The sequence below is a fragment of the Melanerpes formicivorus genome, unplaced genomic scaffold (assembly GCF_026170545.1).
Source record: "Melanerpes formicivorus ecotype bairdi unplaced genomic scaffold, bMelFor1.0.p_v2 SCAF_17, whole genome shotgun sequence".
NCBI classification, from domain to species: Eukaryota; Metazoa; Chordata; class Aves; order Piciformes; family Picidae; genus Melanerpes; species Melanerpes formicivorus.
The window spans coordinates 11,931,893-12,001,561 of record NW_027142369.1 but is presented as its reverse complement, the minus strand read 5'-3'; the positions used below and the strand labels follow the sequence as shown (position 1 = coordinate 12,001,561).

At 39.9% G+C, this 69,669-nt stretch overlaps 1 protein-coding gene across 4 annotated transcripts; it reads left to right on the top strand.

The window, feature by feature from the left end:
- The first annotated feature begins 14,325 nt into the window (after positions 1-14,325).
- PPM1A (protein phosphatase, Mg2+/Mn2+ dependent 1A) lies at positions 14,326-48,872 on the top strand. Of its 4 annotated transcripts, XM_068148954.1 has the most exons (7): positions 14,448-14,783; positions 28,219-28,392; positions 28,819-29,670; positions 31,392-31,509; positions 36,326-36,434; positions 38,943-39,000; positions 41,352-48,872. In XM_068148954.1, the coding sequence occupies exons 3-7, from the start codon at positions 28,837-28,839 to the stop codon at positions 41,379-41,381; spliced, it is 1,149 nt and encodes a 382-aa protein (XP_068005055.1). In that variant the 5' UTR covers positions 14,448-14,783; positions 28,219-28,392; positions 28,819-28,836; the 3' UTR covers positions 41,382-48,872. The 4 variants fall into 4 exon arrangements, with proteins under 4 accessions (XP_068005056.1, XP_068005057.1, XP_068005055.1 ...); XM_068148955.1 differs by lacking the exons at positions 14,448-14,783; positions 28,219-28,392 and adding an exon at positions 14,326-14,351; XM_068148953.1 differs by lacking the exon at positions 28,219-28,392 and having other exon boundaries at positions 14,449-14,783.
- The last annotated feature ends 20,797 nt before the right edge of the window (positions 48,873-69,669 follow it).

The following is a 69,669-nucleotide window of genomic DNA, read 5'->3' as shown; positions in this document are numbered from 1 at the left end:
CAGAGTTCTTGTGCATTTTGACAGCTGCACCACTGCCTGTCCCCAAGATTCCAATGGCAGACATGAACTGCCTGCTTAAGTGCATCAAGACATGCTCAGTGCCAGTTCTGGAAAAAGTTACAAGGTCTTCTACAAGGTAATGTCCATTCTTGCTCTTTTCCAGCTTGTAAAAAGTAAATACGCTCACCTCATTAGTTTTATCTTAATGACAGATAAATATACTTAAGGGATTAATTATACACACCCAAGTCTATTAAAAAGATTCAAGATTCCCACCAGATAAAAAGCAGGAGAGCTACCACATGCTGCAGCTTTTACATGTGGCTGCTGTAAATCAGGCAAATCATGCCAGACTCTCAGATACTTTCTCACCCCAAAGCAATTGGTCAAAGATTGATGGGAGTCTAGGGCTGCCACTTCCACTCTAACCTTGATGTCCAGCAGTGCTCTGAGTATCCTTGCTGGAGTTACAACTTTGAGTGTTGACAGTAACATACCTCTTTCTGTTGGCTCAGAGCCACCAACTACTTAGAGAATCATAAAATTGTTTTAGTTAGAAAAGATTTTTAAGATCATAGAGTCCAACCATTATCTAACTCTACCAAGTCTGGTGCTAAACCATGTCCCTTAGCACCACATCTCTGTGTCTTTTAAACACCTTCAGGGATGGGGATTCAAGCACTTCCCTGGGAAGCCTGATCCAGTGTTTGATAATCCTTTCAATGAAGAAGTTTCTTCTAATATCCAATCTAAACTGCCCCGGTGCAACTTGAGGCCATTTCCTCTGATCCTAAAGAGCTATTTGACACAGTACAAAATGAAATTAATGGTCTCTTAATAGATCACATCATGCTGAAGCCCTTGGATTTGCCTGATATCTGAATTCCTTAGGAAAACCAAAAATATTTCTCTAAGATCTCAACTTAGTTTCCACACGAGAAGCCAATATTCATTCTCTGAAGAAGCCATTACTGCTAACACTTTTTAAAGCAAGTCAACCAAAGTCAACCTGAACATCAACAGAATGAATGACAGTTCTGTTGCACTTTGCCCTGTGGTTGATACAGACAGCACTTTGGAGTTCAGCAAACATATTTTCATATCTATATAAAGTATTTCACTGTGTTTGTGAAGTGCAGGAGCCAAGGCAAAGCTGAAGTACAAGGTTCCAAAAACAAAAAGAGAAATGGTTACCAGTGTGGGAGGTCACAGCCTTGCTCCACACCTTGCTGTGAACCTTGCTGATGTTCCCTGGGGCTGTGGGGCAGCACGTAAGAGAGCGATTAAACTATGTACTTAAGATGGTAATATGCCTTGTTCTTAAGATTTACACAAATTAAATTGATACACTTCATGTAAATAACAGCAGGATGAGCTGCCTTCTCTCTCCAAAGCAATAAGGCATAAATAAATGCTTGATTAGATGGATGCTTCTATGTATTTGTTTTTTGTCCACATGTGTAGTATTGAGAAGACCGTGTGCATGAGTGCAATGGTGCTGTGGCACCAGCAGATGAAGGGATTGCAAGCTGTCCTGAAGAAAAAAAACTTGGGGATACTGGTGGATGAAAAATTTGACATGGGTGCTTGCAGCCCACATTCTACCATCTACTTTGTTCACGTGAGACCCCACTTGAAGTACTGCATCCAGCTCCAGCACCCACAGCACAAGAAAGACATGGACCTGTTGGAGTGGGTCCAGAGGAAGACTATGAAAATTACCAGAAGGCTGGAATACCTCTGAAGTGAGGACAGGCTGAGAGTCAGGATTGTTCAGCCTGGAGAAGGCTCCAGAGAGACCTTCTTGTGGCCTATAAGAAACATGAAGAGAGACTTTTTTACCAGGGTGTAATTACAGGACAAAGGGTGACAATTTTAAAATAAAAGGTGATGGATTTAAATGGGATATAAGGATGAAACTTTTTTAAATGAAGGTGGTGAGGTACAGGAACAAGTTGCCCAGAGAGGTGGTAGATGCCCCATCTCGGGAAGTGTTCAAGGCCAGGTTGGATGGGGTTTTGAGCAATCTGATCTAGTGGAAGATGTCTCTTCCCATCATAGAGGGTTGGAACTAAATGACCTTTAAAGGTCCATTCCAACCCAAACCATTCTGTCTCAACAGATTGAGATTCTATAAAATGAGAAAATTTTCACAGATTCATGGATGAAGTGCTTCCTCTCTGAATGTACACATTGGAGCCTTGGATGGCTTGATGGTGTCCCTGGTAACAATATGGGTGTGAATATTTTTCACCGTACTGTAATGCAATTTCTTTGATCCATGTTAGAGTAAATGAAGCTCCAGTGCAATCACCTGAGGTTATTTCAGTGTCTGTGTAAGACATAGATTTGAAAAATGCTCTTACGTCACTAAATGAGTTAAGCAGGTACAAGAACATTAAAATGAATAGCAGAGCAGCACTATATTCACTTTTCCGTTATTTCCTCTTCCACTGTGAGCAAATCAGGACAACTTCTAAGGAAATGAGCTCTTCACTTTTAAGAAAGCAAAATTTTAAGGAGAGTCTGCCATAACATGTGCACAAGAGAAGTGAGGGCAGCTTTGACTCCATGCTCTCTGCTTCAGAATGTTACCTATGCCGTATGGGTTACAGTTGCTGTAAGGGAAGACAAATAACCACACATCCAAAGATTGTCGCACCTAAATGCAATGGAGTGCCATAACCATTTGTTACATAAATCCCTGTGACTGAACAGTGGATATCATGGAAACACAGAATGACAGAGGTTGGAACAGACATCTGGACATCATTTAGTCCAACCCCTGCCCTGCTAAAGCAGGGTCACCTACAGCAGGTTGCCCAGAATCATGTCCAGCCTAGTTTTGAAAGTCTCCAGAGAAAGAGAGTCCACAACCCCTCTAGGCAGCCTGTTGCAGTGCTCTACCACCCTCAAATACACATTTTTTTCTCTATAATTTTTATTTTATACCTGGTTTAACTGCAAGATACTAGTTAAGAAAATGTTGTCTGTTTTGTATAACATATACTAAAAACTTTAAAATTTATCCTAGGTTTGGGACATCCATTCAAGCCTTTTATATGTGGGAATCATTTTGATCTGATTTAGATTTGAGGTATAATTCTGCTGTCACCATGTCAGTGAAAAGTTTCCTACTGCTTACAAAGCACACATGCTTTCTACTTTCTGTGTCAAAACTAGTTTTGTGAGTTGAAGTCTCTGAGTATTTGTGCACTTAAGCCTCTGCATTCCTAGCTACTCTACTCTCCTCTCCTTTCAGCTTTTAGTATGTTGTTCCATCTTTATTCACATGTAGCCCCTTCTGGCTTCTTCCTTACACAGGCTACTTAGAGACTTGATGCAACTCTCTTCTCAATTTTACTTGCACCCACTTAGTTTCAATTTTGTTAACATTTTGTATGTGAGCTTCCATCAATTTAAAGCTTGGGAGTCTAGTTCGAATTAGGGCAAGTTGAACTTCTGTGTCTTCTGCCTGTTTTTAAAAGAGTAAATGAAACTGTCGGTGCTGCCTTCGTGGCCACTACATTACAGATCAATACCACCTGTTCTCAAGCAATACAGGGTAAACCAGAGAAACTGCTTTTTTGCCAGAGTAAACTGCATCTGTATGAGTAAGCCTAAGAATCATAGAATCACAGAATCCTTGGGGTTGGAAGGGGCCTCTCAAGGTCATCTAGTCCAACCTTTCCCACTAGATCAAGTTGCTGAAAGCCCTGTCCAATCTGACCTTGAATGTTTCAAGGGATGGGGCATCTACCACTTCTCTGGGCAACCTGTGCCTGTGTTTTACCACCTTTACTGTAAAAAATTTCTTCATCGTATCTAGTCTAAATCTCCCTTCTTTTAGTTTAAAATAATCACCCCCTTGTCCTGTCGCAACAGGCCTTGCTAAAAGAATATGGTCCTCATAAGGGCCAAAGTGTGGACTCATACACTAGCACCTGATTGCCCATACTTCTCAGCTGTTATAGTGGTTCAAGGTACAGCTTTGCCCACACTCCCAAAGAATATGGGACATGTCTGAAGGACATCAGCTACAGACACAAGCCAGGTCAGGCCAGTTGGTGTCAGGACTAGAAAGTCCACAGATTGTTTTACTTACCAGCCAAGACATAGCAAAGATGATTACTCAAGGCTTTGAAGCTGTTTAGTTAAACCCTAAGTTAAAGTGGTGCAATTGCGAGTAAATCATTCTTTCCTCCTTTTTTTCTCCCTACACCTCACTGTTTCCTCTCTCAGATATAGCTATATAGAAAAATATCTGATAACAACAGAACATCATAAAGTTAGGAACCTGTTCTGAATCCTGCACTGAAATATTTTCTCCTCCTCCATCTCCTTACACAGAAGTAGCTTACAAAGTAAATTATGGACAGAATGTCTTGCAAAACCCATAAAAAGATACTCCAGGGGTCCACGCTTTAGTATCTGTTAGCTAGTGACAGAATCAGATCACTAAAATTCCTTTTCTAATTCTGATTTTTTTTTCTTTAATTTTTAGTACTACTTTTCTGACAGCGTCTTAATAGTGCAGTTTTCCTAAAGCAGGTAGTTTCCCTTCACTCTCAGTAATATATTCCTCTTTGGCTTTAATAGAGAACTAAATTAAAGTTTATTTTCTTTTTCATACTGCTAATGTTAGTAATTCAGCCCTAATCTGGGTCGGGGGTTTGCTCTCTAGCTCAGGCACCCTCTGCTGGTCTTCCCCAAGAAAAACACAAAATAGAGACTTTTCAACCAAAATTTTTAAGACAAAAATCCACATTTCTGCTTCTAAACCTTTTATTACCAGAATCTAAATTATGAGGAAGATCCTATTTTGGGCTGTAAACTGAGCATGGGGGGAGTTTTTAAATTAATTTAAGATAATAATTGCATAATCAAGCATGTGAACCCATGGAATTTCTCAGGCAAGAAGGCCAAAAGTGAACACGGCTTAAAAAGCTGATCACAGTCTGATCTGGCTCTTAGCAGAACCCTGTGATGGGCATTTTAATGAAGATATTATGTAAGGAGCTTTAGAAGCATACACTACTGGGGATGGATTTTTCCTGTGTATCTGTTAACAAATCATAGGCAGTGGTCGTACTTAGCTAGTACCTATTTGAAGGAGGTAAAGAGGTAAGGAGATATAGTGGCTAAATATTAGCTTCCATTCTAGCAACAAAATAAAACAGAAAGCTGATCTAATTATTCACCTGGGGAAATCCCTGGCTGTCAGAGAAGTAAATTAGAGCATGGTACTGTCTTAATCAGCTGATTGGTAGGGCATGCTGGTGGGAGAAGGTAAGTTTGGTGCACCTGGTATTCCAACAGTCACTTCCTGGAAACTAAACCCAAGAAAAAGTAGTTCTGAAACTGTTCTCACTACTACCAACATCTAAAAAGGTTTCCTGCACTGCCCAGTATCAGGAAAATATGAGTCTATCAGGAAGGGGACCCTGTTCCTCTTCCAAGGTGTATAGGATAGTTAATGCAAGAAGTTTTGAGGAAAACAAATCCAAGATATGTTCATTATCTATGAACATTTTCACCTATTCTGCTTTCTAAAGTCAACTCACATTTGACATTGAGCCTCAGTCTATGCACCCAGATGCTTTGTTGAAGATCCATCAGCTTCCTGTGTGTGGTACCATAGGTGTCAAGCCAGAGAGGTTCAGGAAAGTCACAAAAGATAGTAATGTATTAATTTGCATAGCTGAGCTTTTCTGATGATCTTAAAAAAAAGTAATTTATGTGTCACAGCCGCAGGTAAGATGCTAGCCATAAGTTTCAAATCAAAGCTATTTAAGCAGCCTCCTGTTGCCTTTTCTGGGTAAATCAATTCTTCAGCATACTGGAGAAAGTGCAGTGGAGGGCTGCTAAGTTGAAAAGAGACCTGGAGAACCATCTTTGTTCAGCTGTAAGAGGAGAAACATAAGGGGAGATGTTACTGTTGTCTTCAAGTGAACACTCTTTTCAGAGATACATCATGATGAGACCAGAAATGAAGGACACAAACTGCAACACAGGAAAATCTGATGGGAAACAGAGAAACAGGTGCCCAGGAAGGTGGAATTTCCATCCTCAATGATACTCAGAGCACTGCTGGGCAAAGACCTTAGCAATGTGATCTCACTGGAGCATGTTCAAAGAAAAGCAATGCAGCAGGTGAAAGGTCTAAAGAACAAGTCCTGTGAGGAGCAGATGAGGAAAATGGAGTTGTTTAGTCTGGAGAAAAGGAGATTCAGGGGAGACCTCATTGCTCTCTACAACTACCTTAAAGTATGCTGCAATAAGGTGGGGGTCAACCTCTTCTCCCAAGTAGCAAGGATGAGAGGAAATGGCTTCAAATTGTGCCAGGGGAGGTTTAGACTGGATGTTAGAAAACATTTCTTCACCAGAAGTTTCATTAAGCTCTGGAACAGGCTGCCCATATAAATGGTGGAGTCATCATTCCTGGAGGGATTTAAAAGATGTGGAGATGTGCTGACGGACATGGTTCAGAGGTGGACTTAGCAGTGGTGAGTTGATGGTTGGACTTGATCTGAGGGTCTTTTCCAACCTACATGATTCTGTGAGTCTATGATTGGGCCTGCTTTGACCCAGGGCTTGACCTCCAGAAATCCCTTACAACCAAATTTATTCTACGATTTTATGATAAATGACTGCTGTATCATTAATCCTGTTTAAGCTGATGAAATTTATTTTGACAGGACTAATACTTCCTGAAACAAATAAGAAATTTAAACCCCATCCAGACTGGCTAAAGTCAGAGGGAATCTTGTGTTTAATTTGAAAGGCATTGGATCAACCAATACTTTTACTCCTAAACTTTATTTTTGTAGACAACACTAGAAATTACATCAGGGTTGGGCTTTACTGTGGGTTTCTCAGTAGGCTGCTTTCACAGGGAGATGAGAATGAAGCATTCCACAACCACTGTCTTTGAGTATTCACAAATTCTACCTAGAGAGTTAGCAGCAGAATGAAGTATTTGCTCAGTGCTCTGAGGGTACATAACTTTTCAGCTTGCATTTGCAGGAAAATTCCTGTTTGCTAATTGTTATTGATAATGAGCATCTCATCTAACTTGGGTTCACCTCAGGTCAACTGCTGCTTTCATGTTGAGACACTGTCCATATTAATTGAAATTTATGTCATAGAATGGCAATCTTGTGACCTCTGTAGAGCGAGCTAATGATTCCAATCCTGTTTCCAGCAGGCAGCTGTGGATTAACATCACCAGGGGTTTCCCTTTTTCACCTCACTATTTCTCTCATCAAGCAAGCTTCTTTTCCTCTTCCTTGTCTTGTCTCACAAGCAATTATGCTATTTATTTTGAACATAAACCAAAGTAGAACCACACAAGGAAGTAATTAGAATATAACACAATAAATGTCAAGTACTAGCCAATTATTTTGCTTATTCCTATAAAGGTTAAAAAATGCAAGAATTAAGTGTGTTTGTAAAAATAAAATGTATGCCTTTACAGACAAAATATACAAATATACTGGAAATGGAGATTTATCTTAATAAATACATGAGTGATATACTGAAATGAATGCAATAAGCGAGAAAACATACACTTCAAATCCTTAAAGAAATCACATTCCCATATCTCTCAAGAAGCAGTAGGACTCCTAATCCATCAGATTAAATGAAATTTCCTAAGCAAGAAGGCTACCTTTCTGTTTAGGGAGGGGACTCAGATTATCTCCAGTTAGCATCCATGTTTTGAGCAATACTCTGATATTAAGTTGCACCACATTACTTGCACTTAATGTTCTACAGGAGAATTTATGCTAATATGACCTGCAATGTGAGATTTTCCTCCCCTGATAGGTTCCTCCTCCTGAAACTCTGAGCTCAAACTGCGAGAAGCAGTTTCTTTTCATAATGGCCCATATTGCTTTGCTAATCCTTTGCTCTGCACCATCCTCAAAGAAACACACCACCAATGTACGGCAGTGAGGTTTAGCACAAAAATGCTAAAAATCCAAATTACTAGCTGTTTTGCTTTCCTAAGGAAACCATCACATAGAGCTGCTGATATCATATCCTTTTTTATCATTCCTTATGCCTGCAAGCATGAAACATTATCTTTACTTCTTACATTTATACCACACTAGCACCTATGTAACTAAACTAAATTTAATGTCCAGTTATATTGTCAACTTAATAAAGGCATAAATAGCAAAATCCATCTTTGGAACAGGATTATCCTTTAAATCCTGGACTCTCCAGAATCTTTGGTACTCTAGAAAACCTATTTTGCAAAATACTATGCGATACACAGATTTCAAATATCTCCACACCTTGACTATTTGATTCTGACATGTACCTTTTAGTTGAACTCTTGAGACACAAAAATTTATCTCCTCTGCTGTGTCCCAGCCAACAGGCTTCTTAAAAGACAACTGATTCAACAGATTTCTGTGAATGAATGTAGTCAAAAGTGAGTTGTGTTTGATTGTACAAAGAGGGTGACTAAATCTGGCTATTCAAAGAAGAAAAGGGCTGGCAACAAAAAACAGAGTTTACAGAATAGAAGTCTTATCCTTTCATCAGAACAAATCTCCTTCACATCTGGAAATTCTAGTCTTTATCAAATTCCAGAATCTGTGCTTGAATGTTAATAATTGTAAAACATTAAGAGCATCATAAGACGACTCCTGATGACTCATTATGAAGTATTCTTAGGCATCAACAGTCTGACATGTAATTTTGGCTGTGATTTGCTAAGCTAATTTTTAGGTTAAACAACTGACAATCGTAGGCAGGCCCATTAACGCTGGCTGGGATAACAGCCATTCTTATCACATGCTGCTGATGAAGGGTTTGATCCTGCCATACTGAGGTCAATGGAAGCTTTGCCACTGACTTCAGTGAGGGCAGAGGCCTTCATGCACAGACTACTAATAGCAAATGAAAACTGTAACTTATACATACCCTCACATTTTTGAAAGAAAAGAATCAGGCACAGGCTAAAGCCTAGCTGGTTAAAGATTCTAGTTGTTCCCTACTTCACAGCTTGTCTTAGAGCCAAAGAAGATCTTGTCAAGAATATTAAACATTCATCAACTGCACACAAAAGATGCTGAAAACATTCACTGCTAACAGATGAAGCCTCAATCAAATGTTTCCCCCTCAGGTTGGAAAGAACCATAGAAAGATACCTGTGCTGGAGTCTTGTCATGGCTAGTCTTTAGAATACTTCAACATCTCCCACCAATTGCTACAAGCTGATTCATGGTTTCTGCACTGAAGAATAATGCAGATGGTCCCAATGAGACCTTTTACACTGTGCCATCCTGGATCTGGCAGACAGCACGGGGGCCAAAATCAATTGGCATACCCCGGTGTCCCATGCCACCAGCTTGCTTCAGACACCAAGCATGGCTGATTTGTTTCATTTTACACAGAAGTTTCAGGACAAGCAGGCTTTCTAGCAAACTTCCATTTCAACTCCTGAGACAGCTGAGATTCTAAAAGAAGAGAAACCAAGTATTTAACTGGTTCTCTTTCCCTCCTTTTTCCTTTTCTTTAAAAAGCTCTCAGCTGGACTGACATTCTTTTTTAATTGCCCCATTTCACATGAAAGCAAATTTTCCTGACAACCAGGTTTCCAATGAGGTTTTGCTACACAGAGGAAAAAAAAGCATGAAATGTAGGTGATTTGCAGATGAGCTCTGGAAACCTCGACAAACTTCATTTATCTTCCTGAGGTGCCTGGATTTTTGCCATCTTACTTGGGACTTTTGAAGGAATTGGGAGGTGCTAAGCTTTTCCCAGATTTCACATAGGAAAAATAGAAGAAAAATAATAACAGTGTTCTAGAGTAAAGCTTTATATTAATTTTCAGCATAAAGGGCTTTTGATATTTTGGTCTTTATTGCACTTTGCTTTTGCTGATCTTCCTGAACTGTAGGTTACTTCCATCAGCAAATTCTTACCATAAAAATAAAACTCATGACTGAGCATTGCTTGTTTTCTGTTACAGCTAGAATAAGAAAACCACATTGTGATACTGCCGATTTTGTACCTGATTTTGTAGATTGAAAATCACTAGCATTTGTTTTTTAAAAGATGTCCTCACTGTTTCCATGTTGTTTTACAGAGCTATCAGGAAAGCATAAATCTCATCTCAAGAGAGGTCAAAGTTTAGCAGTCTTCAAGACAAAGTGAATTATATCAGAACTGCTGCAAGAATGTGGGATGTTTGCACATGATGTTCTTCAAAAGACAAAACTCGCCATGACATCTTTCAGATAAATTCAGTCTAGATGCGGGATACACCCTAGGTGTATGTGTTTGATGATTTAAACATCATGTGATTATTAATCATAGCTATAGTACTGGCATTTTATAGAGTTCCCAATGGCACAGCTGCCTGAACAGATACCTACAGATGTCATCACACCAGGGTGTTGCAGAAACTGTACCAAGTGGATGCAATGCCTGCAGCAGAGTCATCCAGCTGGCTTTTAGATTCTTAAAACAGGTACAGCCCACTGGAGAAGTGATGGCACAGGGAATCAGTATCTAACAAGTCAAGTATGAAGTCCAGGCAAGTTCATGATCACACAATTACAAGCCACACGTATCATTAATATGAAGATTTTGATTAGACAACCTACTAAGCACCATTTTAGCCATCGGAAAATCAAGGGTCTGGTTTAGGTGATCATCTTATCTTCTCTAGTCACAGAGACCACTTAAGACAAAAACCCACTTTCAGAAGACAACTCACTCAACCTAGTTTAGATACCAGTGTGAGAATGGGAGTAATGATCATCTGAAGGTGCCTGTCTCCTTGTACTGAACCAAGATAACTGGGACAACAGCTTGATTATATGTCTAAAATTTAGATTAGTATTATTAGTGCTACAAATCCTATTCCAAATGAAACACCACAGCCTATCAGGTTTTTAGACTGCAGCATGGCTTCAAATATGCAAATTTTAACCCATGGCAGACAATAGAAGAGAGGAGAAACAGGTTGACAAGGGAAGCTGAAAACAAAAGGCTCTGCTTTTTCTGATTTTTTGCATAAATTATTTATGAAAGAAGTACAACTTTTTCACCCAGGGGTCAAGAAACCTAACCAGTTCATATTTGTACTAAATGCCCTGTGTAAGGAACATACAGACACACTTCCAATACTTCATGATATGCCTTATAATAAAAGAAGTTTAACCAACTAGTATTAAGACTCAGAAGAGTTAAAAGGAGCATTGGGCAATAGCAACAGGCAGAGATTACAGTAGACTCATATCTAAAGTACCATTATGATGGAAACATTAAATTGTCATATGATGCCAACAGCAATTGTACTCCCATATTCTCTTCTAATGGGAAATTATGTCATTGGGAACAGCTTCACTGGGCAATGTGTAGAGTTTTCTAAATTGACAGTTTTAATTACTACATCGGACATAATTACCCTTTTGCTTGCCATATCCAGGTTTCCACAGGAGGTACATACATCTATTTCTTTAGTTACACAGACAATTTTTTTTTTAATACCATTCACCTCAAAACTTTTTAAAAGATGTAACAGGAGGCCAAAAAAGATTGCTTAAAAATAACATTACCTAAAAATATACTGTGGAACTGCACATCATTTAAAAAACACCTTATTATGCTACTGGAAATACATTGTTCAAAACAGTGAATTATGATTCTTCTCAATGATTTAGTTCTGGTTTCTGATTAAATGGTTCTCTTTACTGCCTCTCCTTGACTGTTGTTCTAATGAATACAGTGACTACACATCCCTGTCAGCCGTGTCGCAGCTTGAGCTTACACCTAAAGAGAAAAATAAAGACCTGTATGCTGGGAGAAGTAGTCTCATCAACTGCAAATACACATAGCAGAGGCAGTGTTGCAAACAGCTATTTTTTTCTAATTAAATGTGATGTTTAAATACTTTGTAAGTGCTTCTAACTATTGTCAGTAAAACAGGCCAGGCAAGACCAGTAAACTAAAGAAAAGTTACACTTTAAGAAAATACTGTGGTAATTTGACTCCATCCAATTTCCCAAGGAAAACATATAAATAGAAAATGACAGCAGCAAACTCTCTGCTGTCATTACATTCCTGCAGCTTAAAACTAGGGAATCACAGAAAAAAGCTGGGCCACATTATCATTCACTTTTATTTTTTAAAAACTACACACATACAAACACAGCTATATGTAACAGAATCTAAATGAAATTCACAGTTCTATTCAGCGTTACATTTATTCAAGTGGAAAAGAAGGGTGAAAATTAAAATTCAAGTGTACGTGTTAAAGAAGCATGGCCCATGTCTGCAAGAGCAATCCTGTATAACCACTATCTTGTCAGCACATTGTAGAAGTTTGGGGAAAAGAAGATTTTTTTTTTTCAAAGGTGTTTGTTTGTTTTTAAATCTGAACTGAACAAAAATTTTAGCCAATTGTCTTAGGGTGCAACGAGGAAATTAAAAATCGCATTGATGAAGAAATTACTCCATGACCATCCAAAAATCTTTCTTTCACTGTGTTCTGCTTCCTCGCTTCATAATTTTCCGAGAGTTTTGTATTTAAATCTTTCTAAAGGTTTGCTTCCACTAAGAAATTTCTCTGCATTTAACTACAACCCCAAAGTCTGAAAGTTAACACACCGTTGAGCACTACTGAGCAGCGTTCAGTATCATGCTAACAAACGCGATTAGAGTGAATACAGACAGATCAAGTCAGAACTGACCATTCATCCACAGTCAGCAATGGAAACTGGAGATTTTGTAATCACTCCGAAACGCAGTCAATCACAGGGAAACCCTTCAACAGGGAGGTTTTATTGAATTTGTTACAGCTCTTTAAGCTATCTCCGGGTAAGACTTTGCTGGTTTTCTAGATCTTATCTCTGCAACTGCCTTCAATTAACTGCCCCAGTCGCTGGCACACTGGGGGTGAAGCTGCTTGTTACCTACGAAAGCTAGGGCAACATAACCAGCAATTTGAGGACTTTCCAAGCTCTCACTTCAGGGAAACCTTACCATATGACAGTTTGTTCTGATCCCTGTTAAATGATGGAAACTATCTAAAGAAGACAACCACCCTGATTCTCTACGTATCCACTTCACCTTTCTCCAGCCCTCTTCAACATTTCTCCCCCTGTAGTCAATTGCTTCTTCAAAACTACTGTCCATCCCTAATCCTCCCCGTAAAAGCACTCCTGCACGCATCCACCGGCGATTTAACTCTGGTTTGCTGAAATTAGCCGCACGTAGCCTTCACCCCTGTCCTACCTTTGCCTCCGAGCATCTTCTCCTCTAGCCCCGCCACATTCACCTCCCCCCTTACATAGAGTAAGAGGTTTGCCTCATACCTTGCCCTCTAAATTTGTTCCCTGCAGACTGGTGGAGGAGAGTTGCTCCCTGAACATACTCCCGTCATTTTAGTCAACAGGCCAGACTTCATCAAAGGGTATCTGAAAATCATTATGCGTTCATTACTGGTAATCCGCTGCTGATTTTGTCAGCATTTGTGCTTTCAGCGGTGAAACCTGCGGGGCTCCGATTTAGGCGTGTTAAGAGGACACCCCAGAGTGTCCTGCGGCTCTGGAGACGCGACAAGAGCAGGGTAGCTTTTCCTCAGCTCATTCCCGCCAAGGGGCAAAAGCCGCTGCTACCCGCACTCGCCACCGCCGCCTCCCCCTCCTCGCGTCGCTGCGGCTGATCCCTCTAGGGTCTCGGCTTAGGCCTCGCTGCTGTCTCCCTCAGCCTCAAGCGAGCAGAAAGCATGAGATGCTGCTGCCGTCACGGGACCGCCACCGAGATCGGCACTGGGACCCGTAACAGGCACCTCCAGCAGCAGTCTCCGCCGCTCCCCTGAGGGAAAAGGGGCCGTACCGCTGACGCCTTTGCCCACCACCCCATCCGATGCGTGCCTCTCCCACGCGCCCCGCGCATGCTCTTTACGGCCGGGCCAGGGGACGGAGGGTGATGTAATACCGCTAACGGCCTCGCGCCGGGTGTCCTCCTGCTCTCCCCCCTCCCCGCTCTCTCCGTCGCCTCTGCAGCTCTCCAGTCCCAACATCCGGGTATCCCGCCCAGCTACGCCAGAGCCGGGTTTTTGCTCTGAAAAGCGGCTCTTGGTCGCGTTTCGGTGCTGTTTACTTTATTTTTTTTCCTAAATATAACTTGGGCTTGGTTTCTGTTTTGTTGGCTTTGTTAATTCTTCTTTCAACGGGGGGGAGGAAGGGCGGCCGGCCGCTGCGTACCGACCACGAGAAAAAGCCGGGGCGCGCCCGCACTCGTACTCGCTCCCGCCTCTTTCCCCCTCCTCCAGCTGCGCGCCTGCGCAGAAAGGCGGAGGAGGAGGAGGCGGCGGCGCAGTGCGTGTGTGTGAGGGGCGGGGGAGGGGGGACTGACGGCGCTCCGCGGAGCTGCGCGAGTGGGCGCGTAGCTCGGGCAGGCGGGCGGGAGGAGACCGGGGAGGGGGGGGGGGTGGGGGGGCGGCGGCGGTAGCAGCGACGGCCGAGGCCGAGCAGCGGCGGCCAGCGAGGAGCGGAGGCGAAATGAGTGCTGGGCTCCCCCTCGGCAGAGAGCCGCTCTCGACAGCCGCCGCCTGTGAATGAACTGAGGCGAGGCCGCCAGCCGGGTGTCCCCCTCCTCCTCCTTCTCCCCCTCCTTCCCCCTTCTCCCCCCGGCCCGCCCGCTGCCGGCCCCACTGCGGACGTCCCCGCCTGCCCCCGGTCTCCCTGCCCCCACGCACCTTCGGAAGCGCGGCCCTGCCCGCCACAACCGGCGCCGTCCGCCGCGGCCGGGGGGGGGTAAGTGGTGCTGCGCAGTGCGGGGGCCTCTGGCGGGCTGGGGTGAGGGGGTGGCGGCGGGGCCGAGCTACGCCGGGGCGCTGAAGGGCCGCGGCCGCCGCCTCAGCCCCAGGGCCTGTAAACACGCGGGGGTGGCCTGCGCGGGGGCTGCTCTCCCTCTCGGCTCTGCGGGATGGGAGAGGGGAGGGCCTGTGGCGTGGGAGGAAGAGGGGGTCGTTCCTGCTGTAGCCAGTGTAAGGAACGAGTCGCCATCCCCGGCGGCAGCAGCTGGTACCCGGTCGGAGCGGCGGGAGGGAGGGAAATGGGAAGGGGGGCGGCGTGGGCTTGGCTGCTTTGGGGTGGTGATGCCAGGGCCTCCCCCCAACCAGCCCCGGGGCTGACGGTGGCCTGGGCTTGGGGCATGGCTGCGCAGTTTCTGCATTGCAGACGCCTTTGCGAAAGGGTAGAGGGTAGCACGGCAGCCCCTTGGAGCTGGGCAAGGGGAATGAAGAGGGTGAGCGAAGGGGTTTGGGCCTGGCTCAGGTAGCAGCTCCCGTCTCCCTCCCCCCCATCCCCCCGCCCCTTTCTTGGCCGATTCAGAGTTCATTTAATAATGGCTATAAACAGTCTCCTCTCCTATCGCCACCCAAACGCTTAGAGCACGGCACTGGGGGGAAAAAAAAAGTATCTATTTATAAAGCACCCCGCCCTAGCGAGGGTCGGAGCATCAAGTACTCCCCAAATAGTGACATTATTATGTAGCGGGCGGTTTTCCCTTTGCCAATGCCTTTCAGGCGTTTAAAGTTTGAGAGCGATTTCGCTGCCTTTGAAAACAATGTCGTAAGCAAAGGTTAGGCTGATGATCTGTAATCTGTCATAGAGTACTCCTCAAAAGTCGGTAGAAGAAAACGCTCTCCTCATTTAGAAAGTTGTCCAGTGATGGACTGGATAATTGGGCTTGCATGTTACATGCCAGAGGTTCAGAGCATACGTCTAACTTGTCTTACGTTAGCTTGTATTGTAGTGGATAAGGTAGAGCTTCAAGATTGGCTGCAGGTTAATGGTTTCACAAAAATTGATTTTTGTAGACAACTGATATGTTTGTATTTATGTGATCCAATCAAAATATTTCAGTGTTGCCGTGTATCACTAAATGTGCAAAACTAACGTTTAACTTGACAGCATACTTGAGAGGAACTTAATTTCTTTAGTTGTGCCTTTTGTCAAATGAGAAAGTCCTGGTCATTGAGATGGCCTATGTGGTAGCCTTAATGTTTAAAGTCCTATATGCATACAAAGGGTTTGCTGTTTTTTTTAAGCAGAAGGCAGATTTAGATCCTGAAAGGTTTGATGCTAGGTGATATGTTTTCCTTAGATTGTGATGTTTACAATCAGAGTAAGTAGAATCATTTTATAAAGTATAAATTCTAAACCTTGTAATTCTAGGAAATGTCTTTCCAAATACGAACCCATGTAACACTTTCCTGAGCTGTACATATGCTGTTTCAGTGGTTTGGTGGCTGAAACAGATCTGTGAAGCACTACTGAAATTAAAGCAAGACAGCTGCTGTTGCTCAGGACCCTTTGTGAATTGCCAAACAACCAAGGAATTGTGCAAGTTCTACCCGCATTTCTTCTCTGATAGCTTCCCTTCTGTTACTATTCGTAGTTTCTCTATGAATAACATCAGAGACAGTGGATGGAGGGGAAAAGTGGAGTTGAGGAAGTTTTACATTTTACCTGTCCAGTCAAAGTAGCAGTTAAAGGAAAGGTGTTGAAGAACAGCAGTTTTGGTAGATGTACCAGCATTTTTTCCCTGGGGTAGGGGCAGCTGCTCCTAAATTTTTTCCCTCTGGGCCTTTCTGGGTCTACCTTTTGTATAAAAGACTGGGCTGAGACCGAAAGTCTTGCTGATGCATCATACCAGTTATTAATGTTTTCCTTACAGACAGATATCTGATAAAACCTGGAAAATGTACCTTGTACTGGAGAGAGCTAGTCTGTACTCTCCTGCTTTTCTGGCATAACCATGTTTTTCTCATATGGAGACACAGCCTAGCTCTGGTTTATAGATTTAGTCCTTTGGTTGGTGGTTGTCTGGTAAACCTTTCTCCCCTTGAGGTACAGAAGAAAACTATACCTGTTTTCCAAGTATTTACTTAACTGTCTGTAGGTGAGCTTGAGATACTTTTGTTGAAACAGAGGAGGAGAGATGGAAATGCCAAATGACTGGTGAAGCTTGCAGGTCTAAACAAGCATGGCTTATTTAGTGCAGTTTGAATTAAAGCAAAACACAATTATTTTTTTCTATAAAATCAAGCTAGTTACTTCTTATCTGGAGCGCAGCTTATGCAGTGAAGTTGAGTCATTCTTGCTGAGATAGCATTTTAAGAACTGTCATTAAAATGCTTAGATGTTTAACTGACACAACATAATTTGTAAACTCATGTAACTGGTATGTTTTTGAATGCAGCTGTCAATAAGAGATTTTATTTACACTGTTCCTGTATAGTGGAATATCAAACAGCTGCTTTCACAAGATGACCTAAATATAAGTTAATTATCAATAATGTATTTCTTACTGAAATACTGACATTACTGTTGACTTTTTTTTTTTTTAACATGTTCAGATCTGTTCTGATGTAAAAATACTTTTTCATTTTTTTTTAATGTAATTGGCCTCACAAAACTGCATTGCAATCAAGTGATGGAATAACTTAGGTTGTGCTATTAAATAAGCAGGTTTTGGAACAGGAAATACGGTAAAATAATTGTATTAATTGTCTTTGCAAACTTGCAACTCATTTTACAGACTTGAGTAGTAGCAGTGTTTGAAGTCAAGACAATAGCGGATTAGCATAGCTACACTTGAGATAATACTTATTCTTGTAATTTTTGCTCTTCTCATAAATTCTACCTCACTTTTATGTCTTTTTGAAACCTTGCTGTATCATCCATAGCTATTTTTGAACAATGAAGCCCAAAGTTTCATTTGTTCTTTTGAAAATTAAGATCTTTTTGGATGCTACTTTGTTAGTGGAGTCTTACTGATCTGTATGGTTTTAGTCACAAGATCCAATTTTCAGTTAAAAATAGTAGGATAAGTGATGAATTTCTTTGAAAGTAAAACACACTTAACTACAATACTCTTCATTGAATGGCAAACTGCATAGCATAAAGTCCACATAATCAATATGTAATCTGTTTAAAAAATGCTGGTGGTGTTAGGATATTTAGAAGATCCAGGGAATTGTGATTTTTATGGCATTATGTGCATTCCATTAGCCAGTGCATAAAAATCTTGTTTAAGAAGGATTTATGTATTCGAGCCATGGTGTGATGTGGATCACAGTAGAAAAGACATTATCTCATAGAATCATGAGATGGTTTTGTTTTGGAAGGGATCTTTAAAGGTTGTCTAGTCCAAGCATCTCCTTGTAACTTCTTTATGTTGCTTCTGTTGCTGTCTGTGAAGGAACAATTCAAGATTTATTGAGATTTAATATTGCTATAGTAAATCATTTACACCTTCAGATAAGAAAGTATGCTTAGACCAAGGAAATTGTAATTGGCGCAGGAGAAGAAAGGCAAGTGTGATTTCATGGGAATGAGTAAATTGCTTCTTGTTCCTGGATAGGGGTAGTATCCAGCTGAGTGTTACTGGTATTAAACCAATGTTGTTAAGGTCTGCTTTCCAATATTTCTATCTGCTATAGGGTCTGCTTTTATCTTAATTCCACTAATCTCTGTTCTGTGTTCAACCACATACTAAGTTACAATGGTCTGTGAATTCTCTTTATTTCTGCTTGTGATTAAATTGAATAAACTTTTATTTTTAATTGGGAAGTTTAGTTGCTGTTTTCACCTAGTGGTAAACAGTTGCTCAGGTGCTTTTTAAATAGCTTTTATAAGGAGGAGTTTGGAATAAAAATTTCTTTCATCTACAGGTAGTTCCTAGGAACTTCTGATGTTTAGAGTGTAAACTCTGTAGCAGTACACTAGCAAAAGAGCATCCAAGAGTGATACAATAGAAAAAAGAAAAAAAAAAAACAAACCCAAAACTGGCTAATCAGGTTTCAATATTGAAATGTAGAGAGATGCTAAGAGTTTACACATAGCAGAAAGAAGTACATTAGCTGCTCTATTGCTGACATCTTAGTTCTCAGTTCAGGTAAGAATATTAAAATAGGTTAAAAAGGCCTCTGAAGTCTTCTAAGATAATAATTTACAAACTCAAGCTCAAGTGTAACATGACTTGTATTTTGATAGCTGCAGTTTAAATAAAGCAAAGCACTTAAATGTGCTTACACTGATACGCCACATGCAACTGAATTATGTGGGACTACTCAGATGTATGATGTTGCTCTCATGCTTAAATGCCTTGCTGGATTGTAACCTAGAGGATGAAATATGCTTTCATGTTTGGGTCTTAGATGTAACTCAAAAGATTTTCTGTACCTATGCATACAATTAATTTTAACTGCCAACTGCACTTTTGATCTGAAATTGGAATTGTGGTCTGTTTTGTTCTTGTCCATATGTCATAGCTATTTGTGCATAAAATTTGGTTGTATTTTTCACTTAGTAAAGACCCTAATATGCAGTAGTCATGAGAACTGTGTAACCTGTGCCTAAGGTCTTTGTGTCTGGAGACAAGTTTAAGGAATTCTTTGGCTATCTGCTAAGCAAAATCCAATCCTTGGAAAGAGGTGTAGAATGCAGAAAAATGTGGGCAAGTTAGTATTAAACTGTGGGAACATTTCATACAGGAAGAATGCATTTTTATCAGTAAATTTTGTGTTTCCCCCAGTCAATTATAGTAAGTGCAGACCCTTCTTAAAAATCTAGTACTGCTGCTCTCCGTAAAGAACCATTCTGAGGCTGTAGAGTGAAGCTCTGGCAGTTAGAAAATGCTGGCATTAGCACTATTAATTTTTTGAAGAACAGATGAATTTTAAAATGCCCTTGTTTAGTGACCAGAATATTTAGAGCTGCAGTGAAGTTTGTCTCAGGACATCACCTTACTGCCATGTTCATCACAGACAAATCTCTGATCTATTACTGATAGAAGTGAACTTGGTAATCAGTGTGGCCCTCAGAGGAATGCCTTCTGTCCTGACAGTTGTTTATATAAAGACTAAAATAATAGAGATTTTCCCCCCCCCCTTTTTTTTTTTTTAATATTTGTATGTAGTTTCAGGAAAAAAAAAAATCTGCTTTATTGCCGCAGATTTGTCATCGTTTCTCCTTGTTCTTTTAATGAGACAGGAATGCTGGGGATGTGAGGGCAAAACAGCTTTGTAAATAAAAGCTCTGTGTGTGTACAAATGAACAAACTTCAGCTTTTCCTAAGCTTTGAGGATTTGACTTCCAGGTCTTAATGTGCTTCTGGCACAGTTTTGATGTCATTTCCTTGCAAGCAAAGCCAGGTTACAGATGTACACTTCAGAAACATTTCCTATTTTATTCCCGTTTTGTTGCCATGTGTAGTCATCGGGTTTTAAGTCTCCTCTATACAACTTTTCCTATATCCTTACCAAAACAGTGTGGTTTTGCTGATGTAGAGCCCTACAAATATTTTCATGTAAAATGAAAGACCTGGGATATTGGTTATGTATCTTGACTTATATCACAGTATTGAATACTTGGCTAAACAGGAAGTCTTTGGCCTTCATACAAACATAATCTTCTAATTGCTGAGTGCATGCTTAATGGTTTTTTCTCTAATTTATTTTTCTTCTGCTTCTGAGCACTGTCTGTATAAACTTTATTTTCACTTGGATTTTGTCTTTACATATTGATAAATAAATTACTTATAAGACATATCTGAAAGAGTTGGCTGATAGTATTGAAATTATGGAGATCTGAAGTATGAAAGCTTTAAATGATGATTTTTATTTTTTTTTTTTTTTTAGTACAAGGGCTACAGGTTAGGGATGATAATGTGATAATTCCATGTGTTTAAATTTCTTTAAGCTGTATAGGACTGTATTAACTTAAAACTTTAAGATGTTTGTGGTGTGGTTATCAGCGGAATGGTATGACAGAAGGGTGGTGCGATCCTCTAAGAATTCATACACATTACTGTAGATGACAATACCAAATTACTTGAACTGTAAAAAAAGTGGCAGTTTCCTGAACTTCACCACGGATATGAGAGGCAGTAAGTGTCTTTTTTCTTCTTTATTTCAGGAATGGTCTAATTGATACACTTTGTGTTCTGTTGTTTTTCACATTACTGTTATTCAAGCCTCCCTTTGGTTTTGGAGTCTCAGTAAATAATACCATTGGGACTGTTTTACACACAGCATCCTTTTTCTAGTTTATCCTAACACTTCCACTCAAACATCGACAGGCAAATTGTTGGTAGCCACTGCAGTGGCTTTCAAAGAACCTGAACGGGCCTGGTCAGTCTAAGTTGTTCTTATCTAAAGACTTTTTACCCAACATTTTCTTCTTTTTGATAGTCTTGAGATGGGCTAAGAAAGAAAATATTCCTCTTTGAATCTTGAACTTTTTTCTTTATGGCAGATACTGTTTTGATAATACTGTCAGTGAGTGAAGATGCTGAGGCTTGAAGTTGTAAATGAGAGATCAAAAAAAGAAAGAAATTTAAAGAACAGGGGATTGTAGCTATTACTTGAATCTTTAAGTATGTTCCAATCTGTTCAATTCTTGGACTTCAGTTGCCAGTTAGGCTCATGATGTCTAGAAGTCGGGTAATAATTGAGTTATGATAGTAGATGACAATCACAGGACGCTCTTGTTATCAGAAATACTGCAAAACATTACAGTGCCTTTTTATGACTTGATATATTTCCATTCTTCTGTTATAATTTTCTGTTTGATTTTTGCCCATGTTTTGTTTCTGGTGAAAATACATTGCTGTGTGTAGGTCTGCTGGAGTAGCTGCGTTGCACTGTATACTCTTTCTGACATGAGCATTTTGGTTGGAATTCATATTCTCACTTCTTTGCCTTGCTCTTTCAAAAAATTACTCTTGCTGTATCTCATTGGTTTATAAAATGAAGCAAGGCCTTTCTCCCTTCTTCTGTCTGTATAGACTGCAACTTCCTTGGATATCCAGTTTATTTTTACAATGCTTGCTTCAATGAGGCTTTGAATTTTGGCTTGAGTCTGCAGGAGTTTGTGTACTGTTAACAAAGCAATTGTCAACTCTCTGGGTCTGAAATGAGTGTCTTTTGTTTATCTTCCAACACTTCTAAGTAAGAAATCTTTGGAAAAAGAAGTATAACCAGAAAGGTGCTGAACTAAAAACCAGCATGGGCATGTTTTTTGCTTATTAATGCTTTCAAACAAAGATCTTGGCTTTTTCATTCTCCTACTATTCAGACAGCAGCGTATGAATTTATGCAATTACCTCATGGATTTTCATAGTACTTCTTAATGCTATTTTGGCTGTCTGCACGGGTTTTCATAGTGATTGGGCTGCTCATACTTTGACACTGGTGCCCATTGCTGGTTTCTTGTTTCTTATGCTTTCCCACCTCTAATTTGTAGTACAAATATTTAGAAAGAAGCAGGAGTTCTGTCTGGACCAATAAATAGTACTTCAATTGTGTGAGGGTGCCAGTCGTGTTAGGATCCTGATGAGTGACAGGTACTTGTGGATGCAGGTTGCATCTCCTCTCAAAATCAGTGTAGTGATTTTTCTATTCACAGCAGTGGTTCTAGTGTTTGTGGAAAGAAGTTATTTTCTTCAAGAACAAACCATACAGCAAAATGAAAACAACTCTATAAAGAAATTTTGACATTACCTCACTGTCTTTCAAATTCATGCAGGATCAATTTGTTAGAGAGATGAATGATCTTTCCCAATGTCCAGGGGCTGGCTTTTTCAAAAATCAGATTACATATATCTCCTTTAGAGAGAATTTGAACCTCAGCCAGTGTGTATTTATACTGAGAGCAGCAGCTCCTAGTTTAATCTTGTAGCAGGTTTAGTTGTCTGCAGGAAAGGTAGATGGGAGCAGAAAAACGTGTTTTACCAAAAATGAAATGTTGGTGGTGGAAGGATGTTAGAAATTAGTTTAGACTTCCAGAAGACTTTTGGAGGCCTTAGCCATCCTCCCCTAAATCCTACCTACCCCACCAAATACACTCATGAAAAAGAACTTGACACAAGAAAACAAGAAAGATAAAATATTTTGCCATTGTAGTATGGAGGGGGTATTCAGAAAGGCTGTCAGCTCCCAGCATGAAAAAATAATTTTAAGCAGATGTAGTGTTTTAAAACCAAAACAAGTTGCAAAACAACCTAGTAGTGCCTGTGGACCAGCTATCAAGAGGTGAGAGTTCATAGGCGTCTGTATTAGAGATGCAGTGATTTCTCTGCTGTGAAACAAAGTTGTTAATTGTAATCACTGCTGCATATTAGTTACAGGGAGAAAGGAAAGACAACTGGGGAAACATTGAAACAATTCATTCTTGCACACACACAGTCACCATCTTGTTTACCTTGGGGTTGTTTTGTCCTGTCTCTCATTTGTGTCCATGTATAGATGTTCTTCCCTCTTAGAGCTTTGGTATTTCTCTGTACTTTCTTTAATGTTTCAGCTGTCTGCCTTTTCTTGTTCCTTTTGTCTGCTATGTGAAATAGCTCCTCCATCTGTCTTAAACAAACAAACAAAAATTAATGTTGTTACAAACTATCTTACCTGTATGGAGAGTTTCTTTTTTACTTCTGTCAATCCTCTTACTGAAATGCAACACAGATGACAGTTGCATCTCCAAGAGCAAGTATTCTGGTGGCTAAATTGTGTATTAGTCCTGCTTCATTAATCTAGACCTATTTCTGTATTTCTTTTACTTTTTCATGGACTGTTTACATCTAGCTGGCCACATATTGCTGTTTCTGAAAGTCCACATTCAGAAACATCAGCTGTAGTTTTCAGTACTTAGGTGCTGCTGAACCATGTCAGAACTCAGTTGTATAGCCGCCAGTAGCTTTTAAATGGTTTCACTGTCGAAAAGCTTTTTCATTACTTCATTCAGCCTATGACTGTGGTGTAATTATGTGTCCTCATCTGCATGTTTTATTTTAGTCATTCTTCTGATCCCTGGGATGATCTCTGACATGTTGTTAATGTTAATTGATTTGGGGTATCCTAGTGTATACTGTCATTTTTTCCCACAGTAAGCCCTAACTTCTGAAAATATTGCCACATTTGCACAGTTAGATGCTGACTAGGTACTGCTTCCAGCCTGTTTAAGGCAATGGAAAAGTTCCACAGACCAGGCTCAAGCTGAAGTAATCAAATGCCTTTATTCAGTAACAGTCTGTGTAATTTGGTGGCTTGCTCTGTGTCCTGTAGTTCAAGTAAGGGTTGCAGTCTTTATGGTGCTTGTTACAACACACAGGGCATAATGTCACTTGGAGAATTGTTCCGGGGAAGTGGAGTACGAGGGATATTTCTCAGCTTAGTTCAAACAAGTGCCTGTGACTTCAGTGTGGTTCATATAAGCAGCTTATCCTAGTGGAAGGAACACAACTTGGACATTGTTTTAAAAGGATTATCAAACTACATACTGTTAAAGTACAAGTTTCAGGTGGGGGTGGTTGGTTTTCTTGACAAGAAGATCAACTGCTTGTCTGAATTCCTTGGAAAAGTAAGTTCTTGCATTTTACAGGGGTGTATGGAGTTACATAAACTGTCCTTTGTGAACAATTTAAGACTTGTCTTCACTTGAACCTTCAAGTAAATTAATTATTAGCTAGCAAAACAGTAGAATTTATCTTCATGTGTATCAGAAGGTGTTCTAGCTTTGCTGTCTGGATAGCACAGTTTGAGGGACAAATGAAGGGGCAAAGAGATTTCACACATTCCAGTGTTGTATCTGTGGTTGTCCGTGGTTCTCCATGGTCCAGTATACTAATTACCCTGCTTTTCTTTGCCCCTCTGTTCTCCAGTTGCGTTTATTTTCAAGGAGTTTAGCTACTGACTCTTTGGCATGCTCCATTCATTATTTCAGTTTTGTTTCTAATGCTTCAGTCCTTTGAATTTCAACACTCTTGTGTTTTATCCAAGATCTTTTTGCTTGTCTTGTTTTGTTTTTTTTTCCCTGTAGGTCCAGTACAGTGTCCTTGCTTTTCTGTCTGCAAAACTGCAACTTTAGTTTTATGTGCACTTGCTGTAGAGCCTGTCTTTCAGTTTGACCTCCATAAAATTAGTATTTCAGAAGTCACAGTTTAAATACACCCCAGAGATGCTTACATGTGTCCCCTGCATATTTGAAACTAATGGAAGTCACTGATACGGAGATGGTGAACCAGGAATCATCTTGGGTTAAAACTGAGTTTACTTAACTAATCATTGTGGCAGTTGCAATATCAGATGATGTTTCGGAGTTACCATGTCTGAAGAAAATGTTGCAATCCTAATCTTTTTACAGGGCACTGCTGCTATCAGACTGTTCAGAATAGTGCTTTAAGAAAAACATCAGTGAGTGGTGTACATTTGCCACTAGACTTCATGATGAAAATTCGTTTTCTTAGTTTGGCTTTAATAGGAATGGGAAGAATGTCTGTCCCTTTAATATGTCTGTGCATTGTTCAAGCATCCTGAAAGTTGAGACTTCCAGAGTAGAGGACTGATGTGTTCTCCTGCTATGAGACTGCAGTTTTCCAATATGACTGCAGAAATGCGTGGCAGGGTTAAGAAGGGCAAGGGGAAAGGTAGTAAAATAATTTGGAGAATAAGGATCATAGGTTGAAGACTCCTGTTTAGGAAGATGAGAGCACACACACAGACTGTTCTGGGTTGGACTTCTCTCTGTAGCATTATTACATAAAGTCGTGCTGTAACTTGGGTGCCTGCACTGCTATAGGTTAATCTGATTTGTCTACAGAGTTATATGCTTAGCTAGAGGTGTCATTTCAACTTAATCAGGATGCTGCACAAACCACTTTATGAAAGAATGAAGAACATACTAGTGATTTAAGTAGACACTGATGTGTGAAAGATGTTTCCATAGATATGGACTAAAAACAGGTCTAAAAGATATTTTTAGTAGGAAGAAGGCACAGCTTTAATAATGTCAGCCTCTGTGTGTGTGTGTCTTTACAAACTAAGACTTTTTTTAATAACTAAGGCTTTAAATTGTTGAGGTTTTAGCCACATGCAAGGAAGTGGGAGGGAGAAGTAGCAGGTAGGCTCCACTTCATAAGAATTCCCAGACTGGTGTTATTAGACTCAATTTTTTCTGAATGAGAATTGAAATCCTAGAAAAACTGAAGCCTTGGCATGTTTACCCTATCCACAAGTAATCTATGCTTTTGCTTCAGACACACAGAGGATTTTGAAAAGCTGGCTTGCTCTTCTGTGGGTTGAAACTGGTGTTCTTATGGAAGTATGGTTTAGCTAGAGCATTAGAAGGAAGGTAACGGCAGGCTGTAACTGCAGTTTTCAGAAAGTGAATACTTTATGCTGTGGGCTGTAAATAATTTCCTAACTAGAAGTTACATGACCATGTTGTGGTTATCTTTCTGTCTGGCTGTATTCACATCTGTGGTGGGTAGTTAACATACCTGATGTGTCAGCATCTCACCTAAAGCTGTTGCCAGTCTAAATTAAGCCCTTTAAGGTTACCTTCTGGGAAGGGGCTTCAATGGGAAGTGGGCTTTTTTAAGTTTCAAAGTGTGCTAGCAGTTCTGTGAGTTGCTAGAGCTGCACATGACATGTCTATATTTTTAACTGTGGTTTACATGAGAAACTGAGAGACACAAACAACTTACTAAGCACAGCTGTCTGGATATGGTATACCTGGTAATGTGAGAGATTAGAAGGAAAACTGCCCTTTTTATTCCAAATTTGTCAGTGCCTTGTGGTCAGCTTAACTGTATCCTGTTCTTAATGCTTTTCTGTTTTGGTTTGAACACAGGATTGATGTAAAAGACTTCACAAAATTTGCCTGGGTAGTTTCTGCTTTCTGAGCTTTAAATTAAGGGGAAATAATTTAGTATCTGCATTCTATATCTATTTCTTCAACAGTAAGAATGTTTCAGGCATTAGTTTAAATTCCACTGCTATCATGGAATGAATAAAAAAATCTGTAATTCCACAAAATACTTCCCTGTTTGATTTTACATCAGTATTCTATAATTATTTTGATCACTCTGACTTCAGTAGAGTTGCATGTGAAGATAAAGTGTAAGTCATTTTTTTTTTTCCTAGCAACTGCAGTAATGTGAACCTTATGCATGTGCTTAGGATACAAGAAGTGTACACTCTGTTTTGTTGGCTAGTTACCGTTTGTGTGGGCATCAACATTTTGTGTACGCTTGAGAAGAGACAGAACTAAAGAGCGGGGGTTAGGGTGAGAGGAAGCAGAGGTGTACTGCTGCTGACATCTTTCCACACCCGAAGTATGTGTGGATTTTGGTTTTTGTTAACAATGCATGTGAGCTAAGGAGTGTATATCTGTTCTCTGTGCCTCACATTTAAATCACTGTTGTAGTGAGATCAAATACAAACATTTCTTGACTGTTTATTCTAACACATACAAGTGTTTTAGAAAGGTCAATAGTGGCTGGAAGAGACAACATGGAAGGCTTTGTTGGATATATTGTGTCACTTAGAGCTGGAGCTGTATTACAATAAAAACATGTTATCAAAAAGCTGTGTTATCACCTAGAAAACCGATCAAATGTATTCTACATAGAAGATAAAAACCTTCTCAACCCTCTAGCATACATAGAAACTTTTCTGTCAGTGACGCTGCTTAGTTGGGGCCTCAGGTAAAATCTGTTCAGTCTCTTCTCACACTTAATTTTTGTCCTGTCTTCAACACATAAAAGCTTATAGTCTTGTTCCGTTGCCTTGTATAACAGTGATTTGCACGCTCTTTGATGCTTCCCAGGGCAGAATTTGCAAGTATGTACAATGTGTGACCTATTTTGTGTGGGGGGGTTGTTTGGGGCACTTTTACTACTCTTTTTTTTAATAATGAGTGCGTATATAAACTGATGTGGATTAGAAGGGTGGGTTAGATGGTTACGGCATGAAAGCCATGAAGATAAACCAGTCAGTTTATGCTGCCTAAAAATATAATTGTTTTACACTTGAGCATGAATATTTGCTGCATCACCTCCCAGTGATGGGAGGCAGAGGGAGGGGTAGGGTGTGCAGTATATTGGTCTGGCTTGAATAAGGAAGCATGAATTTACAATATGTGTGATTTTATTTCCAAACAGATTTCTGTAGACTTGTCGGGGCAGTTGTCTTTCAGTGATGCATGAATACATTAAGGTTTGAAGTAAATCTGCAGCACAGACATCTGAGAAGCTTGCTGTGTAATTTAACTGAAAAATCTAAGCATGAGCTTTCCCAAGATGGCTGAGCCAAACTAATGGCATGCTGCTGCCTAAAGGGACAGCTGCTCTGTTCCTTTTGAGGCCTGCTCCTAGTTACTCAGTGTTGCCTCTTCCTTTATACAGGCTCTGGCATCATCTTGATCATTCAGATCACTTTGTCTGTTAGAAACAAAAAACCCACCAACCAAACAAAATCCCCAAAGTTCCTTCTCCCAGAAAGAAAACCTAATCAATTGACTTTTGTTTACTCATCACCATTGGAAAAGCAGGGAGTGAACAGGACTCCATGGCCACCAGGTAGGGATCTAGGGAATGCCACTGTCCTGGAAACACTGAGTTCTTTGATTGTCACAGTAGGCACAGGGAACCTGGCTATTCAGATATGTTCCAGTTAACAAGTCCTCTTTCAAACTAATTTCAGATGCATTTATACTAGAGGCTTTTATCAGAACCATGAATGATAGTGGAATGCAAGTTCTTCAACTAAAACAGCTGGAAATACTAAAAAAATAGAAGTGCAGTTCAGCTTATAGCAGTGCCCTCATTTAAATTAGATGAAAGCAATGCAAATTTGTCCAGAGACAAGACACAGAAAAATCAGCTTTATATCTGTGTCATCTTGTCATCTTAACTTGAGCTATTATTCAGTAGCTTCCAGTAGCATGTTTGAACAAGATGTTTTTAAGAAATCTCTTAATAATTATTTTTTGTTGTTGTTTTTAGAACTGAAGGAAAGTCATCATGGGAGCATTTTTAGACAAGCCAAAGATGGAGAAGCATAATGCCCAGGGGCAAGGGAATGGGCTTCGTTATGGTCTGAGTAGCATGCAAGGTTGGCGAGTTGAAATGGAGGATGCACATACAGCTGTGATTGGTTTGCCAAATGGACTTGATGGATGGTCATTTTTTGCTGTATATGATGGGCACGCTGGATCACAGGTTGCCAAGTACTGCTGTGAGCATTTATTAGATCACATCACGAGCAACCAGGATTTTAAAGGGCCAGATGGGCCACCGTCTGTGGAAAGTGTAAAGAGCGGCATCAGAACAGGTTTTCTGCAAATTGATGAACACATGAGAGTCATCTCTGAGAAGAAACATGGTGCAGACAGAAGCGGGTCAACAGCTGTGGGTGTCATGATTTCTCCCCAACATACATATTTCATCAACTGTGGAGACTCGAGAGGTTTACTTTGTAGAAACAGGAAGGTTCATTTCTTCACACAGGATCACAAACCAAGTAATCCACTGGAGAAGGAGCGTATACAGAACGCAGGTGGCTCTGTAATGATTCAGCGTGTGAATGGCTCTCTTGCTGTTTCAAGGGCACTTGGGGACTTCGATTACAAATGTGTCCATGGGAAAGGTCCTACAGAACAGCTAGTCTCACCTGAGCCTGAAGTTTATGAAATTGAGAGATCAGAAGAAGATGATCAGTTCATCATACTGGCTTGCGACGGTATTTGGGATGTTATGGGCAATGAAGAGCTGTGTGACTTTGTAAGATCCAGACTTGAAGTCACTGATGACCTTGAGAAAGTTTGCAATGAGATAGTTGACACCTGCTTGTACAAGGTAGCCAGACTTCAGAGAAGACATTTACTGTGTTGCCACTATAATTAGAAATTTATGAACAAGTTAAGATTCCAGTCTATAAGTACCCAATGGTTTGTGTTAATGTAACATTGACAGTAATTACCAAGATTCCCACAGAAACAGTGATAGAGGGGGAATGAACATAGGACAGAAGTATGGCTCTCTGAGTGGTTTTGGTTAATGAAGAGTTTAAAATCACATGAAGATACACTGTGATCACTGGGAAGTTGATGGGAATTTATGAGTAAGCCAAGGACGATAGATGTCCTTTCCTGTTTGGCAACATACTTTACAAAACCTTAAGATTTAATCAGGCTAGAGACTATTGTTTACCTTACTATTCTTCCTCTGCTTACTTGGGTGTATATTAGTAACATTACTGTCATAATTACGTCAAAACCAATGCAGAATGAATGAACCGTAACTTCATATTTTGAAGTTTAGTATTTCTTCTTGACTATATGAAGATCTGACTTGCTAAGTTTGTTTTCAATCTGGTTTAATTCCTGTATTTCTTATTCAGTGTTGTGTGATACAGCTCTGAAACAAGCTCAAGCAGAAAAATATGGGACTTTTGTTTAACAGATCTGTGTAATTTCGTCTACTTCTACTGTGCATATTAATAAGTTACAGGACGGTACAGAGATTTGGAGTGGGTTTCATAGCTTGACACTTAATTTTCCAAAGGTAAACTGTAAGTCACAACATAAAAAACCCCAACGTTGTTTAATACAAGAGAGGCAGGACAGAATCTCTGCTCTTACCACATGGCTAACAAAATCCTTTTTCCTTTTGGAAGAATGTAATTGCTTTCCAGCACTCTAGCAGATTGAGAAAACATATTTTTGTTACCAAATTTTGTCTGGTGATCCTGAAAACAAATACTAGTAAAGAAATAGTGGCTTATGGATGCTGTAAGCTTTGTGGTAGCCAACTGTGAACACCTTCTCATACATCCATATACTCTTGTTTTAAACTCTGTCTTCGTGACTTCAGTGGATTTAATTTGTATTAAGTGAAGCATATGGATGTACCTTCACAAGGGTATTGGAATTAAATTAGCCATCTAGTTTTTCTGAGCAGAATGTGCTTGTATTTTAACGTACTCAAGAATTAGAGCTCAGTTTAGTTCGAAATGTTTCCATTTCAAAGAATGCTTTTGTGAAGGCTGGGCACCTTCCATCTGCTCTTTTAACAGATCCTCTCACTTGTAATTTTTCTTGTTTTAAAATAAGTGGTGGTGGGGGAACCTAATAGCTGTGATTTTAAGTGGGAGCACTGTCTGAATTCAGCACCTCCCTGCTTAGCGTTTGTAAGCAGTAATGGTTTTTTTGTACCTTTCCCAAAATGATTGGATAATACTTAAAACAAGATAGAACACAACATTGTAATTAACATCACTCATTAGTTAATGTCAGTTTTTAAAAGACAATGGGCTATCTGTAATTGCCTCAGTGTAGTCTTCAGACCATAAAAGAGGAAAGAACAAAGTGGCTTAAAAGATGTATTGAGTAAATGGGCAGACTGCTGGAGCTCTGTATGAGGGTGAGGGGAAATTATGGTAAATGATAATATTAATCCATGGTATTAGAATACAGTTTTACTACTTTGACTTGTGATTATTTTGTGTGTATGTAAGATTCTTTGTGTGTTTAGCCTGGCGTGTATGCATTCTCAAATAATTTTTTCTTTTCCACCAGGGAAGTCGAGACAACATGAGTGTGATACTGATCTGTTTTCCGAATGCACCAAAGGTATCACCAGAGGCGGTGAAAAGAGAGGCAGAGTTGGACAAGTACCTGGAAAGCAGAGTAGAAGGTGGATCATTTAAAAAAAAATAAGTAACTTTGTTTCTAAACAGACCCTTTGGCCCCTTCCCCTTACAACAACTAAACTCTTAACACATACAGGCTTTTTAATACACCTTCAAGTGCCATTGGCCATCTAGTGTATGTCTCCAGAAAAAGGCACTCATAGAGTCCTGCTGTATGTCCTGAAAAAATTCTGCTGTGAAAGTGCCTGAAAATTATTCAGGATGGCAGAGAAATAATTTGTACTCACTTGTCTTCATGAGTCCTTGACAGAGCTAACTTCTGACCAGTAAATCCTAGTTCCTATAACACAGAGTTAAATTAAATAATCAGAATATCTTGCAAAGTGAAGGTGGCAATTTGAGTGCCATTTTTCCATATAGTTATCTACAAATTAGCCATAATATTATCTTATTCAGTTACGGTAGGGTTACATCTTGATTGCTGTCATCTTTAAGGCATCTGCTAACATGTTCATTTATTTGAAACTACATCAGAAAACTGTCAAAGCTAATTTTTAAGCATTCATGATCAATAGTTGGGAGCTCATCTCACTGTGACAGGAACCTCAAAATTTTGCTTCAAATTTGTGTTTCCTGCAAGGCAGTTTGGGTCACCTAACTAAAGATGATATTTGAAATCAATGTGATTTACAAGATTTCTCATTAAAACTGGATTTATAGTGCCTTTTGGTATTTAAAAATGACCACAGATGGGAGTTTGTTTCTGGAACAGTAAGGCATGCTGTATGCATTATTTGCATAGGTTAAGTACATTTTTGAAGTGGACTGCTCTAGACCTGTATGTTACCAGTCTAGTTATGTGTACATGCCCCCAAGAATCCTTAATAGCATACAGGGAGGTCTTTGCGACTATGGTATCAGGGATTAGTAACAGGAATATATTGTGCACTTTTCCCTCAAGTTGCGTGAAGATAACGCACTGCAGCTTTAGAAAATGCAGAGAGAACTTGCCTATGTGGCAATTTGGGATTCACACAAATTCATGTGCAGTTTTAAAGCACTCTGTAGGTGCTCCTTCAGGAAGTATCACTTGTTTCACAGGCCTCATTCAGAAGGCCTTGGCAATCTACATCTGTTCTGCCCCTGAACAAATGTCCAGACAGACATTTATGTGTTCTTTCAATCTAACACTTGCGTAATGGGAGAAATTTGTACACAGTGAGCAATAGCGTGATCTTTTTGAGAGCGTAGCAGGAATATCCAAATGCATGGCAGTGCTGCATGAGTTGAGTATCAGATGGCTTTCTCCTTTTCAAAGCAGCCAGTGGTTTTGCACCAGGCATTTGCAGAGCTTACTACATATGCCCACTCACAGAACTGGTGAAGAAAAGGATGCTGTAAATTCACACGTTCATGTACAGCATGCTAACTCTCCTAATTTCGGCAAGTCCTACCATCATATCTTAGATATTTTGTCAGAGTTCAGACAAACCCATGACCTAGAATAAGAAAATATGTTCAAGTTCAGGCTGCCTCTTCAGCTGGCCTCACTGTATCCCAGGGATGTTAGAATGAGGAAAGCTGACATTTCTGTAGAGACACTTCTTTTTGTAAACAAAGACTCTAAACACCACAACTGCCTGTGATTATGGTACCTACAGTGAATTTGGCTGCTGGTGCTTTGCATTGATACAAATGCAAAATTTCAGCCATGAGCAGTGTGATAGTTGTATAGGGGCAGAAGCATTCTATACATAGTTACAAAGCACTTTAATGGGATGATGTGTGAACAACTTGAGGAAATACATTGTACTTCCCTTTTAGGGTCGTTGCTCTTGTAGAGTTGTCCTCAATATTTGTCTATCATTGCACAAAGATACTATTTAAATAATATGTAGTAAACACTATTAAACTCAGCAATGATTATCAGCTGTGTGCAGTATCTGGCCTTTTAGATCTTACTTGTGAGGGAGATTGAGAGGCTGAACTAAAATCAGAATTTCAAGAACAGGAGTTAATTAACTGTTACACTTAATTCTTGTGCAGTTAAATTATTTTCTGGTGTAAATGGATAATTCAGTGTTGGCTAGGAAGGCAGGACTGCCACAGACTCTTAAAACTTTCAACACTACAGTGGATAATCTTGCTGTTATCCTAGGATACTTTAAAGAATGCCAGTGCTTAATTTAAATCTAATCTTCATCTGAAGGAACTAGAAAATCTGAAGTGTATTTTAGAATAATGTTACTAATCTGTAATACCAATTCAAAGTTAAAAGTCATTAAAATGGAAATTGGTGAAAATGTGTATTTTGTATTTTTATATACTTAATACTCAGCATAGTCCAAGAAGTAATGTGATTGGATGCATACTAATGTGCATTTTTTTTCTGGCTGTATTTTTACTCCCTCAACCCAGAATATATCTTTATACTGTTAAGAAATAGTGGAAATTTAAAGACTGAATAGGGCTTACTGCTGATGATCATCTTGAATGCAGATTTTTAAACCCATAATGTTTTCTACTTACCATGACACCTAGGCCTATCCTTTTACTAATTTTGATGTATTTGTGGTCTGGATTTGTAGCTACAATAAAAACAGAATCAGCAGCAAGTTTGGAGAAGCATATTTGTGCTGTTACTTGCAATAAATTAGTGTTACTCCTAAAATACCACGTGAACTTCATGGTAGAAGTAATCATTTGTTCCAAAATGTATTATTTGCACTAATACATGTAATTGTTGTGTTGGCTTTGAAAAGAAACTTGTCTAAGCCTTCTTTCTGTTCTTTTTTTTATCTAAAAACATTCCATAATAGGTAATCCTCACAATATTTATATCTATAGAGAGATAAATTATTTTAAGTTAGCTGTTTGGTTTTTATATTTTCACAAAGTCAAAGCTCTGGCTTTTTCTTAACTTTCTGTGGAATTCCTATTCAGAATACAAATGAGCAGATATGTTTTGAATCCTTTATTTTAGGGTGGTTAAATACCTTTTTCCAGTACTCAATGCCATGAAAATGCATAGAAGGTTTAAAAGTAAAGGATGGGGGAGGGTTGTAAGATGTATGGAAAGAAGATAATTCAAATAAATTAAACAGCTAGCAGACCGACTCCATTTGTTGTCTTCAGTGTTCATTCAGTCTGTATTTATAGTTTTATCAAAATATAAATGTATTCATTTAGTGGAGACTGTATGTTACATGTACTGCAGTTACAGGTTGTGAAACTGTGTAGTATAGGTAAACTCTAAATTCCTTATTTTTGTACAGCAGAACTTTAGCACTAGCACAATGTAGAATATATTAGATGTTCAAAACTGCACAATAAAGGAACTTGGCAAACCAAATCTGAGATCTTTGCTTCTTATTCAGATTTAAGAGTGTTAGATTATTTAATAAATACTAGGTGGCAATGTGAATTTTGGCTTTAGATTTTGAGGAAATGGCAAGTTTTTGAGGTGTCCATGGTGTGTGGTATCATATTCAAAATGTAGGATTTGAAGGCCTGAAGCTTTGTGTTGCAGAGTTTGATGCTGTTTGAGGACTAGTGTTTCCCCTGTACCTTGCAAATAATTTACACAGCCTGGCTGCAAAATAGAGCTGATGCTTTTTGTAAACACACATTACAAAAAGTAATTCACAATTGTGTTTGTTTTTTTGGGGGGTATGTTTTAAACTAAAAAGGAGTGAATACACACTGGTTTTGATAGCTTATAATGTGCCTTATCTTGCAAATTATGACCTGCAAACTTGTTGTATGCTCTTCTGGAAGTACAGTTTAGGGCAAAAACTGATAGAGCTTTTTTCAAAAGTGATATTGATGAATTCCAACTGGTGTTCAAACTGTAAATGCTTTATTACATGAAGAATAGTCTGGGTATGTATGTGCATGTATATGCATGCATGTATGTCTTACCATATGTGTGCTGCAATATTTGTTTGAAGATCAACAGGCCCAGGTCTAAATAATTCATCTCTCTTATTTGTATGAGCTCATCTTTACAGAGAAACGAATGAGATGCATTTTAAAAACATGCTTGTTCTTTAAATTTCCTAAAATTCCTGTTTAAAGAGCAACTCTTCAGAAGTGGTGTTGTCTGAAATCTCTTGAGTTCAAATAAAACTGTGTATTTATGACTTGGAAAAAACCTAACCCCCAAGCCAGGCTTAAGACTAAAGTTAAGGAATTAATTTCTTAGCAAACATGACTGTGGCTACAGTTACAGATCTTCTTCACCTGGAAACTGAAGCAGATCACCTTTAAATAACTGCCCAATATTCACATATTACTTAAGTGAGCCAAGGATGGAACTGTCTGTTAGATGTGATGTCCCTGGCTTTTAATTTACATGTAATAGTTCTTAAAACATACATGTCGCTGTAATGCTGGGAGGTACAAGTATTTGCTAATAGACATACAGCCACAAGAGTTATTTTTACTATGTCTAACCTTTTGTTTCTTGAAAATATGATGTGTTTTATGATGGCAATAATCTTTCATCTTCTGTTGCAGTGCTAAAGCTGATGTTAATATCTGCCTGATGCCCAGGGCATTTTGTTGGGAAGATATTACATCTTCTGTTATTTAATGTTTATCAGGAGATCCATAAAAGAATTTTTTTTCTCACTTTTATTAGAACCAGTGTGCATGTTAACAGCTAGCAGGATATCTGTCAAATCTGTTGCAGGTTCTTTCTCTTACAGAAGCAAATTGCCATGTTAAATACGGTCTGTCATCTCTTTTTATAATGTATATTAACAGAAACTAAGCTGCCTTTTTTATAAAACTGAGTGTTTCAATCTTTTTAAGTTAAATTTGGACTGCACTTACAAAAAAAGTACTTCTGATTCCCAGAGATCATAAAGAAGCAGGGTGAAGGAGTCCCAGACTTAGTCCACGTGATGCGTACGTTAGCAACTGAGAGCATCCCAAACCTCCCGCCGGGAGGTGAATTGGCAAGCAAGTGAGTTCATATCAGTGTAAATGTGGTTTTTTATTTAAATTGAAACTAAACTATAAGGCCACTCTTAAAAGTGGGGGGAGGGAAGAGGGATACAGGACAAAAGGTGATGATCTGTTCTGCAGTTTTATTACTCAGTTGTTGTGGTTGAAAAGGACCCAAAGGATTAAATGTCAAAGTGTAGTTTTGGGAAGGATTGAGGCTTTTTTAAGGGTGGCCTGAATATGTCTGGGTTTTTTGGGGGGGTGGTTAATTGGGTGTTCTGGGTGGGAGGTTGCATACGAAGATGCAGAAATAATGTACTGACTTTAGTGCTTACTTGGATGTAAGTTCTGCACTTCAACAAATTAAATGCATATGATGTTTTGCTTGGCAGCTTTCTTTTCTCGTCTGTAACTAAAGCAATGTTGTTATTATTTAAAAGTTTGCTTTTGTATCTCTCTGCTTGTGACAAATCTGAAAACTAGGTAGAAGTCTATGAAGAAAGAAAAATGGAAAAGTTAAATTTGCAGCTTTATATAAGCTGGCTTTGTCCTTCAGTGTTGATGCTCTGGCTTGTCAAACCGACACTGAGTCTTTAAGGAGGCAATGTGCTTATCTTGTTTGCACGGCAACCCTTGTGCTTTTTGGTTGAAAAGATTGTTCCTGAAGCTTTCCTGTGTTTAAAATGGATTGGGCACATATGGTACAGACTACATTTTTAGCCCTTTGGAGTGTGATTTTGTTTTGTATTGTTATGCTAAAGCATGAAGACTCTAGATATGTCATTGAGTAAATGGTAATAAACTGTAAAGATGAATTCTACAAAACAAAGTAGTTCTTCATGAATTGTTTGACTAGGAAAAGGGGAGCTAGCAATTTTATATATAGTAGCATCTATTTAGGATGTGTTGCTGTAGTTTGAAGTATCAGATGAGTCAGTTACTGAAATGAAATACAATATGAAATACAAATTTATTTAAAAAAAAAAAACAACCCTTTTTTTTCCCCTCGGTCTCCTTTTGCTAGCAGTGCCATCATGGTTCTGATGATTTGAGGAAATGAAGAGACTTCCTTGGGATTTTGTGACTTAGGGATGCTAGCTTGAGCTGGGTTTGAAGGAAGTATGGATTTAATTGCATGTTAGCATAAATAGAAGTACTCCTACCAGTTTAGAAGGAAAATAATGCCTTTCAAGAAACCTGCCTTCATTTGGAGACAAAGATACCTATTTCATGAAAGATAAGGGAAACTTCCCAGTTCATACATGCAATGTACTTAATTTGTAATTGCTTGTTTTTATTGCTTTAAGTTCAGCTGCCTCTTCTGTGCCCTATAACCATTCACTACAATGTTTATAGTGCTGCATGGTAGTTCCTGACTTTTCAGTACTATGGGATGATTCTAGGCTGTCACCTGCTTTTTCTTCTAAGGCACTCCTTTGTGATTGCTCTGCATGCATTTGTGAGCAGTTAAAAGACTGTTCTTTGAAGTTTGTTTTGTATTGCAGTTGTAGCCTGCTACTTCATTACACTTTGTTCTGCAGAAGGGAATCTGGAAGAAAATTGTTTTTAAAGGCCAATCTGTTAATTCCTCTATTTAATCCCCTCTTTCCTTCCTGCTTGTCCTCCAAAGTTTTTTCTTTATGTGCTGGGTAAGACAAAGGCTTCCTCTTCCTTCAGCCTCATATTGAAGTTGTTGGGGTTTTTTTTGAGTGTCAATTTTCAAGAAAACTTTTTTTAACCTGGTGTAAAAAAGAAATAAATTTTAAAATCATGTTGCTGCTTTAGACTTTGTTTGCAATTTTTCTATTACTGTTTTATCAATGCATTCCCTACCAATATTTCTATCAATATGAGAAAAACTGAGAATCCCAGGTACCAAAGTTAGTTACAAACTCTTAAATGGGCTAAGCAATTTTTTTCTTAAAAAGGAAGGAAACTGGCAAGGTAAATGAATTTTTAAATAATTTTTACCAGAAGAAATGCTTCTCAGTCAAAGGTATGGTATGTAGGAATGTGGTTTGCAGTTTACCTTTTTTCCAGGAAAAATTGGAGAAGAGTATTTGACATATTATTGTCAAAGAGTATTGCTTCTGAAATAATTTTTACATTTCAGACTAGTACAAATAAAAATACACTTCAGAATGCCATTTTTGTGCATCCAGAAAATGACTGTGCTGTAATTGGTGAAGTATCCCTTCAGTGTTCATCAGACACACAAAGGACCACGCCATCCATTGTCCATCAAGTTTTCTGTTGTCCATTTTCAGACCAAAGAGAAACTGCAACACCAAGCAGCATTGCAGCCTCATCTGAATGTCAGGTTGTCTGTTTTTGTGGTATTCACCCTTGTTTTTCTTGCAGTTCAATGTTTCATAACACTTGGTGCTAACTTGCAGTAAACTTGATTCTGTAAATTTAAAACCTTTCACATTTGCTTTTAAAATTACAGTTGTACTTAGGGAATTTGACTTTAAAAAAGACACAACCTTAAAATCTCATGGCTGGTTTTTGGGTTTTTTTGCTCTAGACGGAGTGTGATTGAAGCCGTTTATAACAGACTGAACCCTTACAGGAATGATGACACTGTAAGTATCCTCTCTTTTGTGTTATCTTTCCATCTATGCCAAGTATTCTGGCTGTTTTGTAAAGAAACATATTGCTGATTCTTGGTAAAAGACTCCTTTCCTCAAAGAAACAACACCAAGAACCTGTTGTACTCTGGACTACGCTTTCTATTCACTTTATGCTGCCTTCTGTTGATCACAGTCTTAAAACTCCACTATGGTCGATTCATTTGTCCTTTGGAATTTCAGTGCCTGGGTTTCCAAATGTTTTTCTGCTTAAGTGTTGCAAGGAGTCATCTATAGTCTTTTTTTCTCCTCTTATAGGAGACATTTTTCCCCAGACACAAGAAGAAAAAGGCTATACTTGTAGTTAAACAGATATGCAACTATAAGCTTTAAGGATATTTTAACTTTCCAAATGGACTGTGTGAGCACTTCTAAACATTTTTACAGCAAGCATGCAGTTTAGATTCTTGTATGTCAGTGATCAGTGACATGAATTCACTATCAGGGGAAAAAACCCTAAACCTCTAAAATATGAACAGTGATTCAAATTGTTACATTACTGGAAACAGTGTTCTGTCCCAAAAGTACTTCATAAAGGAGTTAAATCGATTTTTACCTATCAGTGAAAATTATGTATGTGCTTAGATGTGACACATGAAATGCATTCAGACAGGAAGAACTGTGTGCTAGTTTATTTGGTAGTGCTCATTATATCTTTAGATTAAATTTAAAAAATAGTGGCTGGAAGAAGATGCTTTACCTTCAAAACACATTCTGTAGTGTGTTCCTATTTTACAAATGTACCATACACAACCTTCTTTGTCTTGTGATGATGTTGGCAACTTGGGTACAGCAATTTGCATACTGAATAACTGGCATGCAGTTCCTGCATCTTTACTCACGACTGCTTTTATTTTTCATCCTTGCACTTGAAACAAATTCAGCCATTTTGGTCTTTGATAAAATTGCTCTACTTTGCTGCTTCTGGTCTTGAAACAAAAGCTGGAGGCGGTACTTTTGCAAAGGGTAATTTTAGTGATTTTATTGTGTTTTTTTACTACACCTCCGTGCCAACTGTTCTTTATGGTTTGTAATAAATTCTCTGTGCAAGTTTGAATGAAGGGTGCAGAACTTTAGTGCTAAGAAACTGTCATGTGTGGCATCGCTAGAGACTTAATTAGCCCCTTTTCACTCAAAGCAATCAGTAAGGCAATGCTTTTATACAAGAGCAATATTTCGACCTCTTGCAGTCATGGTAATGATAGGGAAGTGTAGCTCTGGAAGCACCAGCATGAATGTTGCTGATGCCCATTGTGGCCCTTAATTACTTATGGGAAGGTAGCAGGCGATGCTGAAACAGCCAAAGATTGCTGTATGGAAGCAGTTTGCTTTCATGCCTGTGCTACTTGCTTAGCTGTTGCTTCTCCTACTGAGCTGTGGTCCCATTCTTGGTAATGGTGTTAACCTGCGTGCCCAGCCGATAAAGCAGTTAGGGAAGGCTGAATGTAGAACAATCTGAGCAGGAGAAAAGGAAACCGACGTGACACAGTGAAATAGATCAGAAACCACTGGCATTAAATGTTTGATGTGTACTAGGATTTTTTTTATTTTTGTTTTTTTAACTGATAGCAAGAACCAGCTAAACTTTCAGCAGTGTGGTAGTTCAACAAAATCCACTGTTGCCTGTGGGCTGAAGTGGACAGCATTTTAGGTATACTCAGGTGTTGCTTGCCTGGTTCTAATGCCATGTAGTGTGGCCACACAGTTGTGATTTAGAGTACACTGTCTCTGCTTCCAAATTTTTTCTTACATACTTTTTTTTTTTTAATTTACTTTCTCCTTGAGGTTTTATTGCCATCCAAAATTAGGGTTTCCTACAGTTGTCCAAACTACTCTTTTCTAGCCTTAAATTATAAGTGTTGAAATTCACCTGATTTATAATGGGTTGTCAGTTGATGACTGTATTTTCCTAAGCTGCGAGGGAGGGCTGAAAACAGAAAAGATGGTAGTGATGATAGTAACAAATGGCATGAGGCACATCCTGCTCTTCTAATGGGAGTGTGTATGCCTTTTGTATTGCCTCTAACTGCTCTGGGAATGCTTTTGAATAATGCCCCTGGAATATTGTTTTGGGAGTTGATCAGACTGTAACAAAACATTTGGTTGGCTTTTGATATGTCTTGGGTACTAATGCTTCATTAATTTGTAGGTTTTAGGTACTTTTCTTAAGTGCTATTTATGAAAGGAGAGAGAAAACAGACTCCTAAAATGATTTAAGTCTCTACCCTTTTCAGTCTGGATTATCCAGAAACTGCTGTAACTGTGGGCTGTCCAGACTTTAAAGGGTTCCTTCTTTTTTCTTTAAGGATTCTGCCTCAACTGATGATATGTGGTAAAACTGCTCATCTAGCTGTGGAGTTCACGTTTCACCCTTCAAATGAAAGTGCAGCCCAACCTCAGTGACCCTTCTTAACATCCATCCTGAACCTTAATTAAAGAAGGGAATATGATGTTGGTGAGAGTGACTACAGCAGTACGACGTCTAGCCCAGGAACTGATCTTTTTTGTAAAACAGACTTCTGTAAACGTGATTTCAAACCATAATTCATGTTGTAAATCAGACTCCAGCAATTTATGTTGTATGATTTTTGTTTTTGTAAAGTGCAATTGTCTTTGTACAAAATGCTCATATTTAATTATGAACTGCTTTAAATCACTATAAAGGTTAGAAGAAATGTTTGGCTTGTGTGATGCAACAATATATATCCCTTTAAATTCATGTTGTGGTTTTGGATTGCAAGGAGCAGCAGCCTAGCCAGCTAGGTGCTCAAGAGGTGCACAAAACTGTAAAGATCATTTTTCTTTGTTTTACATGAAAGCTGATCTTGTGGGTGATTTACTAGAAATTACAGTGTGTGAATTTGCTTGGCAATGGAAAAATAACTTGGGTAGTGCACATTCTTCAACAAACATGTATCATTTCCTTGGATGCACTCCTGCTCTCACATCAAGTTAGAGGGAGTTCTGATTTTTTTACTTCAGTGGGAGTCATGCCCCATTAATAGTATCATGTTCATACATGTACCAACCTTGGGATTAGAATGCCTTGATTCTTTGCACCTCTTGTTGTTCTTTTCATTAACCCTTACCTGAAACTACTAATCACTGAGCATGAACAGGCAGCTTTCTACATACAGTAGGAGTCTGCAGCATTTTTTACAATCCTGATTGGCTGGGTCTGCTGCTGTTCCAAGTAAAATACTTTGAATTCCATTTTATCAATAAAGCTTGATTTAACAAACAAGAAATTTATCCATAAATGTGTAATTCCTTTTTTCCTGCCTTTGAAAATGTCAGTGCCATTGTAAAGGATCTTTTACTTGTGGAAGACTATTTTTATTAATTGGTAGCCCATTTTTAAAATGGGAAGGATTTTGATTATTGCCCAAGACATAGCCATATGCTAGAGGGTGATGTGGGATTAATCTGTTACCCTATTTTTTACAGGCGTGGGTTTTTTCAGGCTTTTTGGTGGTTTTGTTTTTTCCTCCCCACTGAAGATGTGCATCGATTTGAATTTGCCTACTGTTTGATAAAAATACATTTGTCAAAGCCTGACAATCTTTAACATTTTCTGGTGTGTGTTTTTAATTGACCCACTTACTTAGAATGAGAGGCTAGTGGTTAAACAGTACTTGTGATTTGAGATATAGCATGTTGACAATATTTAACTGTTTGTTGTTTAAAATTCTAATTTAAAATTTTACAAGGTAATAAACTAATTTTAAGCTTAGCTTTCTCCCATTGAGCATACGGAAAATTAAGTTTGAGTCAGTCGTGTTTGCAAAACTGCTGTTTTGTGCACCTTGTATCGTCTTTTTGGTTGGGAATATTGTATTTAATATGTAGTTTACTCATTTAGTAGGCAGATTCCCCCAAAAGGAAAATCAGTACAACAAGTAGATTGTAACATTTACTGCAGTTAAACAGAATCAGAACTTGGTGTATAATTACTTTTTGATAGGAAAATGTAGTACAATGCATTTTGCTATATTTGTCTTTCCCTAACTTTGAAATATACATATTTGTATATATAGCCTTAAAACTAATGCAGAGTTAGGGAACACTGAACAGTGGAAAAAGTAATTTATAGTGTCTTGGAACTAAGTATAGTATATACCAGCAAACTTTTCTTTTATCCCTCTTGTCGATGTGGGGTGCTTAAACGTAACTTCATTGTATTCAGTTTGTAATCTGTTCAAGCATGAATGAAGAAAACCTAAGCACTATTTGTATTTATAAATTTATAGCAATTTTTGCTTAAAGAACCAGTTCCTTACCTGCCTATGAATAAATGCTTAAAATGTCTAATTTTGTTGTAGAGTGCAAAACTATAATAATGTTAAGTTATAGCTTCACAGGCACCTAATTAACAAGCATATTTAATATAAATACATGGCGTATTAGTGCAAAAACCTAAGACTAATTTAGGATTAGGCAGATAAAGTTCTGTCCTTTTTTCATAGAGACTCAAGTTTAGTTTTGGAAACTGCAAAACCTTGAACTGGACTGTGGAACCTTTGACTTTTAAACTTTAACAATCGGAAGCAAAACTGTGGTGTGAAAAGCCATACTTCAAACCATAATCACTTAAACGGTCTCAGTTGAGAAATTATCTCTTTGATGCCTCTCCTGGGGAGGTCTCCTAAAGGTTAGAAAGAAAATAATTCTCCTGTTGCTACAGGTGATGTAGCCAGGTTTGAGGGTAGTGGAAGAAAGGCTATTTCAGGCCTTTCTCTCTCCCGCCTACGATCAGCGTGTTGAGGTCAGAGCACTGAATCTATTCGTATGCATACACTGCCATTTTAGATACAGATTTTGATTACAAAACACACAAATTAAGTAGGTAAAGCATCCTAGAAAAGAGGCAAGCTGTACTTTTCACTGCTCTGAAAAGGAAAAGGCACTTTTGCACCTTTGTGCATCTCCTTCTTGCACCAGAAACGTTTTTTTTTTTATTATATGCTATAAACATTAGCACCTCAGGGGCAAGGCAGCAATTTTTGTGTTTTAATTTTTTTTTAGGTGGTGTTTGCTATTTATTTCCCTCTTGGAAAAAGATCCCTGTGTGACAAAAATGACAATTGTGTGATGTTAAAAAGATGTATTTTTTAAATACATGTTAAAATAGGATGGTCCCAATTTGCTTGTTCTTAAAAGGCAATGACATTTGTAAAGCTACTTTGCTTCGTATGCTGTGCAACTTTGTTTTCCTTCTACGTTTGGCAGCTTCACTGGCTTCAGTTTCTGTGAGTTGTGTTACAGTCAGATTAAATGTTTTCACTGATCGTTCTGGAAGAATACCTGTACTGCTTTATAGACAACTGTTTCAACTAATCCTCACTAATTCAGCATTGAAATAGTGTTCAAGACAGAGGCTTCTAAAATGTTTTTTTGAAACCAATTTTGGATTAACCATATGTAATTACATTAAGTCCTGGATTTGCAAGGCTTTGTGAAGCCATCATATTGATAGTCCCCATTACACATGGTGGGGCAGAAATCCCCAGGTCCCATACAAGCTATGAAGCTAAGGTCTTTTAGCTGGCTTGCTATTACTTAGCCAGGATGCAGCACTGCAAAGACCTTGATGTGTGGCCATCATTTGTTTTAATCTTCTGGTGGAAGTGAGAATCTGAGAGAGAAATTTAATCTGTTTGTCATTAAACGCTGCTGAATCGCTGCAATCCTAGGTTGTGTCATAGCAGCAAGGTGCCTGATGAATATTAAACAGTAGATGAGTAATGGTAGCACTTCCCCTGATCATGCATGCAGGTGCCAAAGCTAATCATTTTAACATGTACTTATGACAAATCGAGTTCAGCACCTATTAAATTGTTTGTGGCAGAGCTGCTACTGTCTTAGTACTATATGTTAAACTGAGCTGTTTTGCTCAGACTCAAGTAGGTGATTTAACCAAAATTGGAGGCCAGTTTTCACTTCATTTGATTCCCTGAGAAGAATCCCATCTTGATTTGATACAGTGGGATAGGGTAGACTTCCTATTGCATTTAAATTTTTAGTGATTTAGGAACTAAGGACATGGTTTCATGATTGACTGGTAGTGGGACTCAGCTATTGCTATGAGTTTGTCACAGCTGGGTAAATTGATAACCCAGCTATGGGGTGCTGGCACAAGGGCAGGATGCAGAGTGGGTAGATGGGAAAAGAGCAAAGGAATGGTTGCACCTCCCCTTCTGACACAGTTTGGGAAACCACACCCTAGGCACAGGTAAACAGTTGACCTGCATAGAGTATTGAAGCCTTTGCAAATCTTCACTTTTTACTGAAGACAAACATTCTGCTTACATAAACATTCTTTCTTAGAACTGGAATCAGGAGGCTTTGGTTTTGATGTCATCTTATGAGTTCCATGCTGACAAACTTCTGTTTGCTTTCTCTAAACATCTATAGCTCTGTCCTGTGGGATAGTCAGCATGGCTGTCACAATCAGGTTAATGATACAGTTCTTGCAGCTTACCTTATTGCAGTGTACACCAGGATTTCATCACACTGAGAAGTTCACCTTTATTTCTACCTGCACCTTCTTGAATTGCTTTTATGCACAGATGATTTGGTATATTTAAATTTCTTGATGGTTGAACTTGTCTGTGTCTGAACCAGGCTAGCCTTTAGTAAAATACTACCCTTCTGCTCATTTAGCAAATACAGTGTTTTAATATAAACCTGATGTACCTTGCAGAACTTCAGAAATACAAAACTCTGTAAAGCCATACCTGACATTTTTCTGTAGACAATGCAATTGTCAGTTCATGAGCTGTGACAATAACATCTAGATAACTAGGATAGCTCCTTGTTCCTACTGCTACATGTCTGGGATGAGTCTTTATATACCAATACAGTGAGTCTCCACTTGGCTGGATAAGGCCTTTAAATCTTCAAGTGTTAAAAAAGAGGCTCTGCACATGAATTTCTAGGAGCATAAAATTCTTGCTATAAGCTCTAAAAATGGAACAACATTTTAAAGTAACAAACATTCTGGGGTTTGACCTTGTCTGTGAAATACCCATCAGATAATCCAGTCTTTTGTTTGAACACTCTGCAGGTCTCTGCAGACCCAGGCTTGAGAAGCACTCTGGAGTCTTATTTTCCTGAATACCATTGCTTTGTAAATGAGGTAGCAGTCACCTGGACGGTAGCATTTATTCACAGAAGGTCAGGAAGCTGCAGGAGAACTTAAAGGTGGTCTTTCCTCTCATGGACTGCTAAATACTTTCCAAGTGGAAACAAAGAGCATACAATATGCTGGAGGTTGTTTGCATTATTGCCTGCTGAAAACTTCTTTCCAGAAAAATTACAAATACTTTTCCTATTATTACATGAAAAAAAAAAAACCAAAACCAAGTGGCTGGGAGGTTAATCTCCTGGTTGTGCCAGAGTTGCTCCCTATAGTGACCACAGTTCTGTGTATTCCTTGCTTTATCTACATTTTTACCAAATGTTCCTTTTGAGTAGCAATAAACTAGATCTTACCACTGCTGCATAGACATGCTTCTGAAGAAGTCTTTGCTTCGAAGCGAAGAGAACATGAGTGTCGACAGTGTTTCAGGAAAGGGTTTTGGGGGAAGCTTGCTTTAAGTGCAGCAGCAGAACCAAAACTCTTAGCCTTTGAAACCACAAAATTTGGAGAAGTGGGCTTCACTTTAAAAATGCCTCTTACAGAATTTATGAAATAATTCTGGAACTGGAGAAACTTCAGTAGAGGGGGGAGGATAAGAGGTCAGTTTCTAGACTGTATATTGCTTTATGGCTAGCCAGATTCTTACACTTTTACTGATTCCTGCTCAAATACTTTTTGAAATATCATTAGATCTCTACTTTTTTCCTTCCTACCACCCTCTCCCCCCACCCAAGGAAAGGAAGATAAAACCAATGGTCCTTACTACTGTGTAACCAGCCATTTCTTTGCAAGGCTGAGAGCTGAGTCAGACAGTAACATCTTCCTGTAAGAGCACTACATCTGCTCTTCTCAGTAACACCAAACCAAAGCTGAAATTCACTTTTGTTGGTGGGAGTGTGGCATTTTCACAGCCAAAGCAGGTGGAACTCTACATGCATTGTGAGTGAGACTCCAGACTTGAAGGAGGTGCCATTGTTGTTTCTTTTGAGAAATACCCTTGAGAAGGAAAATGAGAAAACTGAGACTGGTGGGCCATAAAGCATTACATACTTTAACTTCTGTCAATGCCTATAGATTAAGGTTCAGAGTTTAATTTCACTTGCATAACTGAATTCAACCCAGTCTGAGCAGTGGAAAGCCTGAGTAGCTGGTTTCATTTTCACTGCTGCAATTTCAGGCTGAAGCAGTCTTCATGCACAGACTATGGGAGGAAATGAAGACAGTCATAGGAAAATCAGGCACATACTTATCCTTACATTCTGCTGACTTTGATGGAATTTCATTCACAACATACAGTTGGCATGTGTTGTTGGAACCTTAGCTGTCCCACTGCCCTTTGAATGAAAAATAAATGTAGTCTTCATTCAATTTTTGTTTTGAAAAAAAGCTTTTCAAAGCCAAGGGGAAGAAGGTAGTAATGGTAAAGCAAAATGTTAGATTAATTGGATAGCAATTTCATAATTCTTTAAACATGTCAGTCAGTGGGTTGGTTTTTTCTTTTCTTCTTTCTTCTTATAAAGCATCAGAAGGGCACAGTTTAAGAGGTTCAGTCTTTGATATAGTGCTTTTAGCCATAAAGAACAAATAAAAAGGTGAAACCCAAAATGAGTTACCTACAAAGGATGGAAGAGTAATGAGACTAAAAATCTAGGAATAAATGTGTGGAATTTGCATAGTGCAATTTCCATGTCCAGTGATGAACCTTCTGTGAGGATCTTTGTCACACTTTTTTTAGGAGAACTTCTTATTTTGCTGGGTGTTTGTTAGCAGACTGGTGAGTCTGCTGCAATGTGAAATTTCCAGGCTTAAATTAAGATGGCCATTACACAAGAGAGATCCCAGTACCTGAGATGCTGCAGTACCTGTTAGCACAGGTACCATTCTGTGGGTTAATGCCATGCAACTCTTTGATGCTGGAAGTTGGGATTTCCTAGCAAATGTTTGCCAATGGTGTGATTCACAATGACCTTGAGTACCAAGAGTTAAGTTGTATTTATTAACTAGATCTAACTCTTTGGTGCCAGGAATCTAGTTTTTGGAGTAAGTGCTGAATTATGCTAATGTTCTTGACAAATTGTGCCAGGTAGTTCGCTACTCGGAAAACTAAATTACCAATGATGAAGGATTAATGAGAGGCAAAAGCCTAGATTCTCCTAGCCAGGGAGTAATGGATATGTGCAACATCTGAGGTTTGATTTCCACAACTGACTGCTTTCTAATCTTTCAAAGCACAGATTTTGGTTTCTAGTATCTGTCTTGTTACTAAGACCATGTACAAACATGCTGAATTAGAGAGTTTTTACCTGTCTCCTCACAGAATTGACTCCACATCGTCTCATAAGAGTCTGGTTTGTAGTGACATGCTGTGCCTGTCTTTTTAGAAAATTCATGACCTCTTTATATCTATTTTGTGGAAAGTGTAACTTTTTTCATTGATGACTTGTATAAATGTGTGTTACGAATGGAGAGATTTAAGCTTGAAAAGCATGTTTGCAGATTACTCAGCTTCATTATGGAGTTTATAAATTTAACAGAGTAATATACCAGAGCATAACTATTTTCCTTAAGTAGAATGTATAACAATATATAATAAATTATTCTCCACATAGTTCACCCACTACTTACAGTTTTACACAATTCAAACTGTGTGTTTACAGAAAGTTCAATAAATGTCTATTTTGTACTATGTACAGATTCCTGGTCCCAAAGAAAATGTGTGAACTTAGTTTCTAATTTCACTTTAATTTTTGAGATGGTAATTATTTTCTCCTCCCCCCCCCCCCCACCTCCCCCTGATGTTTTGTTTGGGGGCTTTTTGTGTTTGTTGTTTTGGGGGGGTTTGGTCGTTTGGTTTTGGTGGTGTTTTGGGTTTGGTTGGTTGAGGGGTTTATGTTTTAGAATCAGTTGAAGAAACCACGTTATGCCTGTCGATGGTGGAGGCTTGCATTGGAGCAAATGGGAATTGGAACTATTTCTAATCTACACAAGTGATTCCACTAAATAAAACAGGCAATTGCATCGTGTGTGTGTGTATGAGTGGTTTGCTACAACCTGTTTTCAAAGCTTGTCAAATTGTCACTGATCTATGAACCTCTCTGGCCTCCATCTGTTCTTCCATTCAGACTAGTTAAATTAAAATGGAAGATTGAGTGCTTAATTAATTTTTAGTCACAATAATAATAAAAAAAAAAATCCTCCTTTTCACTGTTTTCCCCCTTGCATTTTGAGATTCCAAGATAAAGCAGCATGTGCTTGGCTCCAGCCACAGTGTTCCCTAGAGGCCACTTGGTCTGGAGTTTTCAAGAGAACTCAGGACTGATGAGGATGCTAAACTTTGGGAAAACCAAGTCAACAGGAGCAAATGTATTTGTATCTTCTGCCCTGATACAGTACTGTGAAATACAGGATAGGCTGTTGGTAAATTTCTGAGAATTTAAGGATGCTATAGGCTAAAATACCAGGGCCTTGTGTGTACAAGGCATGATGTTTTTAAACTGAAAGAGGGAAGATTCCAACTAGATATAAGGACGACATTTTATACAGAAGGTGGTGAAACTCTGTCACTGGTTGCCCAGAGAAGTAGTAGGTATATGACCCATCTCTGGAAATGTTCAAGGACAAGTTGGATGGGGCTGTGAACAACCTGCTCGAGTTGAAGATGCCCCTGCTGACTGCAGGGGGTTGTACTACATGATCTTTAAAAGTTCCATCCAACACAAAGTATTCTGTGATTCTATGAAATCTTTATGCTGGTTTTAGCCTGTATGAGTTGAAGGGATAATGAGCCTGTATGCTATTGCTTCATGTTTACCTTCCCAGGAAATCTTTAGAGGTGGAGAGCTAGCAGGATTCTGTCATAAACTATACAAGTTAAACCTGAGGAGGATGAAAGAGCTTAATCTGTCTCCTGTGACCTGGAGCAAAATTGTGTTTTCAAAAGGTTCAGCCCCATCCCTTTAAGGCTTAAAAACTGCAGCTACTGAGTTGTCTGGCAAAATAAGGGAATATTTCCTGTGGGTGAAAAATTTGAAGTTCACAATATGAGTGATTGGTAGTCTTAATTCACATTAATAGAGCAAACATGGGGCATGAAGTGTATCCCTTGGTTTTGTATCTTGAAGTTTATGAAAAGCATGTTTTAGCCTATCTAATTAGAAATTTACATCGTAGTGTATTTTTTCTTGAAGGCAAAAAATAATACACCTCTGCTTAGCATTGTGTGTTAATTTAAAAGTATGGAAGTTTTAAAATCTTGACATGTAATAATAAATTTGAATGTTATTGGAGCTGTTCAGATAGGAATGTCAAGCTAATTTAAGGTGCCCACTGTGACTGAATTTAATCAGACAGTATCTACATGGGCTAATTTAGAAGATGTGGAAGCCTGCAGCCCAGTTAAATCATTTAATTGATGTCAATTTTAGATTTCAGCATTTTTTAAAGTAATGTAAGAGTTTATTCTGATGTGCCATTCAGCAGGAATGAAGGTGAAGTTGGCAAAGGGTAGCAAGAAGGATTGTTTACAGGTACTGACAGAAGTAGATCAGTTATCCCTATGTACAGAAGAGAGGCTGCACATTGAGAGCAGCAGGTGTGTGGCTCTCATTTGTGAGTTTGCAGGACTAGAGTTCATCTTCATAGATTTATTAAGCTGAGTTGTACTTACCAATTTTAGTGCAAAATTTCCAGTGTTTTTAGTGAAAGTGGGAGAGCTTAAAATGATCTGCAGCCTTTCAACATTCCTGTTTATGAGACACAACCACAAGAAGGATTTTCTTTTTCCCATTAGCAGCTTTTTCTGGTGTTCATCCTCTACTTTAGGAAAATATTTGGTAGCCACATTTTTAATCCTTTTAAACAGGGTGGAAAACCTTTCTATAACCACTTAGACCTGTCTTTGATTAAAAGTTTGCTGAATAGGCATTTAGACCAGTGAGTTTATTTATACAGTAGAGTGAATATAAAGTGAATACAATTAGCTATATGTTTTCTTGTCTTTACCTCTATTCCTTAGTAGTAGAAGTGTGTGTCCAGTCTCCTGCTGAATCTCTATCATCTTGGAGAAGCTACATCATGGCTTTTTACTCTGTCATAGTATGTCAGAGTTTGCTGATGGCTTGTGACTATCAAGAGTAAGTTGATGAGAACAGTCATCTCCCTCTGAAACTTGAATCTTGTCCCATAAACTATAACAAGGAACAATTTATGTGTATAATTTACTTCACCCAAATAATTTGAGGTATGTTACCAGCATTAAAAAAAAAAAAAAAAAAAAAAAAAGGCATTTAAGGAAAGAAAATCTTCTCTGATCTGCTTTTACAAAAGTCTGTGGAGTCCCTAGACTTAAGTTCTAGACAGTAGGAATAAGATATTTGGACATGGCTGGCATCCAGGTCTTTGAGAGATGAGCTTTTTTATACTGCATTTCCTAATTATCCAAATTACCTTTTCCAAAAAGCCAGCAGCCTTTCAGAAGTACTCCTCTAGAAGAGTAATTTGTTTGTTTTGAAGTGCTCACCCCTGTCATATATATAGTGGGAGTCTATTACCTGAAGAATATCAAATGACACAATCATTCTGAAGCCCAGTATATTTTACTTGATATTATAAGTGCCCTGAAGTGGTCACTTGCTGTTGTTGCCATATTTTGTTTATTTGGGAGATTTAAATGCTCATCTTCAGCTTTTTTGGTTATTGTTGACGCATAGTAATGAACTGGAGACTGGCAATATATCAGAATTCAGTTTCAGGGGGAAAAAAATAATTAAAGAAAAGAAGGCTGATTTTATAAGGTTTTTATTGAAAATAATAGCAATGAAATTTACATAATGGATTGGAATAAGTATTTAATTAACAAAGTGTATTAACTTAATGCTTTTATATGTTTAAAATTTGCAGGACTTTAAATATCAGAACTTTATTGCTCTGTAAGAAACATTCACAGGCAGCCAGCCTAATAGGTCTGAGTCTTGCTTCAGTTTCAGATATCAAGCTGAGGGTGAGGGTCTCAATTTACCTCATGGACATGAGTTCAGTGCTAGCAGAAGACTGCTCCAGGCCCCAGGCTGGCTGTTACTATACGATAGGTAACACCAAGGTTTCGTATTACAATTTGATAAGAGCTGTACTTGTCATATCACCTTGTTTCTAGGTAGACTGTAACCTTCAGCCTAATTTCTACATTCCTTGTATAAACAAATCAGTTGGGTCTTGTTCTTGTGGTTGGTTCTTGCTTTGCATGTAGTGAAGCACATTCCTTCTGCCACCTCACATACACCCAGTCCCTTTGATTTCCCTTCCCTTCCTTCTCTTTTTGGCCTGAAGCTGCCAGACTATCCTACAAAGTTCTGCAAACTCTCTGGGTGGTGTTAGAGTTCCTCTTCCATCTTCTGTGTGCATTTTCTATATTGTCTTGTATTTGGAATAGTCCACGCTAGATTTTTAGACCGCATGGTCTAACAGGGTTTGAGGCTCTTAGTTGCACTGATAAAAGGCTAAATTGTTCACAGGACACTGACTCATGATGTAGTGTGAGTGCCTTGTCTCAGCCTATGTGGCCATGCATAGACATTTAGTCCATTTCTCCTCAGTAAATCCCACGTTGGCACAGCCCTGCAGCATACAATGAACATTGGGTCCCAGCTAAAGCCAGTGAGCTTCTGTCATGTTTAAATGTAAGTCTATTCATGTGTTTTTGTGTTGCTGGACCCACAGTTCATTTTGTCTATGGTTTCTATGGGTGCTTCTGAAAGAAGGAAAGAAAAGCAAAGGAAGACACAATTGTACAGTCTACATTAGCTAAGGCAAGGAAAATTAGTGGAGTGATTTTTGGTCCTTTGTTGTTTTCTTCTTTACTTAGTATTGCTTTACTTCAAAAGGTTTTTGCACCATTACTTGAAAAATGTGTTTAGTGAACTAGTGCTGGTGTATCATGTTCTCTATGCTTGAACATAGAAGATTTCACCTCAACATGAGGAGTAACTTCTTTACAGTGAGGGTGACAAAGCACTGAAACAGGCTGCCCAGAGAACTTGTGGAGTCTCCTTCTCTGGACACATTCAAAATCCATCTGGATGCATTCCTGTGCAGACTACCCTAGGTGATCCTGCTTTGGCAGTGGGGTGAGACCCAATTATCTCTGGGGGTTCCTTTCAGTCTCTAATGTTCTGTGATTCTGTGAAGAGTGTGTTTTCAGGTGATGTAATAATCCCTGTGACCCAATTTAAGTGTGTTCTGGAAGTCATGGTCTCCAAGCTTATTCCCAGTTCATTGAACCATAAGAGTCATTTAGGATGGAAAAGACCTTTAACATTATTGAGTCCAGCCCAATGCTATCAAGTCCACCACTAAACCATGTCCCTCAGCACCACATCTACGCATCATTCAAATACCTCCAGGGACGGTGACTCCACCACTTCCCTGGGCTATCCATTCCTATGCTTAAAAAACACTTTCAGTGAAGAAATATTTCCAAATACCAAACCTCTACCACCCCTGACACAACTTCAGGCCATTTGCCTTAATGCTATTGCATGTTACTTAGGACAAGACTGCCCCCCACCTTGCTACAACCTACTTTCAGGTAGTTACAGAGAAGATCACCAATGAGCCTCCTTTTCTCCACAATAAACAAGCCCAGTTCCCTCAGTCACTCTTCATAAGCCTCATGTTCTAGACTCTTCACCATCTCCATTTCCCTTCTTTGGACACACTCCAGCATCTCAATGTCTTTCTTGTAGTGAAGGGTCCAAAACTGGCTTCACCAGCACCAATTACAAGAGCACAATCACTTCCCTAATCCTCTGGCCGTACTTTCTGTTACAATTCCTTCCTCTTCATCAGTTTAAAAAAGTTTTTATATCATTAGCATAAATATCTTATGTGCTTTCAGCACTGATGGAGAGAGCAGACTCAACATGTGTCACAAAACCAAGAACTTTTCTTGTTCTCCCACTGTAACGAAGATGATGGAAACAGCTATTGGAAGCAGAGCCTCTCCCAAGCAGTAACATAGATTCACTTTTTGGTGTCTGCTGGAGCATCATAAGTTTTAATATTGTCACTTGTTTGCTACCCAAATCATACTCAGTGATGCTTTCCTGTATTTGAATCTTCTGCTCACTGGGAGAGAAACCCTTTGTTCTTATAGGTGGTGCTGGCTCACACTGTCTAAGCAGTTTAACTGGGCAGTAATTACAAAACCTGAAGGGTGCAAGCATAGAACAGGAGACTCTGGCAGTCGGATATACCAAACAAAACTCTCCCCACTTCACCAGTCCTAATTCTCCTGTACTTCTAGCTAGAGAAAACCTTAAGACAAAGACGCTGGGCAGCTCAAGCCTCCAGGCCAGCTGTCTCTTTTGACATATATTTCATTAGGCAGTTGCAGTTCCTGCATTACACACGTTCTTTGTCTATTACATCGTGACCCCTAGCACAGCTGGTGATGTTTTTTTGAAAGGGAGGAGGAAAAATGAGGTTGGTCTGGTTTGATCTTGTGGAAATCAAATCTTTACGAAAAGAAAACCAATGCTTTCCTCTCCTGGACTGAAGAACAGCTGGGAGGAGCTTTTTCCATCGGTCTCCTTTTGCTAGCCACCATGAGGATCTTGGGCCAGGAACCCTCATATGTATTAGCTAGGAGATGATGTAGCTGTTTATCTTTTGTCGTGCATAGAGAGGGTCATTGACTCCATTCAGCTGAAGGCCTTCTGTAATCAATTTTCAAAACAGTCTGAGGTCGTTGCATGCTGTGCCCTACGGCAACCCAAGGATTTCTATATCGTGTGCTTTGACCTGATTCTTTTCCCCCCTCTCTCCCAGCATCCTGAGGTAGATCTGCCATGCTTTGTTGTTGCTTGCAAGTGTTCTGGGGGGGGGGGGGTTGGGGTGGTAGAGAGTTGATTTGATTTTTTAATTAATGTTTCAAAATCTACATGTAGCACCAGCTTTTGGCTTTCCACCTCCCAGCCTTTGGTGCCATTGCCCTGAATTACAGCCCTGATGGGCTTTTCCATGATGTGTTTCAACTGTATTGGACCTATTCTGGCACCACATTCACAAAAATATTTGCAAAGCCACAAGGCCAGACCACGGGTTCTCTAAGATGTATAGAAAATAGACATTTTGAGTCATGCTCCTTGCTTCATTGCAAGAGACTGAGACGAAGCAATCACTTGGCATAAATCTCTGATCTAAGCCAGTTAACTGAGCATTGCACTCAGAATGTTTTGGTTTTGTTTGATACCTGCATGAGTTGAAACATTTGTATGAATCCATCCATGCTTTGCAAACAAACAGAAACAGAAAATGCAGAAAATATTGTTGGAGTCCTCACAGCAGAGCTTTATAAATGAAAGAAATTCACACAAATGAAGTGCAGGGGAAAAATGCAGTGAAAAGAACCTTAGAATAGGGAAACATGGTAAGTGTTATTTACCTAGATTAAATGTATGTTATTTCTCTATATTAAATTATGCAATAGGTGCAAATATTAATCTAACTATAAAAAAAGATTAATATTTGCACCTATTTCATTCTTGTGGTTAATATTTGATAGAAGTGGAGGATAAAAAGGATCAATACTTTTCTAAATATAGTTTGTCAAACCAGCTTATTCCTGTATAAATGTCAAATATGGTCTGTGTTTAAATGAAGTCACCCTGTTGTCAAGAACAGACATAAAAAAGTCTCAAGACATTACTCAAGCAAACACATGCCTACGTTGCAGTATCATTTAGGAGCACAATGTCTAATTGCAAAAGTGCTGTTGAGCACTGTATTAGGAATTTTCTCCAGTAGCGAATCAGCTAGTTCCTTTGCAGCAGTGAACAATGGAGAACTGACCTAAATACACACAATTATGCAGGAAATTTTGCTTTGGGGCACAAAATGGAATAGTAGGCTGGGTATGAAAGTTAATTTGAATTTCAGACTAAGTCCCAACTGTTGCATAAAGGAGAGTCAAAGGAAACTATATTTGAGGGTTTTTTTCCAGCCAGCTGTGAACACTGAACCCTCCTGCAGTAATCTCTTTTTTTATAAATGATACTTGTAAATGCTTGTAAAACTGTCTGTCACTGCTGAAAATTTCTCACCCTCTTTTCTTCTGTGCTTCAAATAATTGTCTGCCAGTTCTCAGGGAGACCTTGTAGAATAGGATGGCCCCTTTCTCCTGGTTAGTGGTGAACGCTGGACCTGGGCTGTTGCCATTAAGTCTGGCTGCTGCAGAACTGAACAGTAGAAAATGTGGTTGGTATGAAGACAAGGTCCAGACATCTCAGCAGTAGAAATTTGGGCAAAAATCTGAGGGTCAATGTGCTGCACTCGCTTTCCCTTTCTCTTTGCAGACAGGGTATGCTTTCCGGAATGAAAAGCAGGAAATAGAGAAACAAGCTAGTGAAAAACAAAACAATCCCAAGTAATGAGTGGGAAGAGCCCACAACTGCCTGTTCATCTCAACTGGTTATAATGAAGAATGATGAAAAATAGCAGAGGAAGTGGAAGAGAAAACAAAAAATATAAATATTCACGGAAAGTTTACAGAAAAATAAAATAGATTTAATAGAAAATTACTAAAAAAACCAAAAGCTGGTGGTCTCCTATTTATCTACAGGCTGAATCTATAGCCTGATAAAAAAACTTGCATTTACAGTGTACTCCAAAAGTCAGGGTATTGCAACACGGTAAACCTGCACCTGGGGCCTGAAATACTTCTTACTGAGCAAAAGCCTTCACCTTGGCATGCCAAAGCCTTTCCAAGGGCAGAATGTCTCTAATTCTGCTCGTTGGCTGTAACACAGTGCTGCTGCTTTTGAGCTAGGCAGTGAGAGGTGGTGGGGTGGGACAGACAGACATGCTGTTGTCATGTCAGGGACCCAAGTGAACTGAAAACTCTGACAATGCTGCAAGGCAGCTTCTTACCCATTTCTGTGCTCTTCCTTTAGGCAGCTGAGGAAAAGCTCTAAAAACAGTTGTGAGGTGACCTCAGGAAAACACAGAGGAGGAGCAGATCTTCATTTGTCCCAGAGGGAAGGCAAAATACTCTTGTATTGCAAGCTACCCCCTGGGGCTGTGCACGTGCCTTGCTCATAGCTTAATTTCTTTCTGAATAATTATGCTTGGCCCCATTTATGTCTTACAGTTCATACAGATGGAGGATATAATAAAGCAATGATGTAATGTCTCCATTTGAAACATCTGCCCACTTCCTCTTCCAGCCTTCAGGTCAGAGGAAGCCATGGAAAAAAGTGAAAATGCTCAAGGACATTCCTCCTGCCTCTTGTCTGATTTCTGCCCTGATAGGGCTTGGACCAATGTTGTTTCAATTAATTTATTTTCTTTTAAAAACACATGTTTGTGAGCATTTCAAAAGCTGGATTCCCTAATCTCTGGTAGATCAGCATGAGTCAGAAGCATCTGCAGGAAGAGCAGAAAGGTGCCTCCGTAGCATATTTCACAGCAACCCATGGGCACGCTCATGTCAGAAGGAGCAGTGCCCTGGCAGGGGTGGGTCAGACAGCAGAAGGGGCTTTAGCAGAAGGTTGTGCTGAGTTCAGCAAAGCTGCCTGCCTGAACAGCTTTCTAAGTCTGTTGTAAGCTGCTACTTTAAGAAGATTCAGAGGAAACAACTTCTGTACTGCTGCCCTCTCCTGAATTTTCTTTGTAGATTTGGCAATGGATTAGAAAGAAAAGGAAAAAGGAAGGGAGGGGGGGAGTACGGGGGGGGGGGGGGGGGGAACTATTACAAAATAATTTTTATGTGTGCAGGAGCATCCTTCTTTTCCTTGCTGAGGACCTCTCCTACAGCACTGCCTGTAACCTCTGGTTGACTGGCCATGCAGTGGGGAGTTCCCATGGCAGATGTCAGCAGAGCTGAGGTTTTGTGGTGGTACTGGAAATCTTCAAGAATCAGTGTACTGGGTATAGTCACAGTGCCAAGAGCACTCTGCTGAGGAGGGGCCACCACTGCTGTAAAGCTCCCAGTGAGCCTGCCTGTGCAAGATAAATCCCCTCCTGCTCCAACAGGGCTTTCATGCATGGTACCTCTCTTGACCTGCTGACAGTGCTCTGCCCAAGGCAAAGGTTGTTTGTCTTTTGTGCCATGAGGACATGTGCCTCACTCATGGTCAATTTGGTGTCCAACAGGACCCACAGGTACTTCTATGCAAGGCTGTTTCCCAGCCAGTATGTGCCCAGCCTGTGCTGATGGTGAAGAGTTGTTCCTCCCCTGTGCAAGACTTCACATTTTGTTCTGCTGAACTTCAGGAGAATGCTGTTAACTTGCTTCAACATCCTGTCAAGGTTCTCTTTGAACAGCAGCTCAACCCTCTGGTGTAACCACCAAGCCTCCAAGTTTTATGCCACTTGCAAACTTGCTGAGGGTACACTCTTTCCTGTCACCCAGGTCAGTAATAAAGAGGTTAAGCCATTTTGACCCCTATATTGATCCCTGGGGTACATCACTTGCCCAAGTGCAACGTGTGAGTCATGATGTAGTAACCTTTCCCCAGCACACCTTTCTGATTGGAGGCCAGAGTAGAGGCAGTGAACTGCCATTTTTAAGAGACCAAATTTGGAGAAGGACCACAGGAAAGCATGGCCAGAGTGTACCATGTATTCATTGGGAACCAGAACTGCTTTTGAAAAGAAACAACTGGGAACTCCCACTGCCTCCACTCTAAGCATAGGTGAGGCAGCAGAGGCTGGGGGGGTGTAGGCTGAAGTTGAACAAGGAAGAATTTCTCCCCTCTAGCATCCAGGACTTGTTTTGCTTATTGCTTCTGCTTTTCAGGGAAGAAAAGCAATGAGAAGTGTTGGAAGAATCAGGGTTTATCTGGCATAATTTTCTCCATAATTTTATTCTCATCTGTGTGATCTGTGATCTTGGGATCTTTCTGGGACTGAAAGACGGGACACATCTTTGACTGAGATGGGTAAAAATGGACTGCTCTTGTCCATGCAGCGGCTTGTGTGCTATGTAGACAGGGCTAAACAAAGAGCATCCCAGCTCCCTTCATCCCCTTATTCATCCATACCTGGACTTGATACATCTAAACAAATCAAAGGACAGGAGCTGCAACCTAAAGTAATCCCACTCCTCACTTTCCCCTCATTACTATTGTCACTGCTTGCTTTAGAGCAGAGCCCAGGGGCATATGTCATGGATCAGCCCTGGCCTGGGAGAGTTCCTGGATGCACACAAAAGGACAGGTCCTGCATGGCATGGATGCAACAGGCAAATTCCAGGAGGTTTAGTGAAACAAAGAGGCAGCGTCATGGGTGCCACGAGACCTGGGTTTTCAGGCATTGCTATAGCTGCACCTGATTCCGAATGCAGCCATCAACAAAGTTCCAGGCAACTCTGTGCACAAAAGGCCAGACTGAATCCAGCAGCAATGGGACAATCTTATACTGATAGTTGGGAAGGGAGAAGGTGAAAGCTGCTTGAGTTGACCACCCACCATCGGCACTGAGGACCCTGACAGATAAAATTCATGTAACAGCACAAATCAGTGTGGCTGCGCACAGCTGTGGGCTCCTGCAAGTGCAGCTGCCTGCCAGCACTGCTGCCCTGCTCAGGGGTTTGTGTGGCTGTTCTGATTTGAGTTAGAGTAGAACTAATTCTGCTCAGTGATTTGACTTTCCAACTCAGTCTCTACTCAGTGATGGCACTTTCTGAAGTTAATAGTGTGTTTTTGCAGGCAGTGCCTGTTTCTGGCAACAATAGCATTGGTTGTTTATAGTTAGTTCCAAGGACTGGGATACAGACAGGCTCTTGCTTATACTTGCTCCTATGCAGATCATGGTTACTGCTAAATCTTGTGTCCCTTGTTGGGGGTGCAGAGGCGAAGGTCACACCTGCAGGGAGGAGTCGACAGGACAGGTAAACTAAACTGACCAGCAAGGGATTCCATCCTGTAATACCTCATATTCAGTATGAAGCTGAGGGATCACAAAGGTCAAGCCTCTTCTTCAGTGACTGGCATCTGATGAGCATTCTGCCCATTCTGCATTCAATCCCAATCCATGAGTTCCTGAACTCAGTTCCTAAATCCTGGTCCTGCATCTATTTCCCATGCACTCTGAATCCAGTCTAGGACTTGCCCAGTGTGTGCCACACAGCATCAGGGGTGACAGTGATGTAACTGCCATCAGGAGAGTTGTGTTCAATATCAGCTAATGATAATTGCATATATATTTGTACCTATTTAATTTTACTGTTATTATTTTCATTAAAGCTTTTTCACATTTCTTTTCCAATGCATCTCTCTCCCTTATTCCCTTTCTCTTCCCCTTAGGGAGGGTAAGGACTAATAGAGACCATCTGTAATCCCTGTAGTGGCCAGCCCAGACCTGACCCTTGACAATGACCCACAATGCCTGTCACCAGAGGACCTGTCCAGTCACCTGGGGTTAGAGGCAGGGAGCACTAATACCCTTTGTTCACTGGATAAATTCTATTTCCCTTCCCACTGTGCTAAGCCACTTGTCAATGTAACATTATACCCAGGGCAGAGACGTACAAAGGGGCTGTAGTGGAGACTGGTAAATTTCAGTCCTTTTCTTGTGAATGGGGTGGTCACAAGAGATGGGCTGAAGCAATGCACCTGGTGTAAATAATTGCATGCTTGAAATGAGGTGAAAGAGCTGAAGGCAAGCTAGATACCAGGTGATTGTCTTAGATAGCAAAGTAAGGACTTTTCATGCAGGAAAAACAAATGCCCTGCTCGGGAGTATGCTGGTGAGGAAATTATTAATATTTTCACTTTTCTTTCTCATTCTTTCCTTGAGTTTTGTGGAGGTTTGTTCACTCTCTGCTATTGTTCCCTTTTGTTCTCATTCCCAAAGTAGGGGCTGCCTTGGGAAAGGAACCCCACAGTGGCTCATTCTGACCAAGATTGTATTTCAAATAACCTGGGTCTCTGTTTTTTTCAAGACTCTTTCGATCTACAAGTTACCTTTTAAATGATTGAAGCAAGAATCTGAACAGTACAGTAACACTGTACTCTCTCTTTTGAGAAGAAAAAGAGGATGGAATCTGGGGGGCTGTCTTCATACACCTTGGTGCTCAGTAATGTATGTACACACAGGAAAACATTCATCCAGTTCCACAGAATCAGAGAATCATTTAGGTCAGAAAAGACCTTTAAGAGTCTAATTGTTAACCCAGCACTGCCAAGTCCATTACTAAACGATGTCACTAAGTGCCAGATATACACATCGTTTAAATACCTCCAGGGATGATGCCTCCACCACTTGGAGGGAACTTCATTCCACCTGGGCAGTCCAGTGTTTGACATCCCTTTCTGTGAAGAAATTTTTTCCCAATGTCCAACTTAAGCCTCCTGTGGTGCATCTTGAGGCTGTTCCTCTTGTCCTATCACTTGTTGCCTGGGAGCAGAGACCAACCTCCACTTCTTTCTGGAAGCTGTATCCTTCTTCCACAGGTGAGAAGAAAGGTGTATCTGTACTCGGTGTTTCTCCTGTCCTGGGGGTTGTGCTACAGTAAGCCGCATGATTTCTTTCCAAAAGTTCAATTACACCAGTTGCCTTTGGACTGATACAGAAGCTTTTGATCCTTGGGCAACAAACCTCCATCTCCAGAAGAGATCAAGAAGAGCTTTCATGATGCTTCCACGTCACTTCTAGACACAGTAATACAGGGGAGGACACCCTGAGGACAAGCACACAAAGCTTTGATCAACTTCCCAGTGGTGGATTAGTAAAAGGGCTGGTTGATATGTGCCCCTGCTTGGGTTCTGGGAAATCTGCTGTGTGTTGGTGCTTTTCCAGGTGAATTTTTTTGACCCTGAAATGAAGAACAAGATAGAACAGGCATTATGGAGATAAGGCTAATGATGGGAGGTAACTCAGCCCATTAGGAAGGATTATTTATAACCCTTTAAACCAGAGAAATGTAAATTCTCACATAAAGCTTTTAATTTCTATCTTGTCATCTTCTCTTCATGTGTCTTACTATACCAATTTTAGTATAGAGCACCAGAATAACAGTGGTCATTGTACATTTTCCCACTGTATGATATTTTATTAATCTATTTATCTAACAGAGTTCTTCCCTCCCCCTTCCCTATTTCCTTCTCCCCCAGTAATCATTGTAACTCAAGGGGAAAGAGTCAGGATTCTGGCAAAACCTGTTTCTAACTATACAAGTGAAATCCTGCCCTACTGACACCCCTGGCACATTTGCATCGCCTTTATTTGGGCCAGAGTCTCACCAAATGCAGACTTTAAATTGTATTTCTGTGTCTGATTCTTGGAATGAAGACAAGAAAAAGAAAAATTCAGTTTTGAGGGACTTACTGTCCCAGAGCATGTGTTGGAGAACTGACCCTTTTGAAACTGGAGTCAGCAGCACTAGAGCAGTTAAACGTTGGCAGATCAGCTGCTTTACCTCCCCAAATCTGAAGCCACTTGAGAGAGCCAAGGCAGATTTGTTTGATCCTTAACAGGAGCCGTGGCTACCTTATTCATTGTGCAACATCTACTTTCACAAAGCACGCTTCAAAACAGAGTGTTTAGAGGACAAATAGACCCCTTTAAAAGTACTTTATTGCTTTTTCGTGTTTGAAAAGTTTGGGAAAGCAGAGAGGCTGGGGAAACCTGGACTATTCCCCCCCTCACAATGTTATTTAGCTCTTGTCATGCTCTGTTTATCCGTGTAGCCATTACGAGCGACTAATGCAACAACACAGCACTGAGCACGGCTCTCCCTGGGGCTGGGGATCTCATGTCAGGAGGGTAGGATCCAATTCACATGGAGATGGAGACATTAAATCTTTTTACTCAATGTCTTGTCAAGAAAAGCCAATCTGCCTGCTATCAAATGCACGGAGAGCCCCCCAGCCCATGAAAACAGTTTTATGTGCTCGTTGATACAGAATAGATTGTCACTAAACCTTTCAGGCACTGTTGTCAAGGTCAATAATACCGAGCTATTTTAGCACAAAAGGGGGGTAAAAAAGGAATTCTGTCAAGATGTGACCTTTAAAAGACCTCTCTTTGGAGAATCAAAACAAAACAGTAGTGGAAAGGAGTTTTGGTGGTTTTTTTTACCTTTGGGCTTATCTAAACTGGGAGTAACTACACATATTAGCAAGGAAACAGCTCAAGAAACTTTTTAGTTAGTAGCAAGATCTTACCAACCAACATGGTAAACAGGGCCCTAACAGGTGAGTTCATGCAAAAATGCTCAAAATTCATTTTCCCATCTGTGATTTTTAGCAGGATTCAGCTAGTGGGACAAAGAGATTGCACATCCAGTAGTATGTGCCCTTCCCTCACACTCCTGTCACCCTATGGTTCTTCTCTGCAGGTTTCAAATCAGACAGATGGTATTCTCAGCAAGGACCACACCTGCCTCTGCACGGCCTCGGGTCTTGGATGGAGGCTTTGGGCACTGTGGTGCCATGAATCATTTTGGGGGGATCACACATATGTCTGCATATTGGACAAAATCTTCAGCCATGGAGAAGGCAAAGCATAGGCAGTGCAGGGGTCTTTACCAGCCTCACTGTTTGGTGAAAGCAGTTCAGCTGTTTTAATCTTTCTTAACTCACTACTGGGCCAGTTCCTGGTGATGGTACATACCTAAGAACTTAGCTCCTTTTCTTCTTTCATCCAGCCCTTCTTAGGTTGGACATTAGGGCAAATGCTTTTCTGTAGTTTTCTGATTAATGTAAGCAAACTTCATTGTCCTGTTTAGGAATTTGCCACTACCAAATACAGATCAGAACACAACCTTACAACCATTTTTTTAAGGTATGCAATTATTTCATCACTGCTTTTATCAGAATGAGGACAGTGCTACATGTCAACCAGTGACTCCCTGCCAAGTTCTTTATCTCACACATTACATTAGCCATCACCTACAAACATTACTGTGGTCAATAAAAAGATCTGATATGCAAAATCACCAGGCTAGTTAGCTGTGCTTGGGAAGAGCAATAGGTAGGACAAGTAGTGTATCGAAGAAGCACTTTTTCCAGCCAGCAAAAATAAGTCATTGCGTACTTTGCTTCAGGGAGCTAATTTTTCATGTGCCACCAACACTGGCTTTTTTTGCATGACTTGCTCTGTATTGTGGCATATGCAGCAAGCCCTTCTTCCTTCCTCTATATAACATTTGTTTTAGGCTGGCATAAATACATCTCTGGAAGTCTGGAGAGAAGAAGGTTTAAAGGTTCATGCATTCTCCTAAAAAGCTGTTTTTTCATGGTGTGCTCAGAGCTGCGGTCCTGCAGCCTGAAAGCAAAATCCCACCTGCTTCTGAAATCTTGTGTTTACCTCAATAGTAGTCCATCCTGCTTGCCTTGACCTTTCTCTTCAAGGTCTTATCCTCAGCAGTAGCAGTGGCAACCACAGATCTCATGTTTCTAGTACTGGACAGGACATTAAGGTGACTATTTCCTAAAGAGCTAACATATACTTTTAAATTCCTTTCAAGGTGAGAAGAGTTAGAGCTTCAGAAGTGCTGGCAGAATCCATTTAGCAAGTGACAGAAGTTCCCTCCATCAACCCAGGCAGGCAGTGCAGAGTAACTGGGAGCATCTCTATCAGCATGACATTTGCACACAAACCAAGCAGGTTTTGTCTGAACAGTTCCTCTTGTTCTGACTGTCCCAAACCCTCCATCAAATCTAATGCTGCTGAGGGCTGACCACTCCCTTGGAGTGTGAAAATTAACCATGTGAAAAAGGAATTTTAACCATTACATTTTAACCATTACTTTTTTTGTAATTTATCAATCTCTATCAATTCCAATAGAGATCAGGGATTGCAGCTATGTGATCGTTGCTTGGATGAGAGGACTGTCAAGAGACAGTCTTTTGTCTTTTTGCACAGTTAGGCAATATTAGGATTAGAAGCTATCAGCAAGAAGCTGGCTCAGAGATCACCTGAACAACACCTTTGAAACTGAGACTGAAATTATTTTTCCATCCCAAGTCCTTCACTCTTGGCCACTTAATTTTCTGTGGGAGAAGATAGACTCAAGTTAACAGCTACTGATGTTCTTCAGCTCATCAGCTTGGCCTTATCCCAGCAGCAAAATCCATGGCTCAGGATTGTCCCACACCAGGTTCAGTTCCAGGCTGCATTGTAAAATTCCTCTCCCTTACCTTTTGGAGCAGGGCAATGACAGTGTTCAACTGCAAAGTATTTCTTGGGTCACTGAGCTAAACTTTCTGCCACAGGGAACCAAGTCCTGTAATCCTGTTGATAGACAAAGGCATACACAAAAAGTGAAGTGGCCATTAGTCTTGTTGGATTATCTCCTAGCATATAAATAGACAGGCATATACAAGGGTGACGAATTCAGAGAAGTGAGTAAGCATAAGATAGCAACATTGCTGTAGCTTGGGAACATCCAGACTATGTGTGCTGTTCAGTGCCAGCTGAGATGAAAAATGATGGCTTTATTAGGTCAGCTAAGATACACCCACACAACACAGCTTTTGATAAAACAAGCAAATACAGACAGTGCTACCTAACAGAAATATTCCATAAGCTCCACACATTATACTTGCAAAGGAGAGGCCGTATGTACAATTACATGATAAAGTTTAACTGAATATCTGAGCTCTGCCAGGGTCCTGAACCATGAAAGCTGCAGATACTTATAAATGTCAGCAAGATCTCCAGTGGAACTGTAACATTGGTATTTACTTCAGGAGTTCATTACTATTTATTAATGTACAAGCTCATAGATTTGAAAGTATAAATAGATGGAGGAATTTTCTGTGGACACTGAAAGCATGATTTGGAATACATAAGTCTGGGAGGCAAGTGGAGTATCTGATGCATAGGAAATGTTAAACAAAGGCTTTTTCTTGGAAATCGTTTTATATGCTCTAGTTCAGTTTATATTTCCACCATCACAAGCAGGCCCCAACCACAAGCAAGGAGGAATTACATAACTTTTGATTATATTTCCATTATTTCAGTTGATGTATTTGGAAGAGCTTGATAAATTAATCTCGACTTGTGGTCCAGTTCACAAAACTTTGTTGTCCAGTTTACATTCCTGCATTTACAGAACTTACAGTGGCATGCACTTCAACTTGGCAAACGGTGTCTCCATTGAACCTCACCTGTGCCAAGCACTTCCTACCTTCTAACACCTGTTCACAGGCTGCTACAGACCAGGAACTCAGTGTCCACAGCAAGAAGGGGACTACATTAGGTTTATGCAAGATGAAAGATTTGCCTTGTCAGGGGTGAGTGGCTGACTGCTGTCTTCCTCCTCCCCCATATATGCTAAAAAAAAACCCAGGGTGAACAATGTGTCATTGAGAGAATTACACCTCTGATCTTGTCATGCATGAATACATTTGGTTGCACTCTTATCTGTTTGCTTTTCACCAGTGAGTTATCTTTAACATATTTCCTTAAATAAAATAAAAAATTCTAATATGGTGGATTTTACATCCAAAATTATTCTTTCTTCTTTTTGCCTCTGCTACTCATTACCCACAGGTTTTCCTTAGTTTCTCAGGATTTCTAGCTTACCCACTAGTTTATATCAGTTCTTCAGATCATCTGTCCCCAGAAGTAAACAAGGTTCAGCTTCAAAAAGTGCAAAAGAAGTTGTCATTTTCTCTCCAGGTTTCCAGCCACTTTAGCTCCTTCATATTATCTCCCTGACCTCACTGTCAAGTCTCATGTATTCTCCACGGCCCTACAAGCAGTAGCAGCTCATGCCATTGCAGCACAGTGTCACAGTTCTTGCTGACTTCAAAGCTTTCCCCACCCCCATGCCAGATGCTGCTGGCCATCCTGTTCCACAATCAACATTGCAGAAGGCCCCTTGCACAGCAGAAAAGCTGTGAGCAGCTGCAGGCTGCCACACCACAGGTTCATGTGTGGTCCTGCCCAGCTCTTTTCTGCATAGGGCATGCCAAGCTGTTAGCCCTCCTCCTCAGCTTCATGCTATGCTGTAACAGCACTGGCTCGCAACTGCCTTCATCACTAAAAAGGGGCAGCAAAATTGCGTGCAAATCTCCTCTTAGTTTGCTGTGGTCAGTAGGTTATAGCACCATGTTCTTCAGCATCATTTTCTGAAGCCAGGAATTTCTAGTTTACAGTCACCAGAGACAACCCTGGGCCATCAAATTCCTGTAGACCAACCAAATCCATAACTACACTGGAGGATTTTAGGAAATCTCTGGACCTGTAGGGAAGATGTTAAGTATGTGTACAGAAATACTCCACTAGCAGCAGCTCTCTGGAGCTCCTGATATGTTAAATGGAGAGCACCGAGCAAAACAAAGGCAAATGATTAAGGAGCAGATGCTGCCTTCACAGGCAAATGAGTATCTGAGAAGCAGGGAGACAATACAAGAGGGGCTTTAAGAACAACACAGTACACACAGCTCTGATCCCCAGAGATCATCAGGGTCCCTAGGTAAAATAGGGAGAAAGATTTAGCTGTAAAATCTCTCAACCAAGGCAAATATCAACTAAATAAACAAATAATCACTGGCCCAGCTATTTCAGAAAGTTGTGGATTGCATGGATTTAGTTGAGTTGTTCATAAAAAGCTATTTTGCCTTTAACAAAATCAAATATTTCACTTTTTGTGAGAATTTTTCATTTCAAGGTTGGTTTTTTTTTTAATTTTATTTTAAGAGAAATCATGTCAAGGAGTTTTGAAGAAAACCAATAAAGAAACCATTGCTCCTTTTATAAATGAAAGTTGAAATCTCAGTGGATGCAGTGAATGGGAAGAGGGTCAGGTCCTTAGGGTCTGATTTTCCCCTGGCCAAGACCAGTGACTCAGGGGGCTGAGCAGGAGCAGCCACATCTTCCTGCAAAGCAATCTGCCCCATAAGTGACTCCATATAGATGACAAAACCAACAGTGTCTGAGAAGACAGAGGGAGATATACTGGGAGAGAGTGGGCAGCCACAGACTGAATGATGGGCAGTCTAATCTGGATGTAGAAGTAAGGGATGGATTCTGAAAGATGACTGAAGAACAAAGAACTGAGAAGGTCAAGGGAACAGCAGACTATAATCATGAGTGGTGCATGCTAGCATGACATCCATTAGCCATTTTCATTAAAGATTATGCTTGGCTCAGTTGAGTAGAACATGTCTGTTCACCCAGGGCCTGGGCTGTGGCACAAAGCCATGCATACAACATGGATTATTTTGCTTTGCAGGTATTAATAGGTGATTTTATTAATGTTTGCTTGGTGTTTTTGTTATGAATGGATGATAAAGCACGTCTATTGCTCTAATGACTACAGAAAAAAGTGTTAGTTGTTTTCTGAGACCAGTAGCATTTCTGCAAGTGACAGATGACTTTGTGCCGACCTTGGGCTTGGAGCAAACATTTCATTTCAAAGGATGCATCCAAGAGGTAAACAATGGGAATGTTGATGCAAAGCCTGTTCTCAGCTGTCAAGCTTCCACCAAGGGAGGAAGTTTCTATGTATGCTTTTTAAATTTTTAAAATTAAAATAAATGGGAAAATGCTGTAATCTGGGTGTGTTGGCTTGTCTCAAGTTGTATTGAGTGCAAATATCTTCCATACAGAGCTGTAAATAGGGCCATGACACGCAGTAAAGAGGCTGTGGAGTGTTTAACGCGCTCCTTTATTCAAATCAGCAAGTCCCATTTACAGTACATTACCGTAATGTCTTCTGGCAGAGTCTTCCTCCTGTGCTTTGTTAGCTCACTGCATCCTTCAGTCACTGCTGTTTGCATGAGGTGTGAGGAACTCTCTCTCAGTGAACAGCACTATCAGCAACCATTATTTCCGTTTCAGCTGTGCCGTGGTGAGAGCCAGCAACTGCACATTGTTGTTCAGTCTCTGATGAGCTCTGCAACCCAGAGAGAGCTGACATACCTATAAGTTATCTTTTCCAGTGGCTGTTGCTGAGGTCTTGAATCACAAAGCATCATTCTGTCTGTAGGTGTTATATTTAACCACAAGCAGAGGAAATGCATCACTTGCTGAAGATGCTTTTCTGTCAGATTATAATCATGAGCTTCAACATATGGTGAGAACCAGGCAGCAAAATGCAGTAAGATCAAATATGACTTTCACCTGTACTGAACATATCAATATTGCCAACCAAATGTAGACAGATATTTTTAGTGTGATTAATGCTTTTAGACTTTTATTTTTTTCCAAGACAACGACAGGAAGCATCTTTAAAAGTCTTGGATTTTGAGACAGTGTTTCAGTAGTTCATACAAAACCATTTTCCTTTGTTGTCTTACAAGTTGGGAGCTTGGGAAGATCTAGTGTCTGCAGAGAATCTTGGTCCACAGCTTAGCTTCTCTCATGCAGGAAACGCATGGTCTTAGGTAATACATGATCTTGGGTTGGATACAAAGACAGGGGACGTGGAAGTATACGATGAAAGCAGTGGAAGGCATGGCAGTTGCATCTAATTTCTTGCTAGTGAGTACATTGTCTGGAAAAATCTTGGGCCTCAGGCTACCAGTGTATCA

Excerpts from the sequence above, each read along its gene's own strand:
- PPM1A (XM_068148955.1), top strand. The coding sequence starts at position 28,837 with ATGGGAGCATTTTTAGACAAGCCAAAGATGGAGAAGCATAATGCCCAG. Across the intron at positions 36,435-38,942 it reads GGAGGTGAATTGGCAAGCAA|ACGGAGTGTGATTGAAGCCG; the intron begins GTGAGTTCATAT and ends TTTTTGCTCTAG. Across the intron at positions 39,001-41,351 it reads CTTACAGGAATGATGACACT|GATTCTGCCTCAACTGATGA; the intron begins GTAAGTATCCTC and ends TTTTTCTTTAAG.